The sequence below is a fragment of the Camellia sinensis genome, chromosome 7 (assembly GCF_055761805.1).
Source record: "Camellia sinensis isolate YWXY chromosome 7, ASM5576180v1, whole genome shotgun sequence".
In the NCBI taxonomy this organism is placed as follows: Eukaryota; Viridiplantae; Streptophyta; class Magnoliopsida; order Ericales; family Theaceae; genus Camellia; species Camellia sinensis.
Window position 1 is genome coordinate 51,741,514 of NC_138967.1, and position 72,089 is coordinate 51,813,602.

Sequence of the window (72,089 nt, forward strand, 5' to 3'; positions counted from 1 at the left end):
CCTCCCACCAAGTTGAGGCTAGTGGAAAGAACAAGATGAAGGAAGATGCAGATCCCTATGCACAACTCCAGCAAGCTGTTGAGGCTCTGAAAGCCGGGGGATTGAATAAGCAACATGTACTTGGCTAAGACTGTGGATGACATCTTCCCCACTCAGACCAAGAGCAGTTCAAGCCAAAGGGCAAATTGAGATAGGAACCGTCGTACTAGAAATGTTCCTCTCAACCCTAATCCTGCACCTGGAAAAGATTAGAGAGCCAAGGCAGCAACTGCCGATCTTTTTGCTAGTGCGTCCAGCAAAGGTCCGCCGACTTCAAAGTATCTGCCCCGAGAGCGTAGGGCTTTTCATGCCCTCTATATGCCTTTGTCCAAGGCTCTTCGAATCCTCACAGAAAAAGGTCATCTCAAACCTTTTGAGCCTTGGCCTCTCCCGAGTAATCTCCCTCTCTCACATGATGCTACCCAGTACTGTGCGTACCATCAACAGGCTGGTCACACCACCGACAATTGCTTTCATCTTCGCCACGAAGTGCAAGACTTGATCGATGATAAGGTCATCCTCCCACTAGCTCAACAAAGTCCGTCACTACTGAGTTTGTGGACTTCGAAGATAATACGAGTATGTGATCAGGGGTTGGCCCACTTGCGAGCGGTGCTCGATTTACTTCAGATGTGGCGTATGGCACGCACTGTTTTGAGCATTTGTGAATGCTAGCTTTTGTAGTTTCTGACTCGGGTGTTGAGTTAGTTCTGGGGTTTTATTTTGAGTCTGTCTCGTTGTTTTGAGTCAGTCTTTTGATTAGGGGTCTGTCTTGTTATATTGAGTCAATCTTATTGTGCAGAAGTCAGGTGATTCCAGGAGTGTTACCTCGGATATCACTTTTTTGTTTTGTGTTTGTCTTTTTACTTTCTTTTTGAGTCTGTTTCTGCCGTGGAGCCAGTTACATCAGAAAATCTAAATGAAATAGCTGTGGTTTTCATGTTTTGTGCCTATTTTTGCTTTGAGCCAATTGTGCCAGAAGATTTGAATGGAACGGCAGCACATTTTCAGCTACACCTCATGTGCCTTTAAGTCACTGCATTGACCTAAGTTTTTCAAAACTTTTGAACTTTGTGATGAAAACAAAGAGGAAGGAATTCCTCGAGATTTGTAAAAATTTGATCAATTGAGAGAAAGAGAGCCATGCTAAGCCCTTAATGAATGAGATCATGTTTGTTAATATGAGTACTGAGAAGGATCCTGACTTGATCCAGATTGGTTCTACACTGTCTTCAGCACGAGCGATTAGTCGCTTTCTTAAAATTTTTCAAAAAATGTTTTGCGCGGTTCTGCGAAGACCTGTGTGGAATCGCTCTTGAGATTATGCTGCTTAGGATCGCTCTTAGCCTCGAGACTCGACCCCCTTTTTCTTTCAAACAGTTGAACTTGCGTTCGGAATGTTCAAATGGTAAACCACAATGTGAGACTTGTATGGCCAGATCAGAAGCACCTCTCGAACAAGGGGCAAAAGACATCAGATAATGCACTCGAAGAGTCCAAGATGAAGATCGGCAAGAATGCCAAATCTCATAAAGGAGAAAAGAAGAAAGTACTACCGGAGAACACCTGGGTTCCCATCCACAACACTAAGGGCAAATTCAGCCCCCATTGGATGGACTTTGACATCATCAGTAAACAGCAGCCATTCTTCTGGATTCAGATGGCTTTGAGATCTCAAAACCATTTGGCATGGACAAAGCTACACTTTTACCCTTGAGAGGCTCGCTGGGCCGAAAACCCAGAAGGGTGACCCAGGCAAAAGTTAGAGCAAGAAAAAAGAAGAAGAAAAAGAACAGAAAAAAATGCAAAGAATGAAAAAGAAAAAAAAAAGATGAAAAGAAATGAAAAGAAAAGAAGAACAAAGCTCTCAAGGTTGAAAACCCAGAAGGGCGGCCTTGGCAAAAGTTAGAGCGTAAAAGGAGAGGTTAATACCCGAGTGTTCCTTAACCGGAACTACGTAAGGCTTGATTCCTATGTTTAGGATACGTAGGCAACTTCATCCTGAAGTCCAGCCACAAACACTTCCAAATCGATTATGTCTATGCAATGGTTTTGATCATCCTTGTTTTCTCTGTATCCGAGAGTTTGGTTGTGATCGTCACTTTGAGGACCGATTACAATGCGCTGCGGTGCTATCCAAACAAGGAGCAACTTTCCGTTGCCACACAGTGTGCTGCGATACTATTCAAATAAGGGGCAACTTGCCATTGTCGTGCAGTGTCCTTCAGACAAGGGGCAATTTTCCATTGCTTCCGATTCAAGGTTGCGCATCTTGAGAGTAGGTTCCGTGCTCGTAGAGCAATGGCCATTTGCAAAAATAGTTTTTGAGAATTTTTACTGAGGTTGACTAATTTTCTCAAAAATTATTACATTTTCTTCAAAGCTGGACCATTTTCTTGGACCTGAAAAGGAAAATTTTCAATGCTCACAACCTAACTTGCATGATTTTAAGTCAGAAAGTTGAACGAGCATGTTAATCAAACTTTTATATTGATCAAAATTGTTTTAGTAGAAAGCAAAAACAAAAAAAGGGTCAAAATGATGAACTAGGGGCACAGTTGAGTCAGGCTTCTTGTCTTTTCCCTGTTATCCATGCGTTTGCCAAAAAGGGCACTCTACCTGCTAGAAAAGCGCACAGCTGAAGTTAACAACAAAGGGCCGAAAGCTCTGAACACCCTCTGAGCAACAAGGTATCAAGCCAAGTGCGAAGCATGAACTCGAGTGGATTAACTTACTCCATTCCCTCTTCCGAGGCCTTAACTAAATGACACCAGCGGAGATAGCCGTGAGCTAATAGTGTTGGGCATGAACCCACAACCTTTTGTTTATCCATCAAACCACCCAGGGGAGGGATAAAAAAATGAGAGATTGAAGAATAGAGAGATGTGCGTTAAGATGAAAAGTGAGGAAAGGGCTTCTCAAAAAAAAAAAAAAAAAAAAAAAAAAACAGAGATTGAGTGCCAAAGTAATGTGAGAATCACAAATGAGAAACGGTGGGAACAATACCCGAAGAAACTGGCCCCTCGCTAATTGAGAGGCCTCTCGCTTTTGTAACACGTCCGAGTGTTGTGTCTTTTATTTTGTTTGTCTCGATTCTTGTCTTGAGTCGTTTCAGGTGTCTATGTTTGTCTTTAGGTTGTATCCCTTTTGTTTTCTATTGTTAAGTCCTTTTTTTCGCTGCGTTCAGTCGTAGGCTCAATACCCGATTGAGAGTTCATTTCTCGATTTTCGAAATGAATTATTTTGTGCTCAGAGTGTTGTGTCATTCTTCCACATTTGGAGCATCTGAGTATGATTCAACTTCTGTCAATCCCATCTTTGCATCCCGTCTATTCGGATTGAACTGTTTGTTCAGAATTAGCTGTATGCCGAATAAACCGAATGCTGTGTTATGGGCTGTGAGTTCAGAATGGGCTATGTATTCAGAATCAGTAGTGTCCTGCATGAGCCATATAACCAAAATGAACAAAGTACTGTGTTGCGAGCTGTGTGTTCAAAACGAACACTCTATATGTTGAACATATTGAGAACTTGTGATTAGTTCCATTTCCAGTGCCTTCCGGTGTTGATTTTGCAAAGTCACACCTGTATTACTTCAATTTTCTTATCGAGTTGTTGCTCATTTGCTTATCGAGTTGTTACTCATTTTGCTTATCGAGTTGTCGCACATTTGCTTATCGAGTTGTTACTCATTTTGCTTATCGAGTTGTCGCTCATTTGCTTATTGAGTTGTTACTCATTTGCTTATTGAGTTGTTACTCATTTGATTACCAAGTTGTCGTAATTTTGCTTATCGAGTTGTTGCTCTCTGCTTATCGAGTTGTAAACTTATTAAGGTCTCATTTTTGCTTATTGAGTCAATTTGTTTTATTTGTTACATTGGTCTACCTGACCTGGCAGTACATGCATGTTCAATTTCCATCCGATTACATTGTTATGTGATATGGTATGATACGATGCGATGCAATGTACAAATGCAACACTTTTTCAGCAAAAAAAGCTTGTTTCATTCCATCATCCTTTCAAATACATAGTTTTGGGAAAGTAGAACTTGCCTCAAGCAGTACAAAGTGCTCAAACTACTAAAAGGAAAATAAAGTAAAAAGAAAAAAAAGCAGCAAAAGTCTAGATTAATGTCAACTGGTCTCAAGCATGAGAGTCTGTCCTCGTCCTCTTCCTGGACGAAGGTCCAAGAGCATCGTCGCCGGCCCCACCATTTGAGCTCGAGCTCGAGCCCGAGTCATCTCCAGTCTCATCCTCAGATGACTCTGTCTCTGCCTCTGTCTCGGACTCATCATCATCTGAAATTGGTGCCCGCGAGCAGCTCCCAACATGAGTGCGCCCCGCTTTGGTGCGAGGGGGTACTGTGGTCCCTCGTCCTGCTCTCTCTTCTCCTCGGGCAGATGCAGATGGTCCTGTTGGAGCACCTCCTACAGTCGATATCTGGAATAGGGGCTGAAAAGGACAAATAGTAGATACATCAGTTATGCTATGAGCAGTATATCAGTGCAGAAGGCCGTATATGAATGCTATGAGCAGTATTTCAGTGCAGAATGTCGTGTAGGAATGCTATGAGCAGTATGTCAATGCAGAATGTCGTGTATGAATGCTATAAGTAGTATGTCAGTGCAGAATGCCGTGTATGAATTGCTATGAGTAGTGTGTCAGTACAGAGTACAGTGACTGAGTGCAGTATGTGAATGCCGTGAGCAATGCCATGAAAGAATTCGTAGGTTACAGTGTATCAAAGCTGTGAGGGCCGCATATCAAGTGCCATGTTGACAATGCAATGCATCAGATTATGTGTGAAATAGATTATGCACAGTTTGAGATTGTGGTTGAGGAAGTTTACCAGGATACTGTAAATAGCCAGCAGGTTGAGGCTCCGCTGTAGCATCCCCATCACAGAAGCAGTCAACTCCAAAGACTGGTAAGTGTACTCGGCAGAAGTCTGCAAGAGTATTAGAAACATCAGTATTCCACAGAAAATCAAGAGAAATGAAATGAAATGACTGTATAAGATGCAAAATGCAGTAGTACATACCGGAGGCAAGCTGTAGAATCTGGCTAGCTCATGATCAAGCGGAGGGAGAGCGATGGGGAACTGGTAAGTCTCCCTACCCTGCCCTCGGCAAGTCATCATAGTAGGCAGCTCGGGCCACCCAGCTCCCTGCCCTCTCCGGGGCCCACTCCTACCTCAGGCCCGAGGTGTCCGCGATGCTCCTGCTCTCGCAGCTGGCGCCGCTGGTCGCTCTCTCTCAACTTGGCCGGCACCAGCCAGAGGCCGCATGATATAGGTCTGGACGAACTCCACATAGTCGTCCTCGTCTACATAGTGCTCATGGCTCCAGCCGATGGTGTAACTCATCATCTCCGCTAAGGTATACCTCTCAGTGTCCCTCGCATGGGTAGGAGGAGGTGCTGGAACCGGCTGCTCTGGCTTGCCCAAGGTCTGCTGCAAGAAGCGCTCCCCAAAGTACCAGGCCGACAAACTGGGCCCTCTAACAAGACTCTGAATCTGGCAATCTCCTCAGCGCCGGCATACCGCTCCCGAACTGCGATGGGCAACGAGGCCCACGGTTGCCAAGTGATCTGCAAATAGTAATAAATACAGTTTGTTATCTAATATTTAAGGTACATTGCAAAGAAAAGCCAATAAACTGAAATATTTGACATACCTCGGCTGAGGTGATAGTGTCAAAGTAGCGGCAGAAGAATATGAAGGGCTCCCACGGCCTCCGCTCGCACCTCACGTCGAAGCGGTGAGAAAATGGGACCATGGGGGGCATCTCCTCGTCCGGTACTGGGGCAAGCCTCGGAAAGTAGGCATATACCCACAACTACAGAACAAACCAGAGCAAACACCAGTAGGCTTATTAGATAAAGTAGTGTGCAGACAAAAGCGAAAATCAGAAAATAGTGTGCAGTGTATTGTCCAATGTGTGCGTGTCGTGCAGTGTGTGCAATATATAGTCAATGTAGAACAGATTGCATATAGGCAATATGTATAGAGTGCAGATAATGTAAAACAAAACTGAAAAGATAGAAAAGGAAACATGTACCTCCCAGACTCGCCAGTAACCTCCGAGTAACTGCCTACTGAGGCAGGAAGATGAGCTAATGTACCCGTAGAGAGTGGCCAAGTCGGCGCCACCCCAGTCATAGTTGCGGATCTATGTCACATCCACAAGCGTGCTCAGTAAATAGAGGGCGACGGTGTTCGCCCGGTCAGCAAAAAGCGTGGTCCCTAGCAGAAACATGATAAAACCGCGAGCATACTGCTCCTCCTCCTCCTGGGTAATAGGTGCCTGGATCTGGAAATGATCCTCAAACCATGAGTATCGCACGAACCCTACCCGAGTGAGAGGTGGCTGAGCGCCGAGCAGGTACATCTAAGCGGCATCCCACTTGTCTATGTCTGTATCAAAGGGGATCGGGTCACCCCCCACTCCGATGCCTGTGAGCATAGAGAAGTCGAAGGGAGTCATCGTCATCTCCCCGGTGGCAGAAAGGTAGAGCGAGTTGGTGGTGTCCCACTACCTCTCCACCAGAGCAGCAAGAAGGGGCCTGCTCGCAGTGAGGCGCGAGAGTCCCATGCAGAAGGTTCCAAATCCGGCTCGGTCAACAATGCTACGAACTACGTCAAGTAGCTCCATGTACCAACCTCTGGCGGCAACATTCCCATACCCCCGAAAGGCATGGGAATCCCCCTGTGGTCAAAACAAACAGTTGTGAAGCAGTGTTACAAATATAGTGTTTGAGTGGTTCAGTGGAAAATGCAGCGTGTATGCGCGTGTTCAGATTCAAACAGATATCGGGTGTGGGTGTGCTCGCAGTAAACTACAGCACGTGATGTATCAGTGTGTTTGAGTGGTTCAGTGGAAAATACAGTGTGTGTACACGAGTTCAGATTCAAACAGATATCAGGTGCAGATGTGCTCGCAGTGAACTATAGCATGCAATGTATCGGTGTATCCGGGCTAAACAGTTAAAGAACAGAATTAACTATTGCAGTTATGTATTCTACTTTGCAGAAAATGAAACAGGGAAGAGTGTACCTCAGAAGCGCCATAGGACAGATGTGACTCTGGCTCGCGCAGCAAAAGCTCCAGTGGCACGCGTCGCTCATAGCTCCTGAAGTGACGGAGGCTGTCAAGAGGAAGCACGTGTATCGCCGACCTGTAAGCCGCCGGATCGAACGGCCGGATATGAAGAGGTAGGGGCTCAACCTCAAGGTCCACGTCCAACTCCGGGGGAGCCCCACCACCTAGAATGTCATCTGCCATCTCAAGAATAGTGTGAAAATGGCCGAAAGTGTGAAAATCGGGCAAGAATATGAAAAGTCAACCCAAAAGTCAACCCCGAGAGGATAAAAAATGGGCAGAAAGGTCAGAGCCCGAAAAAGGCACAAAGACCGAGGTAAACTCGGGAGAAACAAACCCCAAGTGGTGGAAATCAAGAAAAGTACACCGAAACTAAGATTTGTTCGGTTCAAAACGTGCGAAACGAGAAGGTTTTCGCGAATCGAACGCCGAAAAGGGCCCTAAAAAAGGGCAAAAACTCGGATCGAAGGGAGAAAAATTGCCTAAAGAGAGAGAGGAGGGATTTTTGACCAAGGAGGAAGTGGAAATATAGGGCTTGAAGCCCTATATTTAAAGACCCGTGGCCAATTGACAAAACTACCCCGATACAGCAATTTTTGGCTAGTCGGCCAACTATTTGGCCGGTGACCTTATTTCGTGGCCGATGGATGGCCAGTGGTCTTCCCCGGTGGCCGGTGAACCCCTTACACCCTTGTTTGGGTCATTGATGTGGTTTGAAACCTTCATTTATCAAGGCAGTACAAGGAAATGCACTTTTGAACCTTGATCGGCCTTCGTGTTGACCTCGAGCCGTGTTTCCCGTATGCGATGCCCAATACGCGCAAGGTGTATCCTTTTCGTATCCTTGGGTATCTTGTAAGGTTCAATAACCACTTTAAATGCGTTGCATTACATGTGTTGCCTCGTTTATGATAAACATGCATAGGTTGCATTGTAATGCACGTCTACGCGCGTTGTAACACACACAATTTGCATTGTTATGCACTGTTCATTTGCATTGTCATGCATTTCAACAAAACGTGTGTTGTCTCGCATTTAAGTTTACATGCATTGTCATGCATTTCAACAAATGTGCCCAGTCGCGCATTCAAATTTATTTGCATTGTCATGCATTTCAAAAAACGTACGTTGTCGCGCATTTGAGTTCACATGCAGTGTCATGCATCTCAAATTACACGCATTGTCATGCATCTTCCTTATCTTGCATTGTCATGCATTTCCTCACATGCATTGTCATGCATGTTCCTTATCATGCATCGTCATGCGCACCTCTCATGCATTGTCCTGCATGTTCCTTATCACGCATTGTCATGTGCACCTCATTTGCATTGTCATGCATCTCCATATCGCGCATTGTCATGCATTTCAGTACATGCATTATCATGCATTCCCTTATCATGCATTGTTATGCATTTCAATTACATGCATTGTTATGCATTTCAATTACATGCATTGTCATGCATTTCAATTACATGCATTGTTATGCATTTCAATTACACGCATTGTCATGCATTTCAATTCATGCATTGTCATGCGTATCATGCATCTCCATATCGCGCATTGTTATGCATTTCAATTACACGCATTGTCGTACATTTCAATTACATGCATTGTCGTGCATTTTAGTTCTTGCATTGTCATGCGTGTCTCATTTTGCATTGTCATGCATTTCCTTACTTTGCATTGCCATGCATTTCAGTACATGCATTGCCATGCATTTCTCTCATAGCGCATTATTATGCACACCGCATTTGCATTGTCATGCATTTCCTTATCATGCATTGTCATGCATCTCCTTACTTTGCATTGTTATGCATTTCAGTACATGCAATGTCATGCATTCCCTTATCACGCATTTCCTTATCATGCATTGTCATGCATTTCCCTATTTTGCATTGTCATGCATTTCAGTATATGCATTGTCATGCATTTTCCTACCTTGCATTGTCATACACGTTTCATTTGCATTGTTCCTACTATACACATTGCATGCGTTTCCGCGCGTGCTTTACTTACATGTGTATATTTCGCTTGCTTTACACATTACATGCGTTTCCGCATGTGCTTTACTTATATATGTTCAAGTTCCTTTTATTTTCACACATTGTACATGTTTTCGCGTGTACTTTACTTACATGTGTTCATACCTTGCTTGCTTTACACATTGCATGCGTTTCCGCGTGTGCTTTACTTGTATGTATTTATGCATCCCCCCAGGTGGTTACACATTGTACACGTTTTCGCGTGTACTTTACTAACATATGTTCATAAACTGTAGACATCCCCGAACGTCCCAGGAGGAAAATCCCGTTTTGTTCATTTGGGGCTCACTACAGTTCGGACTCAAAAGTCACGGTCCTGTATCTAATCTCGCAGAATGCAATGCAAGACCGATGAATCATCAAAAAGTCCAAATCTAGCAAATCGTTTTGGAAAACAAATTTTTAGAAAGAAGTGCCAAACATGGACTACTTTGCCAGTTACAGAGTCGCCACCTAAATATTTTATTTTGGGGGAATTTAGGAAACCATGACTCGTGCCAAAGGCCACGTGTCTGTCATCACCAAAGTTACCTCGGCTTGGGAACTTGGGTACAATTGGGGAAGGTCACTTCGTGAGCACCCCCGCTCGCCCGATCAAAGATCGACCTCTACTAACCATGATATCGAGTTTTTGAAAACATTATGCATTCTTATTCCAGTTATTAGCCTAGATTTACTACGTGATGCACACAGCATACAAGTATAGACTGGATCACCTGAATTGGAACAACACATCTCATGTTTGTTTATTTTGAAAATGGTTTGATGGTGCTACCCGCAAGTAGGGGTGTGTATAATATCGCCGAAACCGCCGGAACCGTCAAACCGCACCGAACCGCACCGCCAAGGCAAATTCGTTATTATTTGCCAATCAAACCGTCGGTTTTTTGTAAGAAAAATGGCAAATTCTAGTGACACTTTTATCAGTCCACCGGTTTCTATTTTTCTTCCAAACCGCACCGACCCGCACTGCTATTAAATCATGTTTTATAAGATTCTAAAAATTCTTTTTTACTTAAGATTGCTTGTTGTTCTATACCTTAGAATATAGTATTACATTACTACTCGAGGGGAATTCAAGATGTCAGTAATCTAAAATAAAGTTGGATTCCAATTCACTTTTCAATCTTTTTTTTTTTCTGGCCATGTTGCAAACTTACATCAGCTCACTTTTCAATCTAAATACTTGTTAACAGTAAACATTTTCAATATATTGTAAACCCTGAATGATATTAATTTTATGTATTGTATTTGATCATTGTAGCTTCCACAGAAGCTTGTACTGAACTGATGGCATAGTCGTTGATATTATCATGTTGTTGCTACACTTGCTGCATCAGAAGAAAATTTCGCAAGATGCTTAACATCACGGTATCTCTCGTCTTTTTTTTACTCTTTGATTTAAGTTTTGTAATTTAAATTATATTTTTTATAAATCGCCAATCCGCCCGAACCGCCAAGGCAAATCCGCATTATTTGCCAACCGAACCACCGGTTTTTGATAAGGAAAATGGCAAATTCTAGTGACACTTTTATCAATCCGCCACCCGCCATACGGTTTCTATTTTTCTTTCAAACCGCACCGATCTGCACTGTACACACCCCTACCCGCAAGTAGGCTAAGACATGGATTTGCCACCCTCGGGTGGGCTTAGAAAAGACATAGGTAATACTTTCTAACCATGAAATTCGAGTCCAGAACACCACAAGGACGGGTCAAAGACCTGGATCGCTATAGCAACAAAGGTTTGAAAAAGTAAGCAACCAACCTGTTCCAAACGCACAACTACAATCCAAATAACCAAAATTAAGGAGGAATAAAAGGGAAACCAACAATGAACAACATTCAGAAACCATAAACCCGAATCCGGACTACCACAAGTGTCAAGTCAAAACTGGGATTGCTATAAAATAAATCAACCAATAGGTTTTTTTAATCTATTTTATAAATTAAAAAATCAATAATTTTATAATGAGAGTTTGGAGCTCTTAGGAGGCTTCTCATTAGAAATCCCTTTTTTGTTATATAATATATAAATAGATAGATATAGGGATAGATATTTATATTTTTTTTAGATTTTTTTTAATATACAAATTATATTTTTTTAGATTTTTTATAAAAATAATTTAACAATCTCATCACTAACCATAGTGTATGGGAGAAGTTGAAAAGAGTGATGCAGTAATTATGAGAGAAGTCAAAAAGGCTTGTAGATTGGGAGAAATTAATAAATGCTAATATTTTTTTTAAATCAAAAAATTAGAAAATTAAGGTTGGGATATTGGAGCTTTCACAAGGCTTGTGGGTTAGAAACTCCATTTTCCTTATATAATACTAGCATATCACCCGTGCTATGCACGGGATTAAATTTAAATAAAAAAAAAAATCATTCATAGTTATGTTAAACATATTTTTAAATTGTTAGCATAAAATATATGTAATTTTAAAAGAAAATATTGACATTGCATAATTAAAGTAATAAAAATAAGAATTTATTACATTTGTTCGAAATTCACTGAATAAGTAAAACAAAAAATAACTAAAACCTAAATTGTTGTGGGCCTTCCATCAGCATTCCTGCATTGTCAACATGATAGTTAGTATCATAATTAATGAACAATACATATATTATGTATTTATAAAATGTTATAAAGTAAAAAAGTTATACTTACATTTTTTTTTTTTTACTTTCTAAAAGATATAGACATTCTTCAGACCAATCTATATTTAAAACAAAGGTGACGCACGGTGCACAATCTAGTTGACGTGGCATTGTTGGTACAGGTATGATAAATGCATAGGCACGGTCTTGGCATGACGCAATATAATCTTTAATCATTCTAAAGCCATTATCCTATAAAATTTTGGAATTATAAGTTTGTGTTTGAAAAAGTAAGAATAAGTTATTTATAATAAATTTTATAATTCCCTACCTTTGATCTCATATTCTTCAAATATGATGGTTGACATCGCAAAATAAACTCTGCCCGTTTATCTTGAACGGTGAGATTTATTGAACCAGTACTGTCTTTGACCACAAGGTTAACATTGTATCTTATCAACCAAAAAAAAAAAGGACGCTTGTTAAAAGGAAATATTGTACCTAATAAAAAATTAAAACACTTATTAAATTTGAATTATTATTGTACATAGTAATTATTTACCTAAAGAAAATTACCTTGTTATAATATCAATATCATCATGTAGGCAGTGACGACAAACAATGTGACCATAATGATATTCAACTTTTTGATAGCAACTTTTGCACAAATCAATGCAAAGGTTGTCAACATCAATTTGTTTGATGTACCCAAGTATTCGAAAATATGAGACCTACAAAATATTTGAAAAAACATAAATTAATCTCTCTATAAACAAATTATATACATATCGTTTAATTTTCATTAATTGGGATGATAACAATTATTACCTTTGGCATGGGTGCAAAATCACGTATTCGAATTCTTTTGGCATTTGATATTATCAATGACTGTGAAATTGAGAATCCATTTTTTCGATTTCAAGATACCAACTTTTGTGATATAGGATTCATAGCAAGCCTAGATAAACATGTCAATATATATAATTGTGAGAATTATATTGTCATATATAATTGATTAATATTATACAATCATAACATACCACACTCGAATATGATTTGTATAACAGAATGAATGATTGAGATATAACTTGCTGTACTTGCATGTAGCAAGACATGGACCTAGAAGTTGAGAAAAGATAATTTATTAATATCAATATTTGTATATGCATGTAGATTTTATAAAAGTGAATAAAAAGTAATCCTACCATGATAATCTTTAGCTGTTAACCCAGTGGCAAACAAAATATTATCATTCTCTAGAGTATGATATAGTTGCATGCCATCAGTTGTTGCAAACACATCCCATAGAGTTATTCTTACCAATGTGAAACTGTTTTTACAATTAAAAAAAAAAAGTTGAGATTAGAAAAAATAATATAATTCGTAAAGTATTTCAAATTTGGTAAAGATACAGAAATATGTTATAGTATCATACATTGTATCAAGTAGTAGAATCTCTCTCTTGTAATTATCACGATTTGCAATACCTTGACATTCAGTTATACTAACAACCAAGCCAATCACATCTGCATATTTTAGCATTTGCATGTTTATTGTTTTGATAGTCACAAATTTTTTGTATTGGTAATAAACTATGTAAGTATATAATCTAGATAAGTATCATTTAGTAAAATTAACGTACCTATTAATTGAACATCTTGATGAAGAAATTGGCCAATGTCTGGTAATTTTTTTAAGGAAATACCACTGAAATGGTATATTAGTATCATGATCAAGTATGTCCACAATTGTTGTATCATTAGTAAAAGACATCTTATAATAATATGGCACCAACTTGAATTTCTCATCAGCCAATGTAATATGAACTCCTCTAAAACAATATATTTTTCCCTCAATTAAATGTTCTTTGAAGTAATCATATTCTTCAGAGCATACAGTTCCTTCCATGGCATCACCCTTTCAAAAAAGTTAATAAGTACACACTTTTAACATAATATAAAACAAAATATTTAACAATTATCTCATGATAAGAGTTGTAAATACCTATCCATCAACGAAAATCATTCTGAATGTCATATTTCCCCCAGGACGATTAGTCACAAATAACAACCTAACTAACTTTGCTTTAACGCTCCAATTACTTGCATCTAGATGTAAATCAGCAAAATAGGGATATCTGATAATTCTATCACCTATTGACAATGTAGATACATATGAGCAGTATATGAATTTATAATTTTTATACAATGTATCTATAGATCTTAAGAAATTTGAAAATGAAAATATTAAGAATTTTTAATAAAAAAAATAAAAATTGTTAAGTTTACATTATGATAAAATAGAAAAAATAAGTAATGAATTATTGTACAAAAAATATTATACAAACATATTTTGTAAGGGTAAGTTTTTTAATTATTTTTATTAAATGAAAATGAAAAAAAAAAGAAAGATTAGATCATCCAATTTTTTGTGTACTAAATGTAATATTTTGGATAAGATTTAGAATTTAGAGTAGTAAGTATTGTATAATTAAAGAATAAAAAAAACATAGTCATTCAAATTTTGAAAAGACATTTTATTTCAATCTTCAAATGCCATCAAGAACATCATGATATACAACATTTTTTGTGTAATTTGACGGTTGGTCAACCTTATTAACAATCAATATCTTCAAACCTGATGGTGTGGTAACACGCGATAAGGCAACATATAACTGACCATGGAAGAATACTGGATTAGGAAGGTATACACCAACTTTTTTTAAAGTCTGACCTTGACTTTTGTTTATGGCCATTGCAAATGCTAATTTTATGGGAAATTGTCTTCTTTTAATCGGGACAGGTGAATGTGTGGTAGATGGTGATAAAATGATACGTGGAATGATGACTCCTTCCCCAATATTCGAACTCGTAATCACTCGTGCCTCAATCACTTTATCTACCATTCTCTCAACAATAAGACGGGTGCCATTACATAGACCTTGAGATTGATTGAGATTTCTCAGTAGCACTATAGGTGCTCCCTTTTTGAGTTCAAGGCAATGACTTGGAATTCCTGGAAAATTTAATGAGTGTAATAACTCTGGTGGATGCATGCCTTCGTCAATGTTCTCATCATCAGCTAGACATATCATATCTGCACTTAGGTATTTTCGAGATTCTCCAGGCAACATTGATAGCATTATGACATTTAATTCATCAATATCAGCATTTTTTGGTGCTAAGATGCCACGTTCTTTCAAGTAAGAACTGTCACTGTATCTAGTACTTAATTCTGGATAGATTGCATGGATCAAATCATGTAGAGCATGTGATCTATTTCTAATCAAGAACTGTTCTGGAATTTCAATCCAATTAGTCTCCCCGCCTTCAGTGAAAGAAATTCCAGGTATTTTTCCATCACCAATCATCAATATCCAGTTAGCAAAATCCCTAAGTTGTTGACGCATTTGAATAGAAGTATCATGGGCCATAATATGCATATTGGTCCCCAAATGCAACACATGACAATGATTCCAAATAGTCGATTCCTTCAACGATGCTGCAATTGTGGCTTCCCACCTACCTTTTGGTACTACAGGTAAAATTTGTCTGAAGTCACCACCAAGTATGAATAGTTTTCCACCAAATACACAATCAGTTGAACAAAATTCTGTACCCTTTAGTATATCTCTGAAAGTACGATCAACTGTCTCAAATCCATAACGATGGTGCATTGGAGCTTCATCCCATATGATCAATGATGCCTCTTAAATTAATTTTGCCAGTTCAGTCTGTTGATTAATACTACAACTTGAGAATTCATCCAAATTAATTGGAATTTTAAAACGTGAATGCACAGTTCTACCTCCTGGTAACAGTAAAGCCGCAATTGCAGATGATGCAACTGAAAGGACAATTTTTTTTCTGTCCTAAACTTTGCTATCAATGTTTTCCACAGATATGTTTTTCTTGTTCCCCCACTTCCATAAAGGAAAAACAAACCCCCTTTTTTACAATTGTATGCATTCATTATGGTGTCATAAACTTTCAATTGCTCACTATTTAAACCAGAATGTAATTCATTGAACAATTGTTTTTCTGAAACACTATCGTACTCCATCTCTTCTTTGATGAGCCTATTTGTCACAAATTGAGCACCTTGTGAAGATGGCAATGGCATAGGAGGGAAATCTTTGAGAGATCTTCTATTTCTATTTAATATATGCTCAATTTCGAGAAGTCCTAAATTTTTTAAGTCTTCATCGTCAAGATGTAGATCACTATCTCTCATATCTCTTCTGATTCTATATTGTATATCATCGGTGAAACTTTTCCAATGACGTTCCCATAATTCGACTGGATTGGTTATATCAGAAAACATGAGCATTGTGCAATACATATGTCGAAGTTTTGTTGCTGATGCCCAATTTGATGCTTCTGCCAATGCCTCGTGCCATTCATTATCATCATCGAGTAGACCAAGGGCAATACATGCAGATTTAAATGTTGTATGCACGACCCCATTTACAGTTCTGACATGCACAAAACTTTCTGCACCACGAACCTTATTCAATAACATTCTCAAATAATATCTCTCACCCGATGTTAGATGTGCATTTGGCAATCTACCAATACATTTATGTGATTTTCAGACATCCCATTCTTTTTTATCTTTTTTCCATACCCATTTTGTTGGAAATTCAACATATGTCAACTCCTTTGCAGATTGGTGGGTTCTATTTGCTTCAAACCATTTGGTCAACATTGTGTCATGAACACGTTGTTGGTCAATAACTTCGTATAGATGATCATTGTCATTAAATATAACAAATTGTTGACCTGGAAGATGATATTGTAAGCGCTCAACAGAAGGAGTTTGTTTCTGAATTTCAAACTCAAATATCCTCCAACACGCTTCAATCGCAGACACGTATAGAGCATCCAAATACTGTTTGATCTCATCAACTTGTTTGTAATGTTGTTGCCCATTATTGTTTGGATGAATAACATTATCCTCAATCACAGTTGTCGCACGATCAGGCCCTTTGTTGACATATTTGTACAAATATTTCATCAACTTCGGGTGCACACATCGTTCAATATTAATGTGGCAATCATAGCGCACCAAAAGATCACGATTATATGGAATGACCCATCTGTTATCAACTAAAAATCCATTTATGTTTATTGTGTTGCCCTCATTACATCTGCGTCTGTATGATACAAATCCATTATCATCAATTGTTGTTTCATTACAAAATTTCTTCGAATAATGTTTTGTACACTTTCCATCTACCATGCATGGAGCATTAGGATTAGCAGCACCACAAGGTCCATGTATCATGCATCTGACGACAGTCTCATATGCCAATGGGTCTGCATTTTTGTCAGGCAATTCAGCACATATAAACTCATCAATTTGTTCAAGTGTGATTGGCTTATTCTCCGATGCCAGTGTGATTCTAATGTGAGAATGCGGCAATCCCCGTTTTTGAAACTCGATGACGTAAATAACTGTTCATAAAAATAATTATTGATACATTAGACATTTAAGAGTATTTGTTATATCATAAATGCACAGGTGTTAGAACAATAATACCTGAAAGTACTTCTCCAAATATTTTATTTTCCTTCAAGTCGGTTAGTAATTGTTTAAATTTAATCCGAAAAACTCTAGCAACGATATCAGGTCTATCTTCTGCATGTTGATTTGGTAGTCTTGGAAGATCAACTTTTATTTCTGGCCATATAGGATTGCATGTGAACGTGATAAACAAATCAGAGCCATAGCATCTTGATAACGTTGGATCATACTACGTGGCCCACCAGAGAATGACGAAGGCAACACAAATCTTCTCCCTATTGTTGACGCATCTATATCTCCAGCAACTACAACATCTTCTATTCCTTGATATAGGTCTACGCGCAACTCAACTTGATGGATCTTGATGTAATTCAATCTAGTTTGCTCAATAGCAGCATAACAGTCAACGACAAATTGTTAAAACAAACGCCCTCCTCTTAAAAGTGTTTTACCTTCAAATTCTCTATGTTGGAGTCTAAATGCATAAAATTCTCTAATTGACACATTGTTTCGAGATCTGCTTGAGAATGTATTAGAAGAGATGCCGCACCTCCATCCATCTGTACCATATGGAAATAGTAATGGGTACTGTAATGGTACATATGATGGATGTATTTCACTGATTCTTTTTAATATACCATCATTTTTCTGAACAATGATATCACGATGTGTTTCAGTTCCAACATCATCACCAATGATTATCGCCGCAACTTCATTTACAGTTGGCCTGATATATTGTCGTTCACCTCTAGAGTTTAAAATACGCACATGTAGATTCAATACATTACGATCCCGCAACAAATCTCCAATACTTCGAAATATTTTCACATAAGGATTAACTGCATTTAACATTTCTTGTAAACCTTCCAATATTGACAAATTAATGACCAAAATATTTGTACTGGTTTGGCCTATCACATCAAGACGATTTTATAATTCATGCTCTGTATCATATATATACAGTTGGGCAAACTTAGGTTTCTGACCAGGAGTTGGCAGCAGTGACCCTATTCTATGATAATTTTCCCCGCTAATCCGAAATGCATATGGACCTCTTCCATCTGAAACTGAATGATCTACTTTTCCACCCATTGATGTGAAAGACAACATTGAATTATACATTCTAATTTTTTCCATAAAACTTGCATTCCTCAATTGTGCATCTAAGAAGTCAGGAGCATGTGGCAATAAAGGTAAAAGGACCTCCCCAGCTTGTATAGCGATCCCGGTTGCCCCTTTTCTGTTCTGTTGTATTCCGGACTCGGTTCCGTGAAGTTGGTAGTGGTATCTATCTTGTTGCCGTCCTTTAATTCCACTTGATTGAGTTTTAGGATGTTTTGGGCAGGTTTGTTACAGGTTGGTTAGGCCTTGGTTTCAATTCCTTGTTGTTCAATTTTTAGGCGATCCGCTCGAGCGGGTCTTCTTGCGCTCGAGCGGGGATTGCACTCCTCTAGTATTTCATGTTCCTGCAAAACTTCTGCAGATGTGATTTTTGCGCTCGAGCGGGTTTGTTTATGCTCGAGCGGTGGCGCTCGAGCGGGTTTGGTGGCGCTCGAGCAGGTAGTACCTTCTAGATATAAGTTCTGGGAGGAGGAAATCTACGCTCGAGCGGACTGGTTTTCGCGCTCGAGCGGAAGTGCTTTATTCTTGTGTCTTGGTGCTCGAGCGGGCATTATTGCGCTCGAGCGTGTCCAGATTTTTGTTCTTGGCGCTCGAGCGTTGTGTTCTTCGCTCGAGCGGGTCATACATATATGAGTTATCCGCTGGGTGATTTTAAATCACTTTTTGCTTTTCTTTCTCTCTCCTACTTTTTCTAAAAACCTTTTTTGAGAGCCTCTCTCTCTCTAGAAACTCCCTTCTCTCTAGGGTTTGATCTAGTTAGAGTGTCCTCTTTCTCTTCGGCCTTTGTAAAAGTTGTGTGGATCGTCAAGGGCGTCGTTTTGATCCGAGCATCGTGGTCTTTGGAGCACTTTGGTCTTGTGTCTCTTCTCCATCCAAGCTCTAACTTCGAGGTAGGGATAACCTACTCCTCACTATGGGCTTTGTCTTTAAATTTTAGTATTTTGAGATGTTGGGGTTGGTTTGGTAATTGTGTGAAAGTTTGGGGGCTTTTGTGTAAATTTACAAGAAGTTGGGGTTTTAGCTATATAAAACCTAGATGCATGTTTGGCATGGAAAAGTGAAATTAATGTTAAAACATTAATGAAAATGGAACCTAAGGGTTGTAATGTTAATTATGGAAAATGCCCTAATTACATTGATTGATTTAATTTGTATAATTAAATTGTTAGAAATGAGGGATTGATTTGAAAATGTGGAAATTGGAAAGGGAAGGGGTTAAAGGGTGTAGTTGGATCATTCTTCACTCACCTAGTTGAAATGTTGATTATATATCCATTGTTGCATTTATTTTCTGTATAGAGATAACTGCTTTGGGCTATCAGTGGAGGATAGTCGTGATTGTTGTAGACAATGCATGATGATTAGGCTAACTGAAACTAATCACTGGAATGCGTCATTGAGTTTGACAGTTGAAGGAATACATTAAATTTATGTATTGCGTGATGATGTGTATAATTATTGTTTATATGCATTGTGTCGTGTTGGAGGAGATAAGGGATGTACTTCACGGTTTAGGGGAAGATAGGAGATGGACCTCTAAACCGGATGTTGTTGGGAGGAGATAAGGGATGGACTCCATAGATAGAGCTCATATGCTTATCTATTAATGTGTTGACAGAGCTCATATGCTTGTCATTGGAAGTGTGATAGTGCTCATATGCATATCTGTGGAAGTGATGATATAGCTTGTATGCTTATCTGTTGGTGTGTGATATAGCTAGTATGCTTATCTATTATGAAATGAGAAAGTGCTTAATATGAGTTATTGTCTCATATGAGTTGTTTGGCCAGGTTCTGAGCCATGGTTATAAGTTGAGAATTGAAAAGAATTGGAAAATGAATTGTAATATGGACTTGTATGTCATGAAACTGTAAAGTGTGATAAGGGAAAGTATCAGTGTTGGCCATCTATCAACTGCTAATCTTTTAGTCATTGTTCATATTTGGTTTAGTATATTTCTACTGGGCTGTGACTCACCCTATATGGGAATATCATTTTCAGGTACAGGTAGCATGCCACCTCCAAGGACGTAGCTTGGGAGGCTAGAGGCAGGCGGACTTTTGTTGTTTTGTTTCTTTGATGTATTACATGTATATTCAAGCCAAGGGCTTAAAATGTAAATGAGTTAGTACTCTTTTGTTGTAACCAAGTGTTAACTTGGAAAGCTGTAAGCCGTTAGGGCATTTGCTTTTGTTATTAACATGTAATACTTTTATAATGAAGCACTCTGATGAATAGAAGAATGTGAATCATTTGTATATCAATGCATGTCTCTATTAATGGATTTAATGTTGTTATTTCGAGGGCGTTACAACTTGGTATCAGAGCGTACCGGGTTCGAATACTTTGGGTACGTGGGAAGTGATTAGGATCACAATGGGTTTGTTTCGCTTGATTAAGACTTAGGTGTAGTGTCATATGTTATGTGCTTAATTGATAACATGCTTATATGACTATGTGGGTATGGGATTTAATTTCTAGGATGTTGATTGGATCCTTGGGTTTCTGTGAGTCTTGTTGGAAAGGCACTTGATCAATGCTGTTTCTAACCGGAACTCTAGTAACGCCTCGGGACTGTCATTATCCGGAAATGAAATTCGTAAGTGCTTATGTGTTTATGTGCTTACGTGGAGTAAATTACAGTTGTCCATGCATTAGGACGTGAGTGTTTAGTTTCAGCACATTTATGAATGTGCTAACGTTCTGGGTTACCTTTATTAGGATGTCAGGACGAGGACGCGGTAGGCGTGGCAGGCATGGTAGGCAGGAGATGCCGTTACCGGAGGAGGTTCCGGCAATGCAGGAGGGAATTGGTCAGGCCAATGTGGCCGAGCCAGCGGGTCAGCAAGCTATGAGTGCCTTGGCATAAGAGATAGCAGGAGCTTTGGGTATTCTCAGAGCTGGGAATCAGGCAACTGAGGCAGGGCCTTCTTTCTTGAAGAAGGAGTTCTTCCGGTCTAATCCGGACGAGTTTGTTGGAGATCCGAAGGAACCACTGAAGGCGGACGAGTGGTTAGAACAAATGAGTAAGACGTTCGAGATGCTTGGCATCGAGGACGGAGCTTTGAAAGTGACCTTGGCATCCTTCCAGCTGAAGGGAGATGCGGGTCAATGGTGGAAATACGAGAAGGCTCGTGTTGGTGGTACATGGGAGGCGTTTGTGAATGCTTTCCAGGAGAGGTTCTTATCTGCAGTCACTAGGGAGAAGTTGAGGGATCAGTTTAGCCGGCTTAATCAGCAGGGTATGTCTGTGGCAGAGTTTGAGGCCACTTTCACTAGTTTGTCTAGGTTTGCACCTGAGTTGGTGGCGTCCGAAGAACGCCGTTGCGATGAGTTTGAGCGGAAGTTGAGGCGGGGCCTCAAGTTGAGGGTTGGTGGGTCTTACATCCGAGAGTATAGGCACTTAGTGGATGCTGCAGCTCATATGGAGCTTATGATGCAGGAGGAAGACGAGGAGAAGCATAGAGGCTCCAAGCGGGGCCAGGAAGGTCAGGGTGATGGCAGGAGACAGAGGGGTTATAACCCTCAGCAGTCTCAGGGTGGAGTTGCTAGATCGACCTTTCCAGTGCCGAGTGCAGGCTCGGGGAGAGGTAGTCAGGAAGGCCTGACTTGTTTTGCGTGTGGCCAGTTGGGTCACAAGTCTTCGGTTTGCCCGCAGAAGGGAGGAGGTCAGCGAGCTGCTTCTTCTTCAGCTAGACCTCAGGGCCAGAGTCAGGGCAGGGGCCAGCCTTTGTCTTACTATCAGTGTGGTCAGCCTGGGCACCTGAAGAGGTATTGCCCGCAGTTGAGTGCTACTTCAGGAGCGTCTGGTTCTAGATAGACGCAGAGTTATCAGCCAGCTCAGTCTGTGCAGGCCTCGAGGGCCAATCCAGGAGTTTCGTCATCCCAGTCAGTGCAGCAGTCTTTTGCTCCTAGAGGTGAGCAGGTGGATCAGGAGCCTACAGGGCGCGTGTATGCTGTTACAGCGCAGGACTTAGTACCGGCTCCATCAGTAGTGAGAGGTACTTTTCTATTTTGCAACTCGGTTGCTAATGTGTTGATTGACACGGGTGCATCTCATTCTTTTGTATCTGCTGCATTTGAATCTGTTTTGGAATTGGAGTTGGCACAGTTAGCATCTCCTATTTGTGTGGTATCGCCTATTGGTGGTGAGTTGATCTTGAGACAAGGTGTTAGAGGTTGTGATATAGAGGTCGCCAACCATAGGCTTCCTTTTCCGTTTGTAGTTATGCCCATGAAGGGTTTTGATGTTATTTTGGGTATGGACTGGCTATCGTCATACCGGGCTGTTATCGATTACTACCGCTAGAGGGTCACGTTATGTACCTTGAGCAGGGAGTGGTTCCATTTCTTGGGAGACCGGGTTGGTAGTGTTTTGCCACCGGGGTATGATTCGCGTCTACTTGCTAGCTTTGAGAGTGGTGAGTGTGATGAGACCCAGATTGTGTTGCCGAGGGTGGTTTGCGAGTATTCGGATGTCTTTCCCGAAGACCTTGTTAGTTTGCCACCTCACCGAGAGATAGAGTTCTCTATTGTTCTAGTGCCCGGCACGGCGCCGATTTCTATGGCACCTTACCGTTTTGTCCCAGCAGAGTTGGTTGAGTTGAAAGTTCAGCTCCAGGAATTGCTAGATAAGGGTTTTGTTCGCCCTAGTGTGTCACCGTGGGGAGCACCGGCCCTCTTTGCTAAAAAGAAAGATGGTGCCTTGAGATTGTGTATCGACTACCGAAAGTTGAATCGGGCTACGGTCAAGAATAAGTACCCTATGCCCCGTATAGATGATATGTTCGATCAGTTGAAGGGTTCCCGTTGTTTCTCTAAGATAGACTTGAGATCGGGTTACCACCAGTTGAGGGTCAGGGAGGAGGATATTCCTAAGACGGCATTCCGTACGCGGTATGGCCATTATGAGTTTTTGGTGATGCCATTCGGGCTTACCAATGCACCGGCAGTCTTTATGGACTTGATGAACCGGATCTTCCGAGAATTCTTGGATCGATTTGTAGTCGTTTTCGTGGACGACATTCTTATCTATTCGCCTTCTGAGGAAGAGCACGAGGAACACTTGAGAGTGGTGCTTGAGTTGCTTAGAGCCCATAGGCTGTATGCCAAGTTTGGGAAGTATGAGTTCTGGCTAGGAGAGATGAAATTCTTAGGCCACGTGGTATCCAGGGAAGGGGTGTCCGTTGATGCATCCAAGGTAGAGGCAGTGCAAGATTGGGCACAGCTTAAGAGTGTATTTGAGATCCGCAGTTTTCTGGGATTAGCTGGGTATTACCGTCAGTTTGTGAAAGATTTCTCCAGGCTAGCTTCCCCGTTGACTAGATTGACGCGGAAAGGGGTCAAATTTGTATAGAGTGAGACTTGTGAAAAGTCGTTCCAAGAGTTGAATGTTAGATTGACCACCGCTCTGATCTTGATTATTCCGGACAGAGGATCGGGTCACGCGGTTTATTGTGATGCCTCACGAGAGGGTTTGGGTTGTGTGTTGATGCAAGAGGGGAAAGTGGTAGCTTATAGCTCACGTCAGTTGAAAATTCATGAGAAGAATTACCCTACATACGACCTAGAGTTAGCAGCGGTGATCTTTGCCTTGAAGATGTGGAGGCACTACCTTTATGGTGAGAGGTTCGAGGTGTTCTCGGACCACAAGAGTTTGAAGTATCTGTTTACACAGAGAGACTTGAATTTGAGGCAGAGGAGATGGATGGAGTTCATTGAGGACTATGATTTTGAGTTGTACTATCACCCGGGAAAGGCCAATGTTGTGGCCGATGCCCTTAGTAGGAAATCCATTAGTGATGTAGCTTGTATAGCCATCCGGGAATGGGGAATGTTGGGTGTACTTGGCGAGTTTGATTTGCATCTGGGCGAATCAGTTGAGGCTGCGGCCTTGTTTTCTGTTGTTGCGCAGCCTGCACTTATGACTAGAGTGTTAGAGGCACAGAGAGGTAACCTTGAGGTAGAGTCCTTCCGAGAGAAGATCTCCAGTGGGAAGGCTGAGAAGGGTTTGACGGTGTATCCCGACCTGAGTGTGAGATACCGAGACCGTTTGTTTGTGCCGGAGTCTTGCCGAGAGGAAGTACTCCGAGAGTTCCATCATTCACGCCTTGCGGTGCATCCGGGAGGCACTAAGATGTATCGGGATTTGGGTTGCCAGTTTTGGCAGCGGGGTATGAAGAGAGATGTGGCGGTTTTCGTGTCTAAGTGCCTTACTTGCCAGCAAGTGAAGGCCGAGCATCAGAGGTCAGCGGGTTTGTTGCAACCCTTGCCTATTGCTAAGTGGAAGTGGGAGCATGTCACTATGGACTTCGTTGTAGGTCTTCCGAGGACTCAGCGAGGTAGTGATGCTATTTGGGTGGTTGTAGACCGGTTGACTAAGTCGGCGCACTTCATTCCTATGCGCGTGAGAGATTCGGTAGATCATCTCGCAGACTTGTATATTCGGGACATAGTGAGATTGCACGGGGTCCCAGTGACGATCGTCTCAGATAGAGATCCTCGTTTTACTGCTAGGTTGTGGCAGAGTTTGCAGAGTGCCTTGGGTACTAAGTTGACCTTTAGTACGGCTTATCATCCTCAGACTGACGGGCAGTCCGAGCGTACTATTCAGATCCATGAGGATATGCTTCGGGGTTGTGTCCTTGATTTTAGTGGGACGTGGGAGAGGCACTTGCCATTGGCGAAGTATGCCTACAACAACAGCTTTCAGTCTAGCATCGGTATTGCACCATTTGAGGCCTTGTATGGCCGACCGTGTAGGTCTCCAGTGTGTTGGGCCGAGGTGGGTGATGCACCTTTGTTGGGTCCGGAGTTGGTTAGAGAGACGACGGAGAAAGTTGAACTTATCCGTAGGAGGCTTGTTACAGCCCAGAGCCGTCAGAAATCTTATGCTGACCGTAGGAGGAGGCCTTTGGCGTTCGAGATTTGTGATCATGTCTTTCTGAAAATATCACCTAGACGGGGGTTGATGAGGTTTGGGAAGAGTGGGAAGTTATCCCCTCGATTTATCGGTCCCTTTGAGATCCTTGAGAGGATTGGCGAGGTTGCTTATCGTTTAGCCTTACCGCCGCAGTTGTCCGGAGTTCATGACGTGTTTCATGTGAGTATGCTTCGGAAGTACGAGCCGGATCCATCGCATGTATTAGATTGAACCGACTTAGAGGTAGATCAGGATGCCTCGTATGAGGAGAGACCGGTTCGAGTCTTGGATAGGCGGGATCAAGTCCTGCGTGGCAAGACCATCCCTTTGGTTAAGGTTTTGTGGAAACATCACGGAGTGGAAGAAGCCACTTGGGAACGTGAGTTGGAGGTCCGCAAGAAATATCCGGACTTGTTTATTGATGAGTAATCTTGTATTTAGATTTGGTAATGTTGTTGGACTTAAGAGCTTTATATATGTCTTAAGTTGTAAAACATTGGTAATGTTCTTGTATTAATGGAAGTATGTTGTAGAACTTACCTTGGTATGGGAAGTTGATTATGATATTGCATATGTTGGCTATATTGTAGAATTGGAATTGTATCATGTATATTGATTATGATATGAACCGTGAACCATGTGTGTTGGAAATGGTTGGAAATGGAGGAAAATTGCATGTTAATAATGCACTTATAATATATGTTGTGAAATGCCTCTTGAAAAGAGATGGAATTGACCGGTAATGGGCCGAAGTGTCACAGTATTGTTGAAAATGGAGAAAACCTGTTTTTGAAAAACCTGTGTTTAATTTCGGGGACGAAATTCTTTAAGGGGGGGAGGTTATAACGATCCTGGTTGCCCCTTTTCTGTTCTGTTGTATTCCGGACTCGGTTCCGTGAAGTTGGTAGTGGTATTTATCTTGTTGCCGTCCTTTAATTCCACTTGATTGAGTTTTAGGATGTTTTGGGCAGGTTTGTTACAGGTTGGTTAGGCCTTGGTTTCAATTCCTTGTTGTTCAGTTTTTAGGCGATCCGCTCGAGCGGGTCTTCTTGCGCTCGAGCGGGGATTGCACTCCTCCAGTATTTCGTGTTCCTGCAAAACTTCTGCAGATGTGATTTTTGCGCTCGAGCGGGTTTGTTTACACTCGAGCGGTGGCGCTCGAGCGGATAGTACCTTCTGGATATAAGTTCTGGGAGAGGGAAATCTACGCTCGAGAGGACTGGTTTTCGCGCTCGAGCGGAAGTGCTTTATTCTTGTGTCTTGGCGCTCGAGCAGGCATTATTGTGCTCGAGCGTGTCCAGATTTTTGTTCTTGGCGCTCGAGCGTTGTGTTCTCCGCTCGAGCGGGTCATACGTATATGAGTTATCCGCTAGGTGATTTTAAATCACTTTTTTCTTTTCTTTCTCTCTCCTACTTTTTCTAAAAACCTTTTTTGAGAGCCTCTCTCTCTAGAAACTCCCTTCTCTCTAGGGTTTGATCTAGTTAGAGTGTCCTCCTTCTCTTCGGCCTTTGTAAAAGCTGTGTGGATCGTCGAGGGCGTCGTTTTGATCCGAGCATCTTGGTCTTTGGAGCACTTTGGTCATGAGTCTCTTCTCCATCCAAGCTCTAACTTCGAGGTAGGGATAACCTACTCCTCACTATGGGCTTTGTCTTTAAATTTTAGTATTTTGAGATGTTGGGGTTGGTTTGGTAATTGTGTGAAAGTTTGGGGGCTTTTGTGTAAATTTACAAGAAGTTGGGGTTTTAGCTATATAAAACCTAGATGCATGTTTGGCATGGAAAAGTGAAATTAATGTTAAAACATTAATGAAAATGGAACCTAAAATTACATTGATTGATTTAATTTGTATAATTAAATTGTTGGAAATGAGGGATTGATTTGAAAATGTGGAAATTGGAAAGGGAAGGGGTTAAAGAGTGTAGTTGGATCATTATTCACTCACCTAGTTGAAATGTTGATTATATATCCATTGTTGCATTTATTTTCTGTATAGAGATAACTGCTTTGGGCTATCGGTGGAGGATAGTCGTGATTGTTGTAAACAATGCATGATGATTAGGCTAACTGAAACTAATCACTGGAATGCGTCATTGAGTTTGATGGTTGAAGGAATACATTAAATTTATGTATTGTGTGATGATGTGTATAATTATTGTTTATATGCATTGTGTCGTGTTGGAGGAGATAGGGGATGTACTTCACGGTTTAGGGGAAGATAGGGGATGGACCTCTAAATCAGATGTTGTTGGGAGGAGATAGGGGATGGACTCCATAGATGGAGCTCATATGCTTATCTATTAATGTGTTGACAGAGCTCATATGCTTGTCATTGGAAGTGTGATAGTGCTCATATGCATATCTGTGGAAGTGATGATATAGCTTGTATGCTTATCTGTTGGTGTGTGATATAGCTAGTATGCTTATCTATTATGAAATGGAAAAGTGCTTAATATGAGTTATTGTCTCATATGAGTTGTTTGGCCAGGTTCTGAGCCATGGTTATAAGTTGAGAATTGAAAAGAATTGGAAAATGAATTGTAATATGGACTTGTATGTCATGAAACTGTAAAGTGTGATAAGGGAAAGTATCAGTGTTGGCCATCTATCAACTGCTAATCTTTTAGTCATTGTTCATATTTGGTTTAGTATATTTCTACTGGGCTGTGACTCACCCTATATGGGAATATCATTTTCAGGTACAGGTAGCATGCCACCTCCAAGGACGTAGCTTGGGAGGCTAGAGGCAGGCGGACTTTTGTTGTTTTATTTCTTTGATGTATTACATGTATATTCAAGCCAAGGGCTTAAAATGTAAATGAGTTAGTACTCTTTTGTTGTAACCAAGTGTTAACTTGGAAAGCTGTAAGCCATTAGGGCATTTGCTTTTGTTATTAACATGTAATACTTTTGTAATGAAGCACTCTGATGAATAGAAGAATGTGAATCATTTGTATATCAATGCATGTCTCTATTAATGATTTAATGTTGTTATTTCGAGAGCGTTACAGCTTGACAACATAATCTGAATTTGGGATTGGTTTTAGAACTATCCTTTGTTCTCTCATCTAACCACATGATGGCGTCACATCGCGGACATGTGAATGTTCTGTCACTAAATTTCCATCTACTCAGTACGCGTCGTTTTCTGTGACGTGCAACGATTGCAACATCTGTGTAACGCCCTCAAAATAAACCCATTATATATTTATCATTGACATGCATTATTTAAAGAAAACAATTCATTATCTCATTCATCAGAGTATTACTAAATAAAAGCATTACATGTAACATCAAATTAAATGCCCTATGGGCTTACATCTTTCCAAGCCAACACTTGGACACAAAAGTATGAGTTCTAACTCAAATACAAGTAAAGCCCTAGGCTTGAATGTTTACATGTACTACCAAATAAAAACAACTAACTAAAGATAGTCTTCAAAATCCAAAAGTCAAATCCTTCCAAGCTAAGTCCTTGGAGGTAGCTTATCACCTGAACCTGAAAATGATGTTCCCATATAGGGTGAGCCACAGCCCAGTAGAAATATACTAAACCAAATATAAGCATTGAATAAAGCAATGGCATTCAATAGATGGTTAACCAAGATAATCAATTATATCATCATACAGTTTCATGACACTAATGTCTATGACACGTTTCACTTTCCATTATTACCAATATGGCTCAGAACCTAGCCAAACTTACAACAGTGAACTATATATCATATTCACGTTACTTTCAATATCAACAAAACAAATGAGACTCAGGCTCATATCAAAACACTTCATACTTCCCGTTTGATACACATTTTAGTGCTGTATCAATAACATGTAAAAACACTTCAATATCAATAAGCACACATAATAGTGATGCTAATGGAGTCCATCCCCTATCTCCTCCCAAACAAAATTCGGTTTAGAGGTCCATCCCCTATCTTCCCCTAAACCGTGGAGTACATCCCCTATCTCCTCCCAAACAATATGCATATGCAATGCTCAATCAATACAGGTATTTTCTGTATTAATTCAATAGTCTAAATTTATGACTTAAACAAATTGATTAGTTTCAATTTTCCCAAATCCACATGCAATGTCTACAACAAACACGACTATCCTCCACCGATAGCCCAAAACAGTTATTTCTAGACTGGAAATAAATATATCAACAATTCAATAGGCGAGTGATTTAAATTATCCAACTACACCATTAATTAGTGAATTCCTCAATTTCCTTAAATTAATTAAACAAATTAATTTATTAATACAACTAGGGTTTTTCCCAAAATTACCAAAGTACTCCCAATATATCAAAATACCAAAACTTAGAACAAAACTTATAAGATGGAGTAGGAAATCCCTACCTCGAAGAAAATAACCCCAAATGGAGAAGACGGAGATGAAGACCCAAATTCCAAAGTGCTCCAAACCACCAAACGTTCAGATTAAATGGAAGCCCTTGACTCACTCTATCTTTTTAGTAAAGGACTAAGGTTAGATACTCACCCTATGTAGATCAATTCTTAGAGAGAAGACAGGTTTAGAGAGAGAGAGAGAGAGAGAGAGAGAGAGAGACTCTCAAGGGGCAATTTTTTAAAAGTTAATAAATAAAAATAGGTCAAAAAGTGATCCAAAAAGTGAAATCTCGGACTGATGTAATCGACTCCCCGCTCGAGCGTCCAAACTCCCGCCCGAGCGTCGAATACGCCCTCCCAGTACTTTTGCAGAACCAGGTCCCCGCTCGAGCGTCCAACTCCCCGCTCGAGCAGCACTCACACATTTCAGCTCGAGCGTCCAATCCCACGCTCGAGCGTCCAACACTGCACAGGAAATACTGGATGGGTGATAATCCCGCTCGAGCACCAAAACCCCCGTTTGAGCGGACAAGCAACAAAAGAATCCCCGCTCGAGCGAACAGCTCAAAAATCTGGGCAACTAGTTTTGGCATCTAAACTCAACCGACCTGTAACAGACCCGCCCAACACATCCTATACTCAAATACAAAGAGATTAAAGGACAACAACAACCAATATATAATGACAAGATCCACGGAACCTAAGTCCGGATACAATAATCTAAAGGGAAAAGACCGGGGTCGCTATAACCTCCCCTCCTTAAAAGAATTTCGTCCCCGAAATTAAGCATAAGGTTTCGAAAACAAGTTTTTCTCAAATTCCAGCAATATGATAACTCAAAATAAACAACTTGACCCAACACCGGCCATTTCATCTCTTATCAAGAGGCATTTCACAATATGTAAAATAACATATATTTCCACTTGCATTAACACTATGCAATTTTCTTTCAATTTCAACAATTTTCAATATATTCAACATATGCAATGTTCTATTAAACTTCCATTTCGAGACAAGTTCCAAAATATTTCCATTAACCAAAACATTCTCAATGTTTTACAGCTTAAGACATATATAAAACTCTAAAGTTCAACAATATTACAAAATCTAAATACAAGATTACAACTTGATAAACATGTCCAGATTTTTCTCGTGGACTTCCAACTCACGTTCCCAAGTGGCTTCCTCCACCCCCTGATATTTCCACAAAACTTTTACCAAAGGAATGGTCTTGCCTTGCAAGACTTGATCCCGCCTATCCAAGACCCGGACCGGTCTCTTCTCATACGAGGCATCCTCATCTACCTCTAAATCTGTCCAATCCAATACATGTGATGGATCCGGCTCATACTTTCGAAGCATACTCACATGAAACACGTCATGAACTCCGAACAACTGCGGCGGTAAAGCTAACCGATAAGCAACCTCGCCAATCCTCTCAAGGATTTCAAAAGGACCAATAAACCGAGGGGATAACTTCCCACTCTTCCCAAACCTCATCAACCCCCGCCTAGGTGATATTTTCAGAAAGACATGATCACCCACTTCAAACACCAAAGGTCTCCTCCTACAGTCAGCATAAGATCTCTGACGACTCTGGGCTGTAACAAGCCTCCTACGGATAAATTCAACTTTCTCCGTCGTTTCCCTCACCAACTCTGGACCCAACAAAGGTGCATCACCCACCTCGGCCCAACAAACTGGAGACCTACACGCTCGGCCGTACATGGCCTCAAACGATGCCATACCGATACTAGACTGGAAACTATTGTTGAAGGCAAACTCCACCAAAGGCAAGTGCCTCTCCCACGACCCACTAAAGTCAAGAACACAACCCCGAAGCATATCCTCAAGGATCTGAATAGTACGCTCGGACTGCCCGTCAGTTTGCGGATGATAAGCCGTACTAAAGGTCAACTTGGTACCCAAGGCACTCTGCAAACTCTGCCACGACCTAGCAGTAAAATGAGGATCTCTATCCGAGACGATCATCACTAGGACCCCGTGCAATCTCACTATGTCCGAATATACAAGTCGGCAAGATGGTCTACCGAATCTCTCACGCGCATAGGAATGAAGTGCGCCGACTTAGTCAACCGGTCCACAACCACCCAAATGGCATCACTACCCCGCTGAGTTCTCGGAAGGCCTACAACGAAGTCCATAGTGACATGCTCCCACTTCCACTCGGCAATAGGCAAGGGTTGTAACAAACCCGCTGGCCTCTGATGCTCGGCCTTCACTTGCTGACAAGTAAGGCACTTAGACACGAAAGCTGCCACATCTCTCTTCATACCCCGCCACCAAAACTGGCGACCCAAATCCCGATACATCTTAGTGCCTCCCGGATGCACCGCAAGGCGTGAATGATGAAACTCTCGGAGTACCTCCTCTCGACAAGACTCCGGCACAAATAGACGGTCTCGGTATCTCATACTCAAGTCGGGATACACCGTCAAACCCTTCTCAACCTTCCCACCGGAAATCTTCTCACGGAGGGATTCTACCTCAAGGTCACCCCCCTGAGCCTCTAACACTCGAGTCACAAGTGTAGGTTGTGCAACAACAGAAAACAAGGCCGTAGCCTCAACGGATTCGCCCAGAAGTAAATCGAACTCCCCAAGTGCACCCAACATCTCCCATTCCCGGATGGCTATACTAGCTATGTCACCAACAGATTTCCTGCTAAGGGCATCGGCCACCACATTGGCCTTCCCCGGATGATAATGCAACTCGAAGTCATAATCCTCAATAAACTCCATCTACGTCCTCTGCCTCAAGTTCAAGTCTTTCTGTGTAAACAGATATTTCAGACTCTTATGATCCGAGAATACCTCGAACCTCTCACCATAAAGATAATGCCTCCAAATCTTCAAGGCAAATATCACAGCTGCTAACTCTAAATCATGCGTAGGGTAATTCTTCTCGTGAATTTTCAACTGACGTGAGCCATAGGCAACTACTTTCCCTTCTTGCATCAACACACAACCCAGACCCTCTCGTGAGGCGTCACAATAGATTGCATAACCCAACCCCCTCTCCGGAATAATCAAGACTGGAGCGGTGGTCAGTCTAACTTTTAACTCCTGGAATGACTTTTCACAAGTCTCACTCCATACAAACTTGACTCCCTTCCGAGTCAAACTAGTCAAAGGTGAAGCTAACCTGGAGAAATCCTTCACAAACCGGCGATAATACCCAGCTAACCCCAGAAAACTGCGGATCTCAAACACACTCTTAGGCTGTGCCCAATCTTGCACTGCCTCAATCTTGGATGTATCAACAGACACTCCTTCCCCAGAAACTACATGGCCTAAGAACTTGACCTCTTCTAGCCAGAACTCACACTTCCCAAACTTAGCATAAAGCTTATGGGCTCTAAGTAACTCAAGCGCCACTCTCAAGTGTTCCTTGTGCTTCTCCTCAGAAGGTGAATAGATAAGAATGTTGTCCACGAAGACGACTACAAAACGATCTAAAAATTCCCGGAATATCCGGTTCATCAAATCCATAAATACTGCCGGTGCATTGGTGAGCCCAAATGGCATCACCAAAAACTCATAGTGGCCATACCGCGTACAAAATGCCGTCTTCGGAATATCCTCCTCCCTGACTCTCAACTGATGATAACCCGATCTCAAGTCTATCTTCGAGAAACAACGGAAACCTTTCAACTGATCGAACAGATCATCTATACGAGGCATAGGGTACTTATTCTTAACCGTAGCCCGATTCAATTTCCGGTAATCTATACAAAGTCTCAAAGCACCACCTTTCTTTTTAACAAAGAGGGCCGGTGCTCCCCATGGCGAAACACTAGGACGTATAAAGCCCTCATCTAGAAACTCCTGGAGTTGGATCTTCAACTCAACTAACTCAGCTGGGGCAAAACGATAAGGTGCCATAGAAATCGGCGCCGTGCCGGGTACTAAGTCAATAGAGAACTCAATCTCTCTGTGAGGTGGCAAACCAACAAGGTCCTCGGGAAAGACGTCCGAGTACTCACAAACCACTCTTGGCAACACAGGCTGAGTCTCATTACACTCACCATTTTCAAAGCTAGCAAGTAGACCACAAAGCTCACTTCGCCCTCGCGAATCATACCCCGGTGGCAAAACACTACCAACTCGGTCCCCCAGAAAATGAAAACACTCCCTGCTCACAGTACAACAAGTGACCCTCTGGCGGTAGCAATCAATTACTGCCCGGTATGACGACAACCAATCCATACCCAAGATAACATCAAAGCCCTTCATGGGCATAACTACAAAAGGAAACGGAAGTCTATGATCGACGACCTCTATATCACAACCCCTGACACCTTGTTTCAAGATTAATTCACCCCCAAGAGGTGACACCACACAAATAGGAGATGCTAACTACGCTAACTCCAACTCCAAAATAGATGCAAGTGCAGCAGACACAAAGGAATGAGATGCACCCGTATCAATCAAAACACTAGCAACCGAGTTACAAAACAAGAAGGTACCTCTCACAACTGATGGTGCCGGCACAAGATCCTGCGCGGTAACAGCGTACACGCGCCCAGAAGACCTCTGATCAACTTGCTCACCCCTAGGAGCATAAGATTGTTGTACCGACTGGGACGATGAAGCCCCCTGATTGGCCCTCGAGGCCTGACCCGACTGAGCTGGCTGCTGACCCTGAATCTGCCTCAAACCAGATGCACCAGGTGTGCCACCCAACTGCGGGCAATACCTCTTCATATGCCCTGGCTGACCACACTGATAACACGAGAGTGGCTGGCCTCTACCCTGACTCTGGCTCTGAGATCGAGCCGAAGATGATGCTGCTCTCTGCACTCCTCCCCTCTGAGGACAAACTGGAGACTTGTGGCCCAGCTGGCCACACTTGAAACAGGTAATGTCTCCCTGACTGCCTTTCCCTGAAACTAGCACTCGGCACAGGAAAAGTCGATCTAGAAAAGCTACCCTGAGACTGCTGAGGATTAAAACCCTTCTGTCTCCTACCATCAATCTGACCATCCTGACTCCTCTTGGAGCCCTTCTGCCCTTCCTCCTCCTCCTACATCATGATTTCCATGTGGGCTGTAGCATCAACCATACGCCCATAATCCCGAATCATAGTTCCCCCAACTCGTAGCTTGAGGCCACGCCTCAACTTCTTCTCAAACTCGATACAACGTCGTTCCTCAGACGCCACCAACTCAGGTGCAAACCTGGACAAGCTAGTAAATGCAGCCTCAAACTCGGCCACTGAAGAACTCGACTGCATAAGCTGGCAGAACTGGTCTCTCAGCTTCTCCCTAACTGCTGGAGATAAGAACCTCTCCTGGAAAGCATTCACAAAAGCCTCCCATGTACCTCCTATACGACCCTTAGTGAACTTCCGTCACTGACCCGCATCCCCCTTCAGCTGGAAAGATGCCAAGGTCACTTTCAACCCCTCGTCTTCGATGCCAAGCATCTCAAACGTCTTCGTTATCTGTTCGAGCCATTCATCTGCCTTAAGTGGCTCTTTAGGATCACCCACAAATTCATCCGGGTTAGACCGGAAGAACTCCCTCTTCAGAAAGGAAGGTCCTGCATCCGCAACAACAACCCGCGCTTGATTCTCAGCTCTGAGAATGCCTACTGACTCCCTGAATGCCCCTGCTATCTCTCGGGCTAGAGCGCCCATAGCCTGCTGGCCTACTGGTTCGACCACATTGGCCTGGCCAATTCCCTCCTGAACTGCCAGAATCCCCTCTGGCACCGGCACCTCCTGCCTACCCGGCCTACCACGCCTACCGCGTCCTTGTCCTCATCCTGACATCCTAATAAAGGAAACAAAGGTGTTAGCACATTAATAAATGTGCCGAAGCTAAACACTTGCGTCCTAATGCATTGGACAACTATAATTCATTCCACGTAAGCACATAATCACATAAACACCTACGAATTTCATTCCTGGATGATAATAGTCCCGAAGCGTTACTATAGTTCAGGTTGGAAGCAGCATTGATCAAGTGCCTTTCCAACAAGACTACTAGAAACTCAAGGGTCCAATTAACATCCTAGAAACTACGTTCCATACCCACATAGTCACATAAACATGTTATCATATAAGCATATAACATTTTACTAAGTCTCTATCAAACGTGACGAACCCATTGTGATACTAATCACTTCCCACGTACCCAAAGTATTCAAACCCGGTACGCTCTGATACCAAGTTGTAATGCCCTCAAAATAAATCCATTATATATTTATCATTGACATGCATTATTTAAAGAAAACAATTCATTATCTCATTCATCAGAGTATTACTAAATAAAAGCATTACATGTAACATCAAATTAAATGCCCTATGGGCTTACATCTTTCCAAGCCAACACTTGGACACAAAAGTATGAGTTCTAACTCAAATACAAGTAAAGCCCTAGGCTTGAATGTTTACATGTACTACCAAATAAAAACAACTAACTAAAGATAGTCTTCAAAATCTAAAAGTCAAATCCTTCCAAGTTAAGTCCTTGGAGGTAGCTTATCACCTGAACCTGAAAATGATGTTCCCATATAGGGTGAGCCACAGCCCAGTAGAAATATACTAAACCAAACATAAGCATTGAATAAAGCAATGGCATTCAATAGATGGTTAACCAAGATAATCAATTATATCATTATACAGTTTCATGACACTAATGTCTATGACACGTTTCACTTTCCATTATTACCAATATGGCTCAGAACCTGGCCAAACTTACAACAGTGAACTATATATCATATTCACATTACTTTCAATATCAACAAAACAAATGAGACTCAGGCTCATATCAAAACACTTCATACTTCCCGTTTGATACACATTTTAGTGCTGTATCAATAACATGTAAAAACACTTCAACATCAATAAGCACACATAATAGTGATGCTAATGGAGTCCATCCCCTATCTCCTCCCAAACAAAATCCGGTTTAGAGGTCCATCCCCTATCTTCCCCTAAACTGTGGAGTACATCCCCTATCTCCTCCCAAACAATATGCATATGCAATGCTCAATCAATACAGGTATTTTCTGTATTAATTCAATAGTCTAAATTTATGACTTAAACAAATTAATTAGTTTCAATTTTCCCTAATCCACATGCAATGTCTACAACAAACACGACTATCCTCCACCGATAGCCCAAAACAGTTATTTCTAGACTGGAAATAAATATATCAACAATTCAATGGGCGAGTGATTTAAATTATCCAACTACACCATTTAATCAGTGAATTCCTCAATTTCATGAATTTAACCCAATTCCCCAATTTCCTTAAATTAATTAAACAAATTAATTTATTAATACAACTAGGGTTTTTCCCAAAATTATCAAAGTACTCCCAACATATCAAAATACCAAAACTTAGAACGAAACTTATAAGATGGAGTAGGAAATCCCTAAATCGAAGAAGATAACCCCAAATGGAGAAGACGGAGATGAAGACCCAAATTCCAAAGTGCTCCAAACCACCAAACGTTCAGATTAAATGGAAGCCCTTGACTCACTCTATCTTTTTAATAAAGGACTAAGGTTAGATACTCACCCTAGGTAGATCAATTCTTAGAGAGAAGACAGGTTTAGAGAGAGAGAGAGAGAGAGAGAGAGACTCTCAAGGGGCGGTTTTTTAAAAGTTAATAAAGAAAAGTAGGTCAAAAAGTGATCCAAAAAGTGAAATCTCAGACTGATGTAATCGACTCCCTGCTCGAGCGTCCAAACTCCCGCTCGAGCGTCGAATACGCCCTCCCAGTACTTTTGCAGAACCAGGTCCCCGCTCGAGCGTCCAACTCCCCGCTCGAGCGGCACTCACACATTTCAGCTCGAGCGTCCAATCCCACGCTCGAGCGTCCAACACTGCACAGGAAATACTGGATGGGTGATAATCCCGCTCGAGCACCAAAACCCCCGTTTGAGCGGACAAGCAACAAAAGAATCTCCGCTCGAGCGTCAAACTCCCGCTCGAGCGGACAGGTCAAAAATCTGGGCAACTAGTTTTGGCATCTAAACTCAACCGACCTGTAACAGACCCGCCCAACACATCCTATACTCAAATACAAAGAGATTAAAGGACAACAACAACCAATATATAATGACAGGATCCACGGAACCTAAGTCCGGATACAATAATCTAAAGGGAAAAGACCGGGGTCGCTATAATCTGTATGATGCACATCGTAAATAATTAGTATTATATGTAGGAAAAATTTACAATGTACACCCTTTTAAATGATGCACATTGTAAAAAAGTTATGATTTTTTACTAATGAACGTTATGATTGTTTGTAATATGTGTTATGACATTTTGTAATAAAGTTATAAATAGTGAATTTATGATGTGCACCCTAAAATTAGGAATAATATGACATTTTGTGATTTTTGTTATGACACTTCGAGATTTTGTTATGACATTTTTGAGATTTTGTTATGACATTTTTTAGTGCAATAAAGTTATGATTTTTGTAGTGAAAAAGTTATGACATTTTGGGTTTAAGTCATGAAATTTTATGATAAGGTATGAAAGGCATACCTAACATAAATATATATACATACTTTTGAGACAATGTATATTTAAATTGTAGGAGTTGTCATTAATTTTTTAAACAAAATTATTACAAAATAATTCTTACCTTGTCGTGAAACAATGTTATTATTTGTATGCAATTTAATGCTCTCGGTTATGGGATTTATGACTATTTCATCGTAAAAAATCATTGAAAAATAATTAAATATCCCAAAATAAACTTATGTGAAATAATACAATGAGAATAGTAATGAGATAAGTATAAATTATGAGTCATGAATAACATAATAGTTTATTCTTACCTTGTTGAGGAAGAATACTAACATTTGTTGTCAAAGTGACTTCTGAGACATCTCCATGCAACTGAATGTCCTCAGCTATGAGGGGCATGACTATTTCATCATCTAAAATTTAATTGAGAAATGATTGACTTAAAAATTAATATTTAATTTAAAGGTTCGTGAATATCAATTATTGGCAATTATAATTTTAAAAATTGTAATTAAAAATATTAATATCTATAAACATATATATATATATTAGGGTTTACCTTCTGGTAGGACAATATTATTATTCACCACCCTTGTAACTTTCGAAACATCTTCATGTATGCGAACTTCCTCATATATCGGGAACACAACAATTCCTTTATTTGAATTTGCATGAATAAAATATTTAGTGTCAAATCTTTTATTATTTGAAGTTATGATAATATTGTCAAATAAATCATAATTATAAAATTAATACAAATAATAATTATTACCCTCTTCTTCTGTGACAATATTGTTGTTCGCTATTATAGTTTCCTGTAATAAATCTCTATGCAACTGAATGCCCTCTAAATTTTGAGGCATGACTATCCCGTCATCTAATTGGATGAAAAAATAAACAATATAAGTATCATGAATTATAATTTTAAAAATAGTAATTACAAAATCTATATATATGTTAGTGTTTACCTTCTTGTAGGACAATATTATTATTCAGCACCCTTGTGACTTCTGAAACATCCTCATGTATCTGAACACCCTCAGATATTGGGAACCTAACAATTCCTTTATTTGGATTTACATGAATAAAACAATTAGTATAAAATCATTACTTTTTTGAAGTTATAAGAATATTGTAAAATAAATCATAATTGTAAAATTAATATAAATAATATTTCATACCTTCTTCCTCAGATATGTGAGGCATGACTATTGCATCATATAATTTTCATGAAAAATATAAACAATATAACTATTAGCATTTATTATGAAAATAGCAAATATTAGTATTTGCAAGTTATAATATAAACGAATCATAATTAGAAAATATTATTACTCGAGGTTCTTACCATTTAGAACATTGGTATTGTTTGTCAATGTGGTGACTCTTGAAACATTTTGGTGGAAGTGAACACCCTCTGATGTGGAAGGCATAAGAACTCCTGTATTTTAAATTGCAGCCAAAAAAAAATATATATATATATATATTGAGTATAAAAACTAATGTTGCAATTAATATATATGAAAATGATAATACTTTAGAGCTTACTTGTGGCATTTCGAACATTCGTTCTATAATGCAATTGTTTGTCACGTAGAACACATACTCTTAATCGACGTGCTTCTTTTTGAAGTTGTTTCAATTTATCCTTGAATATGGGATCATCATGATCAGTCTAGCGTGAAATGAGTAATTTTCTTTTTCGACATAGTCGATTGATTTTAGCAGTAACTGAATCATGTTCCATCCTGTAAAAACACAGACATTGTCACAACGCAAACAAATTCCTTTCCTCATCATGTGATCGAAATATAGTGTAAAAAAACACAATCAATTAAAATAAATTCACCGTGTGATCAAAACGGATTGTAAAAAGTACAATCACATCACATTTTTCACATAATAAAAAAATAAAAGAAAAAAAAGAACCATTAAACTAACTACAATACAATCACATTAAAAAAAGAACCATTGAATCACAATCAAATTAAAAAATTAAATTATCTAACCATTGAACCAAAGAACCATTATCTAACTTAAATCATATTAAAAAATCAAGTTATAAACAAAATGAGATAACTTCAATTATACAAATCACAATTTTTTTAATGCTATTAAACTAACTACAATCACAATAAAAAAAAAAAAAAAAAAAAAAAAAACATTGAACTAATTTTTTATTAACTACAATATTAAAACAGTAAACAAAAGAAAAAGTTAAGAAGGAGAAATTATAATCACATTTTTCTTTTTGTGAGGATTTCTATTTATCTAACTTTAATCATATTAAAAAATTAAAAATAAAATTAAAATAGTAAATAAAAAGATTAAATAACATTAAAAATTAGTTAATCACATTTTTTTAACTATTAAATTAACTACAATCACATTAAAAAAAAGAATCATTCAACTAATTATAATCACATTTTTTCTTTTTGTGAGGGTTTATATTTATCTAACTTTAATCATATTAAAAAATTAAAACAAAATTAAAATAGTAAATAAAAAGATTTTACATTAAAAAAAGACCATTGAACTAATTTTTGATTAACTACAATATTAAAACAGTAAACAAAAGAAAAAGTTAAGAAGGAGAAATTATAATCACATTTTTTTTATATAACTTTTATCATACTAAAAAATTAAAAATAAAATTAAAATAGTAAATAAAAAGATTAAATAACATTAAAAATTAGTTAATCCCATTTTTTTAACTATTAAACTAACTACAATCACATTAAAAAAAAGAATCATTCAACTAATTATAATCACATTTTTTCTTTTTGTGAGGGTTTATATTTATCTAACTTTAATCATATTAAAAAATCAAAAATAAAATTAAAATAGTAAATAAAAAGATTTTACATTAAAAAAAGACCATTGAACTAATTTTTGATTAACTACAATATTAAAACAGTAAACAAAACCAAAAGTTAAGAATGAGAAATTATAATCACTTTTTTCTTTTTGTGAAGGTTTATATTTATCTAACTTTAATCATATTAAAAAATTAAAAATAAAATTAAAATAGTAAATAAAAAGATTAAATAACTTTAAAAATTAGTTAATCACATTTTTTTAACTATTAAACTAACTACAATCACATTAAAAAAAAAAAAATCATTCAACTAATTATAATCACATTTTTTTTTTTTTGTGAGAGTTTATATTTATCTAACTTTAATCAAATTAAAAAATTGAAAATAAAATTAAAATAGTAAATAAAAAGATTAAATAACATTAAAAATTAGTTAATCATATTTTTCTAACTACTAAACTTACTACAATCATATTAAAAAAAAGAATCATTCAACTAATTATAATCACATTTTTTCTTTTTGTGAGGGTCTATATTTATCTAACTTTAATCATATTAAAAAATCAAATATAAAATTTAAATAGTAAATAAAAAGATTTTACATTAAAAAAAAAATCATTGAACTAATTTTTGATTAATTACAATATTAAAACAGTAAACAAAAAAAAAAGGTAAGAAGGAAAAATTATAATCACATTTTTCTTTTTGTGAGGGTTTATATTTATCTAACTTGAATCGTATTAAAAAATTAAAAATAAAACTAAAATAGTAAACAAAAAGATTAAATAGCATTAAAAATTAGTTAATCACATTTTTTTAACTATTAAACTAATTACAATCACATTAAAAAAAGAATCATTCAACTAATTACAATCACATTTTTCTTTTTGTGAGAGTTTATATTTATCTAACTTTAATCATATTGAAAAATTAAAAAATTAAAAATAAAATTAAAATAGTAAATAAAAAGATTAAATAACATTAAAAATTAGTTAATCACATTTTTTTAACTATTAAACTAACTACAATCACATTAAAAAAAGAATCATTCAACTAATTACAATCACATTTTTCTTTTTGTGAGAGTTTATATTTATCTAACTTTAATCATATTAAAAAATTAAAAAATTAAAAATAAAATTAAAATAGTAAACAAAAAGATTAAATAACATTAAAAATTAGTTAATCACATTTTTTTAACTATTAAACTAACTACAATCACATTAAAAAAAGAATCAATCAACTAATTATAATCACATTTTTTTTTTTGTGAGAGTTTATAATTATCTAACTTTAATCATATTAAAAAATTAAAAATAAAATTAAAATATTAAATAAAAAGATTAAATAACATTAAAAATTAGTTAATCACATTTTTTTTAACTATTAAACTAACTACAATCACATTAAAAAAAGAATCATTCAACTAATTATAATCACATTTTTATTTTTGTGAGAGTTTATATTTATCTAACTTTAATCATATTAAAAAATTAAAAAATTAAAAATAAAATTAAAATAGTAAACAAAAAGATTAAATAACATTAAAAATTAGTTAATCACATTTTTTTTAACTATTAAACTAACTACAATCACATTAAAAAAAGAATCAATCAACTAATTACAATCACATTTTTTTTTTTTTGTGAGAGTTTATAATTATCTAACTTTAATCATATTAAAAAATTAAAAATAAAATTAAAATATTAAATAAAAAGATTAAATAACATTAAAAATTAGTTCATCACATTTTTTCTAACTATTAAACTAACTACAATCACATTAAAAAAAGAATCATTCAACTAATTATAATCACATTTTTAATTTTGTGAGAGTTTATATTTATCTAACTTTAATCATATTAAAAAATTAAAAAATTAAAAATAAAATTAAAATAGTAAATAAAAAGATTAAATAATATTAAAAATTAGTTAATTACATTTTTTTAACTATTAAACTAACTACAATCACATTAAAAAAAAGAATCATTCAACTAATTATAATCACATTTTTTCTTTTTGTGAGGGTTTATATTTATCTAACTTTAATCATATTAAAAAATCAAAAATAAAATTAAAATAGTAAATAAATAGATTTTACATTAAAAAAAGACCATTGAACTAATTTTTGATTAACTACAATATTAAAATAGTAAACAAAAGAAAAAGTTAAGAAGGAGAAATTATAATCACTTTTTTCTTTTTGTGAAGGTTTATATTTATCTAACTTTAATCATATTAAAAAATTAAAAATAAAATTACAATAGTAAATAAAAACATTAAATAACATTAAAAATTAGTTAATCACATTTTTTTAACTATTAAACTAACTACAATCACATTAAAAAAAAAGAATCATTCAACTAATTATAATCACATTTTTCTTTTTGTGAGAGTTTATATTTATCTAACTTTAATCAAATTAAAAAATTGAAAATAAAATTAAAATAGTAAATAAAAAGATTAAATAACATTAAAAATTAGTTAATCATATTTTTTTTAACTATTAAACTGACTACAATCACATTAAAAAAAAGAATCATTCAACTAATTATAATCACATTTTTCTTTTTGTGAGGGTTTATATTTATCTAACTTTAATCATATTAAAAAATCAAAAATAAAATTTAAATAGTAAATAAAAAGATTTTACATTAAAAAAAATCATTGGACTAATTTTTGATTAATTACAATATTAAAATAGTAAATAAAAGAAAAAGTTAAGAAGGAGAAATTATAATCACATTTTTCTTTTTGTAAGGGTTTATATTTATCTAACTTGAATCATATTAAAAAATTAAAAATAAAACTAAAATAGTAAACAAAAAGATTAAATAACATTAAAAATTAGTTAATCACATTTTTTTTAACTATTAAACTAACTAAAATCACATTAAAAAAAGAATCATTCAACTAATTACAATCACATTTTTCTTTTTTGTGAGAGTTTATATTTATCTAACTTTAATCATATTAAAAAATTAAAAAATTAAAAATAAAATTAAAATAGTAAATAAAAAGATTAAATAACATTAAAAATTAGTTAATCACATTTTTTTTAACTATTAAACTAACTACAATCACATTAAAAAAAGAATCATTCAACTAATTATAATCACATTTTTCTTTTTGTGAGAGTTTATATTTATCTAACTTTAATCATATTAAAAAATTAAAAATAAAATTAAAATAGTAAACAAAAAGATTAAATAACATTAAAAATTAGTTAATCACAATTTTTTTAACTATTAAACTAACTACAATCACATTAAAAAAAGAATCATTCAACTAATTACAATCACATTTTTCTTTTTGTGAGAGTTTATATTTATCTAACTTTAATCATATTAAAAAATTAAAAAATTAAAAATAAAATTAAAATAGTAAATAAAAAGATTAAATAACATTAAAAATTAGTTAATCACATTTTTTTTAACTATTAAACTAACTACAATCACATTAAAAAAAGAATCATTCAACTAATTACAATCACATTTTTATTTTTGTGAGAGTTTATATTTATCTAACTTTAATCATATTAAAAAATTAAAAAATTAAAATAGTAAATAAAAAGATTAAATAACATTAAAAATTAGTTAATCACATTTTTTTAACTATTAAACTAACTACAATCACATTAAAAAAAAAATCATTCAACTAATTATAATCACATTTTTCTTTTTGTGAGAGTTTATATTTATCCAACTTTAATCATATTAAAAAATTAAAACTAAAATTAAAATAGTAAATAAAAAGATTAAATAGCATAATAAATTAGTTAATCACATTTTTTTAACTATTAAACTAACTACAATCATATAGCGACAAAAGTGTTAACTTGGAAAGCTGTAAGCCCGTAGGGCATTTTGCTTTTGTTGTTAACATGTGATACTTATGTAATAAGACTCTGAAGAAATGGAAGAATATGGTTATCTTATATGTTAATGAATCTCTTAATTGATGGGTTTAATGCTTTTATTTTGAGGGCGTTACACCTTTTCTGTTCTGTTGTTTTCCGGACGCAGTTCCGTGGAGTTGGTAGTTGTACCTATCGTGTTGTCAACCTTTAAACTCTTTTGTTTGAGTTTTAGAACGAGTTGGGCTCGGTTGTTTCAGGTTGGTAGAGCTTTAGCTCCCATTGTTGTTGCCCAGTTTTTGAGCGGTACGCTCGAGCGGGTCTTCTTGCGCTCGAGCGGGGTTTTCACAGTTTCAGTATTTCATGCCTCTGCAAAACTTCTGCAGATGTGTTTTCTACGCTCAAGCGGATTTCCTTACGCTCGAGCGGGCTTGTTAGCGCTCGAGCTAGTTGTACTTTATTCTTGTGTCTTGGCGCTCGAGGGGCCTTCTTGCGCTCGAGCGTACCTAGCTTTTTGCCCTTGACACTCGAGCGTTGTGTTCTCCACTCGAGTGGAAGAGTCGTATATCAGTTGACAGCTAGGCTATTTTAAATCACTTTTTACATTTCCTTTCTCTCTCTTACTTTCCCAAAACCGATTTTGATCCTCACTCTAAAACCTAACTTCTCTCTAGGGTTTGATCTAGTAGGAGTGTTTTCCTTACCTTGAGCCTTTGTAAGAAGTGTGTTGATCATTGAGGGCTACATTTTGATCCGAGAAATTTGGTGTTTGGAGCACTTCCGAGTTTAGCTCTTCTTTCCCTTGGGTTCTACATTTGAGGTAGGGATTTCCTTGTTCTTTTTCAATACTCCGTCTATAGATAGACATGTGATAATTTTGTATTGCATGAAAATCATATCCATGTTGGATTTGTTTGAAATCATGAGAAGGAACCTAGGGTTGGGTGTTTGAAAAATGGTTATGTTATCATTGATGGTTGTTTTGGGCTAATCAGAGTGTAATTTGGCATGTTCTAGTTGATAGAAGAAAAAGCCCTAAATCATATTTTGATTGATAAATTAAAATGGAGGATAGTTGTAACAACCCTCATACTGTTTCCTGTTAATGACTGATTGATTATCGATAATCACCGATTACTGTTAAACGGAACTGATAATGACTGATAACTGACTGAGAATTGAACTGATTAAAGTACTGAACTGACAGACCGAAATTGAAACTGAATTGAGCGAATACATCTGTTTGAATTGCATTTTATCTGTTGACTGTTTGTTTGATCTGTTCATGTTTTATGTTTAAACTGCTAATTGAAGGCCTTATCGGCGGCCGAATCCGGAATTGATTGGTGTTTTATGATCGTCATATTTAATATGATTTTATGGTATAATTATCTGAAAACTGATTAGGTATGATTAAATTAGATTAAAATAAGCCAATTAAAGAGTTTGACGAAATTACACTTTTGCCATCTAGTGGGGCCTTTGTTTACTCATATTTGAAGCCTTGTGTATGCTTTATCAAAACATTTCCTCAGCCTTGTTTGAGCACTCAGCCGAATTTAGAGAGAGATGAAGTGAGAGTCTTGAGTTCACTTGTAGAATTGCTTGGAAATTGAAGGATTTAGAGCATAAGATTGCATAGTTGAGCTTGTTCATCTTGCATTCAAGACCTAAGGTAGAGTAATTACCCTCTTGTTTATGAATTGAGCTTGTTCTTGCATGATTCATGTCAAATTGAGGAGCTAAGTCTTGTTTTAGTTCATACATGTTGAAATAGAACATAATTCATGCATGCATGTTTGAATTGTTGGATTTTGAGTTGAATTCATGGCAAATTGTCACATGCATGTCCATGTTTTAAGAGTAGTCCATGCTTTCATCATGTTTTGGAATCAATTGGCTCACTAGAGCATGTTTTGAAGCTTGAAAGTTATTTAAAGATCATGCATGTCATGTTTGAAGATTGTTCTTGAAAATGATTTGAAATTGAGTTTGAGTTAAACACCCTTGGGCTTTGATTTCTCAAATTGAGCTTGATACATGTTATTCTATGTATTTATAAATGTTTTCCAGAAAATGGGCCCAAGAGGATCGGTTTTAATGCTTTTGAACTTGGTTTTTGGCTTGGAGGTGCAATCTGGAATTTCCAGATTCTGCACTTCCGCTCGAGCGGAGGAAGTGCCGCTCGAGCGTAGAATTCGAGCATCCAGTATCTCTGCACTGTTTTACAGTCCGCTCGAGCGGAGGATTGGGCGCTCGAGCGGAGTCAGGTCTCACGCTCGAGCGAGCGTCGAGCGGAGATTTCACCCATCCAGTACTTTCACAGTACGCTCGAGCGGAAAAGTTTACGCTCGAGCGTGTACCTTTGTTGCATTACCGCTCGAGCGGGGAAACCTGAGCTCGAGCGGAACTCTGTTTTCCTGAAAATTCTGAAAATGCTTTTAAATGTGCATCTTAGCATCCTCATCCCATTCTAGGCATTCTTAGGCCTAGTTTAAGGCATCTTGTTGAGGATATAGATGTAGAACACACCGAGGCATTAGGGATTAAGTTATTACCGTTCCCAATTGTGTGGCTTAGTGTGTTCAATCTGTTAACTGTGTAGGGTTAGCGACTGGGGAGACACGCTCTAGCATACTGTAGCCCAAACTCTGTGAGTAACAATTGTGTAAAGATATGTTCAACTGATTATCTTTTGAATACTGAACTGAACTGTTTACTGAACTGGTATTACTGAATGAATGTATGTCCTTTATTTCTGAACTGTACTGTGGCATCCTTAGTACCTACTGTTTACTGTTACTGTTACTGTTACAGAGATCTCTGTCGGTTCCCTCGTGGAGCCACTACTGTTTACTGACTGATGGCCATCATTACTGTTCGGTCTTTTAAGACCTACTGTTACTGTTATGCTAATGGATGTACCACATATGACTGTTTACTGTACTGAACAACTGAAATACTGATTGAATTGAACTGTTTTCATTACTGTAAGGGCATTCATTCTAAACCCCTTTACGCTTTATGTTATTCACTGGGCTTTAGCTCACTGCTCATATATATATGTAGGTGTACAGGCACCAGACCGCGGCTAGGAGCGTCAGAGTAACTCCAGTTTTGTCAAGCCAGCCTATGTGCCTCACTGCGAGGTTCCGAGCCTATCGTGTTAAGGCTTAGGGGTGTTTTATGATTTCCCCTTCTGTACCGTCTTACTGTTCTGTATAGACTGACTGTTCACTGTACTGCTATCTAGGGTTGAGTCCCTAGTCTGAATGATTATAAATACTGTGCATACCGTTCTGTACTGTTTACGTATGAATGTATGAAAAGTCTTTTTGCATACAGACTGTCACAGCTCATTGGGCATTGTTTATTTACTGTTTTGGCTTCCGCCAGGCCCTGTACTCTGTTTTACTGTATTACTGTTCAGCAGGCCTTCGGTAATCTCGGATTACTGGCCGGTTACGGTGCTAAACCCATAGGGCCGGGTTTGGGTCGTGACAGAGTGGTATCAGAGCGATACTTAACCACGAGTTATACCGCACACACGTGTCCAAATGAGCTATAGGATGTCCTAGAAAAGTAATTAGGGCATCTCATGAGCATGATAAGTGTGTGGTTATGTTATGACTGAATACATGCTAATGTGGTAAACTGTTAAACAAATGACTGCTTATGTTTAAAACTGTTATAACTGCTTATAGTGAAAATGGATAATGCAACCAATGCAAATGAACCTGAATCCTCATCTACTGAGGCAAGAATGGAAAGAATGGAAAGAATGATGGAACTGATAACTGCTAGACTTGAACAACAACAGAACCAACAGCCCCCACCTCCTCCTCCTCCGGTACAGCCGGAGCCTAATGTGAATGTGAATGATGGGGATATTATTGCTCTTACCCAGAAGTTCAGCAAAATGAAACCGCCATCCTTTCAGGGAGGCCTTGAACTGTTAAAAGCTGAAGCTTGGGTTCTGGAAACAGAAAAACTATTTGAAGTGTTCCCGTGCTCAGAAGCGAATAAAGTACTGTTAGCTACCTTCACCTTACAAGAAGAAGCTAGAAGGTGGTGGATGTTGATCCGTGAGACAAATACTGTTATGACCTGGGCTCAGTTCAAGGAGTCCTTCTTTGAAAAGTATTTCCCACAGTGTGTCAGGGACAGGAAAGTAACTGAGTTTGAACAACTGAAACAGGGCACCACGTCGGTTGCCGAATATGAAACAAAATTCACTGAACTTGCCCGTTATGCGCCGCATATGGTGGATACTGAGTACAAGAAGGCCAGAAAATTTGAAGGTGGCCTTAATGTTGTAATACTTGACCGAATAAATGTTTTGAAACTACCGACTTTTGTGGGTGTTCTCGACCGGGCACTGATGGCCGAGTCGAACATTGCAGCAGTGAAACAATCTGAAATACCAACAACTGAATGGCATGGTAAAAGGCAGGGTTTTAAGTTCAAGAAAGGCAAGCACAACCCAGCCAACAAGAAACAGAATACGGGGTCGACAACTAGCCCCAGTCAAGGGAGTGGTTTCATACCGCCCTGTTCTGAGTGTGGCAAGAAACACAAAGGAGTCTGTTACAAGATATCAGGAGCCTGTTACAGGTGTGGCAAAGTGGGCCACATGGTTAAAGACTGTCCTTCTGCTCCACAAACTGGTAGTAAAGCTGCACCAAGCGCAGCAGCATCAACTGTAGCACTAAAGCCTAACCCCAAAGCTACCGGGAAAGAGCCCATGAGGCAGGGCAGAGTGTTCGCCCTAGTACCGGGAGACGTGCAAAATACTGAGACCGTTGTGTCAGGTATCCTCTCTATCTGTACGCAAAATGCATATGTATTGATTGATTCGGGGTCTACACATTCTTATGTATCGCATGCTTTTTCACGGAAATTGAATAGACCCTTAGAACCCATGAACTATCCGCTAGCCGTATCATCACCCGTAGGGGGATCCATGACATGTGCTTATATGTACCCCGCATGTGAAATTATTGTTGGGGATATGCATCTGTTTATTGATTTACTGCCATTGAACATTGATCATTTTGATGTAATATTGGGGATGGATTGATTACAAAAATATCATGCCACTATTGACTGTGTGACCAAGCAAGTTGTTTTCCGTCCACCTGGTTTGCCTGAATTTGTGTTTAATGGGAGTGGAGTAGTACCTCCTCCGTATTTGATTTCGTCAGTGAAAGCTGTTAAATTAATTAGAAAGGGGTGCAAGGGATATTTGTGTTCTGTACTGACTGTGTCTACTGATGATAGTGTTAAAACTGATGTGAATTGTATTCCTATAGTCAGGGAATTCCCAGATGTATTTCCAGATGATCTGCCAGGGGATTTGATTGACAGGGAGATTGAATTTACGATTGATGTGATTCCCGGAACACAGCCAGTTTCTAAAGCTCCTTACCGAATGGCTCCAACTGAACTGAAGGAACTGAAAGTGCAACTACAGGAACTGTTAGACAAGAAGTTCATCAGACCTAGTACCTCACCGTGGGGCGCGCCTGTTTTGTTTGTAAAGAAGAAAGACGGCTCACTGAGACTGTGCATTGACTACCGTGAACTGAATAAGGTAACTGTAAAGAACAAATACCCATTACCGCGTATTGATGACTTGTTTGATCAGTTACAGGGTGCTAAAGTGTTTTCCAAGATTGATCTCAGATCAGGGTATCATCAACTGAAGGTTAAACCGGATGACATTGATAAAACTGCTTTTAGAACGAGGTATGGACATTAGCTCACTGCTCATATATATATGTAGGTGTACAGGCACCAGACCGCGGCTAGGAGCGTCAGAGTAACTCCAGTTTTGTCAAGCCAGCCTATGTGCCTCACTGCGAGGTTCCGAGCCTATCGTGTTAAGGCTTAGGGGTGTTTTATGATTTCCCCTTCTGTACCGTCTTACTGTTCTGTATAGACTGACTGTTCACTGTACTGCTATCTAGGGTTGAGTCCCTAGTCTGAATGATTGTAAATACTGTGCATACCGTTCTATACTGTTTACGTATGAATGTATGAAAAGTCTTTTTGCATACAGACTGTCACAGCTCATTGGGCATTGTTTATTTACTGTTTTGGCTTCCGCCAGGCCCTGTACTCTGTTTTACTGTATTACTGTTCAGCAGGCCTTCGGTAATCTCGGATTACTGGCCGGTTGCGGTGCTAAACCCATAGGGCCGGGTTTGAGTCGTGACAATAGTGAACCCTTTTTGAAAATCTCTATTGTTGATGAGTGTTGGGTGAAGGTGTTAATACCTAAGGGGTTAACTTTGGCTTTAGGATGGTTTGAAATGAATGTAATGGACTAGTGTGAGTCATGGCTTTATTGTCAATGGAATTGGTTTTGTAAAATAAAAGGAATTGATTTGGTTTTGTGACAACAAAAGGGACGGTGTTGGTTTTGTGAAAACAAAAGGGAAGTGGAACTTGTTTTGTGAAATGGGAAAAGTATTTTTGAAATACGAGTGAAAATTGGATTATTGTTTCTTGAGTGTTGAACACACACTTGTGTGGGATTGTATCTTTAACTATCGTGTTAATGCTAATGTTGAGTTTGTGGTCTCATAGTAATTGAGTCTCTAATAGATGTACTACATATTTGCATCTAGAGGTTTTGTCCTTGGTCATCGGTGGAGGATGACATGGTTGTGTTGAATTGTCGTGTATGCATTATACCGTTATTGATTGAACATCGTATGTGATGAAGTGTTGAGATACATTATATATGTATGCTTGCTCGAGAGGAGGTAGCTATGTGTTCATATACTTTAACACATTGCCTGTATCTTGATGGTTTGTGTATACGTGTTATACATGTTGATTATGCCATGTTGTGTTGGGTTGGTGGTGTTATACCGTGCGCTAAGAATCAGAGGTACCGTGACCTTCCAGCTAGCGCCTGGAGAACTGACTGCGCTGAGAATATAAGGCACCATACCCTTCCAGTTAGCGCCTGGTAAACTGGCATGTTGTTGTGAGAGGTGTATCTTTGGCTTACTACGCACATAGCTAGTAGAGCAAAGTTCTGTTGTTGATGTTCCAGTGTGTCTGGGAATATCATGGATTGTGTTGATTACGGTTTTGGAGGGCCGAGTTGCCTCATTGGTTTGTCTTATGCATGTTGGTGAGTTGTTATCTCCCTTTTTATAATGGTACATGTATAGATTTGATTGTATCAGGAAGAAGCAAAAATGTCATTTTTTGTCTTTTGGAAAGTATGAAAGAGAATGGATATTTTAAAGAGATATATATTTTGAAAAGGTATGTCTGTGTATGTTTGGAAAATGGAAGAGAGTAGTGGGCTTAGTGAATTTATTTCCTAAGGTATTGTTAATGTTATGAAAGATTGGGAACGGGGATTAATGAGAAGAAAAGAAAATTGAATCGCCTATGGCATCGATTGAAATGGTTGTTTTCAAGAAAAGTTCATACTTATGTATATTTTGTATAAACTGTCACATTATTATTCTAGTATGAGATTGGGTATTCATGATCATAGCTATCTGTATGTTGTTATTGTTGAGGGTCATGTTGAGATCCCTACTGGACTACATGTTCATCACACGTTGTTGAATCTTTTTCAGGTGTTTAGCTGAATGTGCTGCAAGATTTGGATCTTCTGATTTGTTGGCCACAGGGCCTCTCTTATATGGGCGGAATGCCATATATGAAAAAGGGTCGTACCCTTCTTCTTGATATGTTGTTAATAATGTAAGCCCAAGGGCAATTTATTTAATATGCTCATGTTGTAATTAATAAACATTCGAAAGAGAGAGTTGTTGTTCACTCCTTTTAGTTGAATATTTGAGTTTATTTCCGCATGTTATCTCTAAAATTGAATTAAGTTAATGAACTTGGTAATGACTTTGAGTAATAAAAATTGGGGCGTGACAAATCACATTAAAAAAAAAAAATCATTCAACCAACTTTAATCATATTAAAAATTAAAAATAAAATTAAAATAGTAAATAAAAAGATTAAATAACATTAAAAATTTGTTAATCACATTTTTTTAACTATTAAACTAACTACAATCACATTAAAAAAAGAATCATTCAACTAATTATAATCACATTTTTTCTTTTTCTGAGGGTTTATATTAAAAAAATCAAAAATAAACTCAAAAAAACCATTGAACTAATTTTTGATTAACTACAATATTAAAACAGTAAACAAAAGAAAAAGTTAAGAAGGAGAAATTATAATCACATTTTTCTTTTTGTGAGGGTTTATAAAAAGATTAAATAACATTAAAAGTTAAGGAGAAAACAAAAATAACACTTACTGTTTGCGTACATAGTCACTGAAGTTGAAAGTGTAGAAGTAAGAACTAAAGAAGTGGAAAGCAAAAAGGAAAATCACTGTTAATATTAAAACAGTAAACAAAAGAAAAAGTTAAGAAGGAGAAAACAAAATAACACTTACTATTTATATACGTAGTCACTGAAGTTGAAAGTATGGAAGTGAGAACTCAAGAAGGAGAAAGCAAAAAGGAAAATCACTATTTACAATAGGTATGTGAAAAGTTAAGAAAAATATGTGTATTGGAGAAGTTATAAAGATTTGAAAGAATTTAATAAGTGTTTATTTTTATTTTTTTTTCAAAAAACAAAACAAAAAAATTAAGAGGGAAAAAAATTAAGAGCCATTTACACAATAATTACATGGGTCTCTTGGGGATGCAAAAAGTAATGGCATGTAAATACCTGGGGTTTGACCGAGGAGTTTGAAAGAATTTAATAAGTGGTTTTTTTTTTTTTTTCAAAAAACAAAACAAAAAAAAATTAGAGGGAAAAAAATTAAGAGCCATTTACACAATAATTACACTAGCATATCACCCGTACTATGCACGGATTGTATTTACAATTATCTATATATGTGAATTGTGATTTTTAAATGTCTTTTTTTTTTAAATGTCTTCTTTTTTTTTTCCTTTTTTTATATTATATTAAAGTTTAATATTTTGATAATAATCATATGTGTTAGACTTTTCAAGGAATTAACTGTCTTTTTTTTATTATATTGTATTAAAGTTTAATATTTTGATAATAATCATATGTGTTGAACTTTTCAATAAATTTTTTTTATGCTTGTTCTTAATGCATTAAAGTGTTATTATGAGGGATAATAATCAAATGTATTGGGACTTTTAAAGGAATTCATATGTGTTGGATTTCAAAGAATTTTTTTTTATGCTTGTTCTTAATGCATTAAAGTATTGTTATGAGGGTAAAACTTGGGGGTTGGGAGAAGTTAATAATTGCTAAGGTTTTTTTTTTTTAAATCAAAAAATTAAGAAATTTAGATTGGGAGATTGAAGCTCCCACAACGCTTGGGGTTTAAAACCCCCTTTTACTTAATATATAGTATAGATGGGTCTCTTGGGGATGCAAAAAGTAATGGTGTGTAAATACCTGGGGTTTGACCGAGGAGGTAGCCCCAAAGGCAAATGCCTTTTTTATTATCACACATATATGCAGCACATAGCCATATAGCCCCTCTCTCTCAGTTATTGCTTTATTCTAGTCAGTCGTGCTTCCCCAATAGTGTAATTGTAATTTTTGAACCAATCACCAAGTCAACTTTTTTTAAAAAAAAATAAAAAATCAGGAAATTAGGATTTCATTTATTGCGGTATTCTCTTCCCCACCCTCTATCTCCTCCATTTGTCAATAGTGTAATTATTATAATCTTTGAACCAATCACCAAGTCAATTTTTTTTTTAAAAAAAATAAAAAATCAGGAAATTAGGATTGGCATATTGGAGCTTCCATAGGCCTTGGGGGTTAAAACCCCCTTTTGCTTAATATATAGTATAGACTAGCTTATCACCCGTGCTATACACGGGATAATTATAAATATTTATATTTGTTTTAGATTTTTTTAATATATAAATTATGTTTTTTAAGATTTTTTATAAAAATAATTTAACAATCTTATCACTAATCATAGTATATGAGAGAAGTTGAAAAGGATACCACAGTAACTATGCACGGGTTGTATCTCTAATTATTTGTATGAGAGGATTTTAAATGTTAATCAGGAATTTTGACCAATCAATAAATACAGGCATGTGGAAAGACATGTGGATTGAAAAAAGTTAATAAATGCTAATCATGAGATTTTGACCAAATCAATAAATGTTGAGGTTTCTTTTTTTTTAAATAAAAAATTTAGAAAATTAAGATTGGTATATTGAAACTCCCACAAGGCTTGGGGGTTAGAAACCCTTTTTTCTTTATATTTTTCTTTTTGTGAGTGTTTATGTTTACCTAATTTCAATCATATTAAAAATAAAATTATAAACAAAAGGAGATAACTTCAATCATACAAATCACAATTTTTTTTAATGCTATCTAATCATCATCAATATTTAAAAAAATCAATCACAAATTAAGTCAATTGATAATTAAAAAACACAATAATTTATTTTTCAAAAAACATAGTGAGTTAAAAAGATCAATTACAATTTTTTTTTTGTCAAAATACAATATAATCATCATCAATAATTGGTACATTATGTCAATAATTGGTAGATTTTGACCAAATCAATAATGTTGAGTTTTTTTTTTAATAAAAAATTTAGAAAATTCAGATTGAGATATTGAAGCTCCCACAGGTCTTAGGGGTTAAAAACCTCTTTTTGCTTAATATATAGTATAGATATAGATAGATAGATATAGATATAGATAATATAATATAGATAGATAGATGTGTTGAAATTTTCAAAGAATTTTGTTTATGCTGGTCTTTAATGGATTAAAGTTTAATTATGAGGGGGTTTTGACCAAATCTCTCAAAAGACATGGGGATTGGGAGAAATTAATAAATGCTGAGATTTTTTTTTTTAAATCAAAAAATTAGAAAATTAGGATTGAGATATTGGAGTTCCCACAAGCCTTGGAGGTTAAAAATTTCCTTTTGCTTAATATATAGTATAGATATAGATATATGTAGATAGATAGATTTAATAAGAATTTATATTTGTTTTAGATATTTTTTTAATATACAAATTAATTCTTTTAGATTTTTTTATAAAAATAATTTAACAATCCCATCACTAACCATAGTGTATGAGAGAAGTTGAAAATGGTATAAGACAAGTCAAAAAGGCTTGTAGGTTAGGAGAAGTCAATAAATGTTGAGAGTTTTATTTTTTTTTCTAAATCAAAAATTAGAAAAGTAAGATTGGGATATTGGAGTTCCCACGGGTTGTGTTTCACCACTTTGTCTTTTTTTTTTTTTATACTATATTAAAATTTCATATTTTGATACTAATCATATGTGTTGGACTTTTCAAGGAATTTTTTTCATGCTTGTTCTTAATGTATTAAAATGTTATTATGAGAGATAATAATCATGTGTTGGATTTTTCAAGGAATTCATATGTACTTCACAATTATTTTTATATATGCGAATTGTGATTTTTAAATGTTTTTTTTTAAATGTCTTTTTTTTATATTATATTAAAGTGTAATATTTTGATAATAATCATATGTATTGAACTTTCAAGAAATTCATGTGTTGGACTTTTTAAGGAATTTTTTTTTATGATTGTTCTTAATGTATTAAAGTATTATTATGAGAGATAATAATCGTGTGTGTTGGGACTTTTCAAGGAATTTATATGTGTTGGACTTTTTAAAGAATTTTTTTTATACTTGGGGGTTGGGAGAAGTTAATAAATGCTAAGGTTTTTTTTTTAAATAAAAAATCAAAAAATTTAGATTGGGATATTGGAGCTCCCACAAGACTTGGGGGGTCAGAAACCCTATTTTTTTTAATATATATAGATAGATAGATAGATATATCTTTTTCTTTTTATTTTTATTTTTGTGTGATTTCTATTCGGGTATTTTTTTTTTTCAATTTATTTAAGATGGAGTTGTGGGTATCTTTTTTTTTTTAAATTTAATTTATCTGTGGTTTCCATTTGTTTTTAATTATTATTATTTAGGTAAATTATGATGTGAGTTAGATATGTAATAGACGTGTGAGTTTTATTGATTTAAAGTTTATTTAGTTAAACTTTAAAAAAAAAAATAGTTTTTTTGTTTTTTTTGTTATGTTATAATAGAATATATAAAATATAGGTAGATATCTACAATTTTAATAAAAAAATATTATCTGATTTTTTGGGGAATAGAAAAAGAATGCAAGTTTTAATATTTTTTTTTTGAGAATTTGTGAGAGAGATTAGGAGGGAGAGATTATGAAATATTTTTGTTATTAAATAAATAAATCAGTCAATAGTTTTTTTTAATCTATTTTGTAAATTAAAAATCAATAATTTTGGAAAATTGATTAATTTTTCCCATTAAGTGATTTAAAATTTTCATAGATATACATTAAAAAAATACATAATTATATTATTGAATCATAATTCAAATTTAGATGTTATATCTTTTTCAGATTTATAGCTAAATTCTTATCTTTTTTTTATTTTTGTGTGTAACCATAGTGTATGGGAGAAATTGAAAAAGGTGTTGCAATAATTATGAGAGAAGTCAAAAGGGATTGTGGGTTGGGAGATGTCAATAAATGCTGAGGTTGGGTTGGGAGAAGTCAATAAATGCTGAGGTTTTTTTTTTAAATCAAAAAATTAGAAAATTAGGATTAGGAGATTGGAGCTCCCACAGGCCTTGGGGTTAAAAACCCCCTTTTGCTTAATATATAGTATAGATATAGACTAGTATAATTACCCGTGCTATGCATGGGTATAAATAAATAATCAAAAACTAATTTTCAAAATTAAATAATAATCTAAAAAATTTATCTAGAATATTTAGTAAAATAATTTAGAATCAATTAAATTTTATTCATTTTTATCATAGTTACATATAAGAGAATTTTTTTTTTTTTTTTATTCTTATGTTACTAATTGTGTGTTCTAAGTTCTTAATAACAAATATATGTCATAATTTAATTGGTAAAAATTAAAAAATAAATCACAAAAATTATATTTATGATAAAATATAAATATATTTTATCTTATGAGTTTCGTAAATTTAATTTATCATATGATAGTGGTAAATTATATTTGTCAATATATTAATTTTTTCATGTTTTGTAAAGTCTAAAAATTTGTCTAACATCAAAATTATAATTTATCTTATGTTATAAGACTTACATAAAAATGGATTAGAATTCATTTGTAATATTAAATTTAGGCTTAACATTAGATTTACGCCAACTTGTTTTTCACCTAATCATTAAAAAATATTTTTGTCTATTCCCAACTTATATGAATCATTTGTCCTATCGATTTATTAAATTAATAAATAGATATTTGTAAGTATTTTTTATAATAATTAAAAATTTTGAACTTAGTTTAAAAAAACTATATATTTATGTTAAAACAATTAAATGAATAGTTATATATATTTATGGATGGAAAAATTATATAAGATAGAGCCACCCTAAATTGTAGGTCATATTATAGTCCTAATAAATTTAAATTTTATCATAACTTATCAATTCGTGACTGATATGAGCTAATTTAGTGGGTTTTAATATTTGATTAAAAACTAAAAAGTAGTCAAGAAAATTTAGTGCAAGTCAATTTAAGATGTAATGCCCCCCCCCCCTCCCTTGCCCTAAAAAATAAAAAAAATAAAAAACAATTAATCCAACTCATAAGAAAAGTGAGTATAATAGAATTGGTATGATTTCATTCACCAGAGTTTGTATTACAAAAGATAACACATGTAATATACATTCATAAATGTTCATCCTGAATCTATAGCATGTATTGCCAGTTAATAATCAACAAAATAAATGCCCTACGGGCTTACATCTTTCCACAACATTGCTTGGTTACAGCAAAAGGAAGAGTCTAACTCAACACAACTTAACCCTTGACTATACAAAATACATAAAATAAAAGGAAGCTCTTGCTCCAAGTCTCTCCAAACTACTGTCTTGGCGGAGGAATGTCTCCAACACCTGAAAATGGTTCCCAAGTAAGGTGAGCCAAAGTCTAATAGAAACATACTAACACAATATATGAGAATTAATAAGATAGAAGTATGATGCACATGTTCATTGTCTTATGACAAAATCTTTATAACTCTTTCCAAACCATGTTATACCAAACTCGCATCTCAATTTGTTCATTTTGGTTCAATAGATACATCCACTGCATTTAACCCATCAACAGAAGTTACATCCCACAAGTTTCCAACAAATAAAATCATCATACAAATACATTCACTTCTATTTGCCATTTTACGGAAATTTCGTTTGCGGGAATCGACACCCATGTATGCAAATGGTTTTCGAGACTTTCACCCTGGACACACTAGCCAACTTAGTTCAATGGAATCCATTTCCTTTCTTCTCCTCAAAACATAGAATACATCCTCTTTCTTCTCCCAAATATCATACATAGACAATGTATATCATTCATAATCATATTCAATGATAATAGTTAAGGGATTAGTTCTAATTTGCCTAATCCATATGCAACGTCTACAACAATCATGACTATCTTCCACCGATAGCCCAAACAGATATTTCTAAACAGATATACCATCTCTATAACAGACAAATCATCAAATTTCCATAGGTAAGCGATTAAACAAATCCAACAACACCACTCATGTACACATCCTCCCAATTTCACATTTTTCATACCAATTTCATTATTTACACAAAATACTTATTCAAGACATTTTAGGACAAAGCTCCTCATTTTCCAAATATTAACCCAAAGGCCAAAATTAACTATTTTAACACAAGATGACCTCATAACCAAACCCCATAATCATTTATATAACACCCACATAGAAACCTCTCTTTTTCAACTTGAATCCAAACCCTAGGTTTGCTCCAAAATACCCCTAAATCTCACCATCTTCACACAACAACCTATAACCAAGTTAAAACTCATATTAAAGTGTAGAAGCCCAAAGGAGAAGTGGAGAAACCTCAAAGATGTCCAATGTCGACTTTATTCGGATCAAATGGAAGCCCCAGAATGCTCTATCTTTTTATCAAAGTGAGTAGGGTAGAGAGATATTAGATTTAGGTGTATTTGTAGAGAGAAGTCGGATTTTATAGAGAGAGAGAGAGAGAGCTAGTCTAGGGTTTTTGAGTGAAAAGATATCAAAAAGTGATATAAAGAGGTGTTGTTGCGAACTGATATACGTGAAGCTCGCTCGAGCGCAAGTGTTGTTGCTCAGGCAACCAGACACAATAAGTTGCCTCGCTCAAGCGCAAGAAGAGTCGCTCGAATGTAGAATACAAACTTCTAGAAATTTTACAAGCAGAAGACTGTCACTCAAGTGCAAAAGTCCTTGCTCGAGCGAATAACAACACCTTTCCAATATCTCTGTAGGCTTGCAAAATTACTGGAAGATCACAAAGCTCGCTCGAGCGAAGAAGCCAAAATCTAGGCAACAATTTAGACCAACTAGCAACTAACTTGTTCCAAACACGTCCAAGACATCCCAATACTCAAACTCAATGGGTGAAAAGAGGAAAAAGACGTGAATGACAATATTAAACCACGAGACCCAAATCCGGAATACAACAAAGGTCGGGTCAAAATCAGAATCGCTATATAAGAAAATTTAGTTCAAGTCGATTTTTTTGCCACTAATTCTTGATTTAAGCCTAGTCCTTGGGGAACCGTCCAATTCATATCGAATCCATGAGTTAGTAGACCCACCTGTTTATTTAATTTTTAATTAGTAAATATATATTTTTTAAAAATATAACAAAAATAGGAAATATGTACATATTTGTTTGGTATATTTACTAACAATTTTAAAATTAATTAAGAAATTATGTGGTTATTCTTAAAAGAATAAATTAGATTGGTAATTTTTATATTTTAACTCGTGTTATTTTTGTCCTTACAATTTTAATTTGCTCAATTTTAATTATGAATTTATAATTTTGTCTTAATTTGATCCAATTGTTATAATTGCTAGTTTTTTTTATTTTTTATTATTGAAAATATACACCTGAGTAGCATCTATTATAATTTTATAGACAAAATTACAAATTTGTTCAACTCAATAAGTTAATATCAGCCAGCTCAATAACTATTTTCTTTTAAAAATCTTAACTAACATTATCAGTAGCACCAAATTGATACAAAATCTAAAATTGAAGGTCAAAATCAAACTAATTAAAATTACAGAGACCAAATTGACACAAGAGACAAAATACGGGACTATCAATATAATTTACCCTTCTTAAAATATGGCTAATACTGATTGTATCAATATTAAGATATATTTATATTTGAAATACTATTTAAGACCTGATCAGGTTAGAACTTGAATAAAAAATTGATGACTTATTATAAATATTTAATAATTATAAATTTAAATTTGATCAACTTTCATTTAATTTTTTTCATAATCAAATTACGTTGTTTGATAATTATAATTTATAGTTCCAATTTTTCTTTGTATTTTTTAAAAAATATTTTAAAATTAGATATAATTTTAATTTCTTTTGAACTTTTCTTTTCAATCTCAAATTAGTTATAACTTGAATTATATATAATTTGTTTTTGACTTCTCATTTACAAAAACTAACAATGAACATAAATTGTTTTTTAAACATTGTAAAATATAAATAAAGATATATATTATCTATAGCGATCCCGGATTTACCCTTGTTGTACAGTGATCCGGACATGTGTCTGTGGATGATAGTAGTGGATTATTACCTGGTGTACATCCTTTCTTACTTCGTATTTGAGTTATAGGATGTGTTGGGCAGGTTTGTTACAGGTTGGTTGAGTTTAGAAACCAAAACTAGTTGCCCAGATTTTGACCTGTCCGCTCGAGCGGGGTTTTTGGCGCTCGAGCGGGAATTGCACCCATCCAGTATTTCCTGTGCAGTGTTCGACGCTCGAGCGTGGGATTGGCCGCTCGAGCGTGGGATTGTGTGAGTGCCGCTCGAGCGGGGAGTTGGAAGCTCGAGCGGGAGACCTAGTTCTGTAAAAGTTCTGGGAGTGTGTATCCGCCGCTCGAGCGGGATTGTTGACGCTCGAGCGGGAGTCTGTGAGTGACGCTCGAGCGGGGAGTTGGACGCTCGAGCGGGGCAACTTTTATATAAAGCCGAGATCCGACTTTTGGATCACTTTTTCAAGATCTTTTCTCTCTCTTACTTTTCCAAAAAGCCATTTTCAAAGCTTCTCACTCTAAAGTCGGCCCTTCTCTCTTAGATTTGATCTAGTAGGAGTTGTTTGCTCACTTTTGGTCTTTACGAAAGTTGTGTTGATCGTCGAGGGCTACATTTTAATCTGAAAATTTCGGGATTTGGAGCACGTTGGGTTTTGTCATCTTCTCCCTTGGAGCTCCAACTTTGAGGTAGGAATATCCTACTCCTCTCTATGGATCTTGTCTTTAATTTTTAGTATTTTGAGATGTTGGGGTTGGTTTGGTAATTTTGTGAAAGTTTGGGGCTTTTGTGTAATTTTACAAAAGTTGGGGTTTTATTTATAATAAACCTAGATGCTTGTTTGGCATAGGGAAATGGAATAAATGTTGAATCATTGATGAAAATGGGACCTTAAGGGTTGTAATGGTAATTATGGAAAATGACCTAATTACATTGTTTGATTAATTGGGATAATTAATTGTGAGAAATGAGGAAATGAAATGGAATTGTTGAGATTGGGAATACATGGGGTAAAAGGGTGTAGTTGGATTATTTATCACTCCCCTAGTTGGAATGTTGATTATATATCCATTGTTGCATTTATTTTCTGTATAGAAATAACTGCTTTGGGCTATGGATGGAGGATAGTCGTGATTCTTGTAGACAATGCATGATGATTAGGCAAACGGAAACTAATCACTGGAACGAGTCATTGAGTATGATGATTGAAAGAACACGTTAAATTTATGTGTTGTGTGATGATATGTATAATTATTGTTTATATGTATTGTGTTGTGTTGGAGGAGATAGGGGATGTACTCCACGGTTTAGGGGAAGATAGGGGATGGACCTCTAAACCGGATGTTGTTGGGAGGAGATAGGGGATGGACTCCGTAGATAAAGCTCATATGCTTATCTAGTGATGTATTGACAGAGCTCATATGCTTGTCATTGGAAGTGTGATAGTGCTCATATGCATATCTGTGGAAGTGATGATATAGCTTGTATGCTTATCTGTTGTTGTGTGATATAGCTAGTATGCTTATCTGTTATGAAATGGGAAGTGTTTGATATGAGTTACTGTCTCATATGAGTTGTTGGCCAGGTTCTGAGCCATGGTTGTAAATTGAGAATTGAAAGGAATTGGAAAATGAATGGTAATATAGACTTATATGTCATGAAAATGTAAAGTGTGATAAAGGAAAGTATCAGTGTTGGCCATCTATCAACTGCTAATCTTTTAGTCATTGTTCATGGTTGGTTTAGTGTATTTCTACTGGGCTGTGGCTCACCCTATATGGGAATATCATTTTCAGGTACAAGTATCATGCCACCTCCAAGGACATAGCTTGGGAGGCTAGATGGAAGCAGATTTTTGCTGTTTAGTTTCTTTTGATGTATTACATGTATATTCAAGCCAAGGGCTTATGTGTAAATGAGTTAGCACTCTTTTGTTGTAACCAAGTGTTAACTTGGAAAGCTGTAAGCCCGTAAGGCATTTGCTTTTGATGATTAACATGTAATACTTTTGTAAAGAACTACTCTGATGGATAGAAGAATGTTTATCTTTATTAGCAATGCATGTCTATATTGATGGGTTTAATGTGTTATTTTGAGGGCGTTACATTATCAACAATAATAATAACAAAATATATTTTTATTTATCATGGGACATCTCACCACTACATTAATAATGGACATTAATAATAAAACTCATTACAATAATACAGTAATAATATATCAGATGATAAATAATATGTGATTACAATAATTTTTTATAGTTATACAAAAGTACCCAAAATGATATATATAAAAAATAATATATGATCCATATTCAATTTTTATATAGTAAAATTCATACTTAAAAAAAATAATATATGATCCATATTCAATTTTTATATAGTAAAATTCATACTTAATCTCAACCACACATTAGTTTTCTAAATCAATTCATCACCAAAACTATTTACTATTCTATTAAGTAATATTCACATTTTCAAAACTCACACCCAAACAATACTCTGACCGTGCTCATCATCATCCTTATTGTTGCCATGTTCATCACCTCCACTAACCACTATGCAACTCTGGTATAGTTTTTTTTTCTTTGCAAATTTAAAAAGACAATGTTGAGGAAATAAAAAGGTACCGTTAGAGTTTTAAAGAATTAAAATAAAAAATGAAAAAAAATTGTGTGGTTTTAGTTTTTCTTATTCCATATATGGGTGATAAATTTTTTTTTTAAAGGGAAAATTAGTCTGAGGTCCCTCTTCCATATTTGATAATGTAACAGATCCACAATCTTATTTTATTATGTTTAAGGTCCTCCACACCCCCTCCCACCACTATCTCTCTCTCCCCGATCTCATCACTTCACCTCCGTCGTAGTTATCACCTCCTCCACTGTTGCTGCCAGCACCTCTCCTTCAGATCAACTTCGCAGATTGCCTCTCCCTTCAGATCAGTGTCTTTCCTCCGCCATCATCACCATTTCTCTGCAATTCACAGACCACACGAGACATTCATTGATGACGAAAGAAGGAAGCTTTTGCCCAGACTTCAACTTTCAGAGCTTTCAGGGTTTTTAAAGTAAGAGCTTCTCAGATTCACACTCTCAATTTGTCTCTTTCTCAGGTATTGTTTATGTTTGGCTTGCTTGGATGAATCAGCTGTCATTTCCTACACCAAATAACACACCATGAAGACATATTTTCTCTGAGGAAAACAAATTTTTCACTCAATACTAAAAACAAAATATATATATATATATATATATCAGCTCAAGTTTTACTTGCTCCAATGGCAAAGGAGTGTCTAAGGACTCTTCACCAATCTGCTGTGATCCGAATTCTCTCTGCCGAGCTGTAGCACTATTTTGGGCTGAGTAGAAAAATTCACCAGCCTGAAGAAAACAATAGAATCTCATTTTATATGAAGGGACAATCAAAAGGATATTCCATAACCAAAACATGCATAGAATCAATATCAATAAATGTGGGAATAGAGTGAACATGGACAAAATCAACAATCAAAACTACCACAAGGTTAAGATCTTTAAAATCCGTCAAAACACATCACAAGGGATGCGCTTGGTTCCTTAATTCCCAAGAACTTATTACTACATTAGTAAGCCAAAAAATGGCTTCATTAATGCTTGCACTGTCAATGTCACAAGCAGGAAAATTAGATGATGGTACCGCCACCAAAGTACAAATGATATATATATATATATATATATGTAATGTAATGTATATATATGTAATGTATATATATGTAATGTAATGTAATGTATATGTAATGTAATGTATATATATGTAATGTATATATATGTAATGTAATGTAATGTATATGTAATGTAATGTATATATATGTAATGTATGTAATGTATATATATGTAATGTATATATATATATATGTAATGTAATGTTTATATATGTAATGTAATGTAGATATGTAATGTAGATATGTAATATAATAGGCTTCATTGCATTTTCCTTCCTCTGTATTTATTTTCTTGATGTATACAAAGTTGCCTATGATGTTAAAGCAGAGAAATTTGCCTCTATCTCTGGCATCCCATTCACAGAAATTGGAATTTCTCTGGATTGGAGAGGAAGAATTTCTCTGGTTTGGGTTGGAGAGGGAGAATTTCTCTGGGTTAAGTGAATTTCTCTGGATTGGAGATGAGAATTTCTCTGGTTTTCAGTAAATTTCTCTGAGTTAGAGAGGGAAATTTCTCTGGATCGAAGTGAATTTCTCTGGAAAGTCCAGAGAAATGTGAGATTTTCTCTGTGCAGTCCAGAATTTCTCTGAATAGAATTTCTCTGGGAAAAATTTCTCTGGGCTGAAATTTCTCTGGACTGGAATTTCTCTGGGCTGAAATTTCTCTGGACTGGAATTTCTCTGAACTGAAATTTCTCTGGATCAATGTTGAGGGACCTTAGACATTATGAAAATATTAAATGTCCTTTATACTATAAAATTTTAATATCAGGGACCCTAAAAAAAAAATCCCTTTTTTAAATCTATAAATTATAGAGCAGTGTTCATTATTTAAAATTTTATTTATTGCTGGGCAAGTCAATTAAATGTTTTTAATTTTTTACAAATAAAAAAAATTGAAAATTTTGTTTAAAAAATTTAAAAAAAATGGCCAAATCATAAAAAATAATATGAGACGCCATATCCTATTAAAAAAAAATCATAACTGTATTATCAATTTACATATATCAAAAATAATAATAAAAACAATATAAAAAATACACAAACATCCTCCAAAAAAATAAAAATGAAAGTTCAAATTAACTCCCAAAACAAAGATAGTTAAACAGATATATATATATATATATATATATTATCAATTTAGTTGGAAAAAAAAAAGTCATATAGACCAAAAAAAATACTCACAAGAAAATAGAAATTTACAAAAAAAAATAAATAAATAAAAAATATAAACAAACATACTTGAAATAAGTTTGGACTATTAACAAAAAGAAAGACTAATCTTTGCATCATTACATTTAGAGAGGAGTTGGCTGGGCTAAAAAAAAAAGATCAAATATTGGTTATTCTAAAGAGAAAATTATATTGAATTTTTAATTTGATTGAGTTTTAAAATCTTAGTATTTATATTATTTTCAGAAAGGATGAGGGTGGCTTACCATGATTTTGAATTTTCAAATTCAAAATCATAGATAATTAGTGCCTTTATTATTTTTTTATTTGAATTATTTCGATCGATATTATTTTTGAAAAGAGTAAGTGTGACTTATTATATTGTTTTGAATTTTAAAATTCAAAATCATAGATAATTATAGCCTTTTTTTGTTTTTGATTTTTTGACTTAAGGAAATAACAAATAGATTTTTTTTATTTCTTTAAAAATTAACAAAATTAATTTGAGAGTTTAGAGTTCCCACAATCAATATTCTTAAGAAGTCCATTTTCCTTATATAATACTAGCCTGTCACCTGAGCTATGCACGAGATAATTATAGTTATTATATTTATTTTAGATTTTTTTTAATATATAAATTATGCTTTTTAAGATTTTTTATAAAAATAATTTAACAATTTTTATCACTAACCATAGTGTATGAGAGAAGTTGAAAAAGGTAATGCAGTAACTATACACAGATTGTATCTATAATTATTTGTATGAGGAGATTTTAAATGCTGATAAGGGAATTTTGACCAAATCAATAAATGCAGGCATGTGGAAAGACATGTGAATTGAAAAAAGTTAATAAATGTTAATCAAAGAATTTTGACCAAATCAATAAATGCTGAGTTTTTTTTTTTTTAATAAAAAATTTAGAAAATTCAGATTGAGATATTGAAGCTCCCACAGGTGTTGGGGGTTAAAAACCCCTTTTTACTTAATATATAGTAAGTATAGATAGATAGATAGATATAGATATTTATATTTTTTTAGATATTTATATTTGTTAAAAATCAAAAAAAAAAAAGTTAAAAAGGATGTGTATATAGGAGAAGTCAAAAAGACTTTGGAGAATTTAATAAATGCTGAGCTAAAACAAAAATTTTAATTAATGGAAATCACAATTTAATGAGCCAAGACACACGCACATATATATATATATATATATATATATTCTACATGTGGAATACACGCAGACATCATAATACCGAGCTATGCACGGGATAATTATAGATATTTATATTTGTTTTAGATTTTTTTTAATATATAAATTATGCTTTTAAAGATTTTTTATAAAAATAATTTAGCAATCTTATCACTAATCATAGTGCATGGGAGAAATTGAAAAGGGTACTGCAGTAACTATATACGGATTGCATCTATAATTATTTGTATGAGGGGATTTTAAATGCTAATTAGGAGATTTTGACCAAATCATGTGGAAAAACATATGGATTGAAAAAAGTTAATAAATGTTGATAAGGGAATTTTGACCAAATCAATAAATGCTGAGTTTTTTTTTTAATAAGAAATTTAGAAAATTCAAATTGAGATATTGAAACTCTCACAGGCCTTGGGGTTAAAAATCTCCTTTTGCTTAATATATAGTATAGATACTAACCTATCACCCGTGCTATGTACGGAATAATTATAGATATTTATATTTGTTTTAATTTTTTTTTAATATATAAATTATGTTTTTAAAGATTTTTTATAAAAATAATTTAACAATCTTATCACCAACCATAGTGTACAAGAGAAATTAAAAAGGCTACTATAATAACTATGCACGGGCTGTATCTATAATTATTTGTATGAGAAAATTTTAAATGCTAATCAGGGATTTTGACCAAATCAATAAATGCAGGCATGTGGATTGAAAAAAGTTAAAAGTTAATAAATGCTGATCAAGGGATTTTGACCAAATCAATAAATGCTGAGTTTTTTTTTTTTTTTTAAATCCAAAATTTAGAAAATTAAGAGTGAGAGATTGGAGCTCCCACAAGACTTGGGGTTTAGAAACCTTATTTTTCTTAATATATTTACAATTATCTATATATGTGAATTGCGATCTTTAAATATCTTTTTATTTGTTTATTTAAATGTTTTCTTTTTTTCCTTTTTTATATTATATTAAAGTTAATATTTTGATAATAATCATATGTATTGGACTTTTCAATGAATTAAATGTCTTCTTTTTTTATTATATTATATTAAAGTTTAATATTTTGATAATAATCATATATGTTGGACTTTTCAAAAAAAAAATTATACTTATTCTTAATGCATTAAAGTGTTATTATGAGGGATAGTAATCATATGTGTTAGAACTTTTCAATGAATTTATATGTGTTGGATTTTAAAGAATTTTTTTTATGCTTGTTTTTAATGTATTAAAGTGTTATTATGAGGGTAAGAGTTGGAAGTTGGGAAAAGTTAATAAATGCTAAGGTAGCGGTTGGTAGAGTTTTGTAAATGTGATTTGAGAGTATGAGTTGTATTTTGAGTTTGTGTGTTGTGGAGTTATGATTTGAGTGTAGAAAATTTGTTTGGTAAAGAGTTTTGAAAATAGTTTTGGAAAAGAGGTTTGATTTGAGTGGGGAATTATTGATGTGACATTTGATATGTGATACAAAAATTTACAACTCATAACTAAACATACAATTCAAAATTATTTTAAAGCACATAAAAAATTTAAAAAATTTCAGAAAATATTTTTTCCGATTATATAAATCAATTGCAAAAAAAAAAAAAAAAAAAAAAAAAAAAAAAAAAAAATTACTGTTCCGGACAGCCGGCCGGACGTCCCCTTAGCAAAAATTTTGAAAAAAAAAACAGAGCAAAAGAGCGGCTGAGACAGATTTGGTACAGAGCTCTCAGCAGAGCTTTTGAAACGTGATTACAAAATCCTAAACAAACATCATACTGAAACACAGGTGTAGAATCACGTTTCAAAAGCACAACCAAACACAGCCTAAGTTTTTTTTTTTTTTAAATCAAAAAATCAGGAAATTTAGATTGGGAGATTGAAACTCCTACAAGACTTGAGGTTAAAAATCATCTTTTACTTAATATAGAGTATAGATATAGATTTCAGTTTATTTCTTACCAAACTTTACCACTTTTAATGAAAAATAGAACATAAATTTGGTTAGAATTTTTTTTTAACATCTCTTACCATTTCCCGCCAACTTATCCAAAAAAAAAAACAAATAGCAAATTTCATATTCTCACCAAATGCTTCCATCCAAACAGGGTCTAAGTCCCACTTTTTTAGTCCTGTTTGGTAGAGCTGTGGAAAAGTGTTTACCTTATGCTTAAACAGCTTATAACTTATAACTATGAACATAAGCTGATTTCTAACTTATAAATTAAAACATCTCCTGTCCCACTCAAAGAATAAGTTGATTTCTGACTTTCAAAAAATTATAAACTATAAGCTAAATTAAACACATCAAAATAATTTAAATTAAATTAAAAGTTAAAATAAGCAGCTTTTAACCTGCACCAAGGCCTTTTAACTCTACCTCCATTTCCACCTCCCCTCTGTTTCACTCTCCTCCCCCCATTGAGAGAGAGGGCTAGTAGAGAACATGAGGGTGCGCCAAACACTTTAAAATGCGCACTCCACTGACTCTAACACAGCTCAATACCCTTCGCTTTAGATCCTAATCTTCGAACACCAGTTTCTTTGCGAGAATCCATCAGAGTTTGTTCAAGCAATATCAGATTTTGAGGTGAATATTTTGTTCTTTTTAATCATCTGGGTATCTTCCAAACACAAATCTTTGATGGGTTTTACTTTTTTTTCAAATATTTGTTTGTATTGGTGGAATAATTGGATTGGGTTATTGAGTATATCTCTTGTTTTAACCGTTTGATGTAATTTTTATTTTTATTTTTTTTGTATTTTTTCCCCCTTCTGTTAATATGTGGGTTTGTAATTAATTGACTATTGGGATTTTAGGAATGGTTTGGTTTACTAATAATTGTTAGTGTGTTTTTTTTAATTATTAATTATTTGGTGTTTATTTTTTATTGTTTTATTCGATGGCTTCGGAACGGTTTTATTTTTTATTTTTTGTTTTCCTGATCATTTGGATGTTTGCTTAACAGTCCTCTTGGTAAGTTAGGTAAGGAACGAAAGGAAAAGATTATGGTAGTGAGGAAAATAAATAATTGCGGTTTCTCACATTATGTTTGGATGAACATGATAGAAAGAGGACTCTATTTGGTGTTCTTTTTTCTTTTTTTCTTTTTTCCTTTTTAATTTTTAATTTAGATGGACAATTTAGGTATTATAAAATTTTTACCTTTCTCACTAAATGGCACCAAGTTTGGTGAAAAATAGAACATGAGTTTTAAAAGACTTCACTTTCTCTCAATTTCTTCCTTTCACATCATTTTGCCTCTCCTCATTCATCCAAATAAGTGACAAGATTTTTGTTTCTCACCATTTCTTTTCTTTTATAGTCAAACCCCTCAATCCAAACGGGATATGGATTTGGTTTGATTTCTTTTGGGGTATTTGGTGTTTATAGTTTTCCTGGATTGGTTGTAGGAATTAATGACGAAAAAAGTTAAGAAGAAAGCCCGAAGTGGTCATACAGAGAAGCGAGTTTCTATCCTTTCTCAGAAAACTGAAACTTTCGCCCAGCAAAGCATTCCAAGCACTGATGATGGACTTTCAGTCATAAAAGAGAGGAAAGTGTGTTCCCATCTTGATAAGGGTATTGATTTAGCTAAATTTTCTTCAAGAATAAGGTCTATAGAACATATTAGGTGTGAAGATTGCAGAGAAGGTGTGGTTGATAGGCGGGCAAGTAAGGGAAGGGGCAAGCAGGTGAAGAAGAAAGGGGGAGGTTCTGTGGACAAGAAACCCGAGTCTAAAGCAATTTGGGTTTGTTTGGAATGTGGTCATCTGTCATGTGGGGAGATTGGATTCCCAACAACCCCTCAAACCCATGCAGTTCAGCATGCCAGGCAAACTCGTCATCTGTTGGCTATCCAATTTGAAAACCTTCAACTACACTAGTGCTTCCCTTGCAATACACTTATTCCAGTTGAAAAATTGGAGGAAAGTGGTGAACAGAAAGGTCCGCTGTCAGATATTGTGAAGCTGGTAAAGGGGCGATCATTTCAAGGGGCCTCAGTGGATGTTGAGGATGTTTATTTTGGGAGTGGCAGTGTTATAAGTGAGATAAAATCAGAAAACACCATTGTAAGTAGTTTGGATGGAAAAAGTGGTTATGTGGTCAAAGGCTTGGTTAATATTGGTAATACTTGCTTCTTTAATTCAATCGTGCAGAATCTCTTAGCAATGGAGAGATTACGGAATCACTTCTTGGAATTGGATGAGTCTAAATCCCCTTACCGTTTCTTTAAAGAAGCTCTTTATTGAAACTAGTCGAGAGGCTGGCTTGAGAAATGTGATAAATCCAAAATCCTTTTTCGGGTGTGTTTGTGCCGAGGCTTCCCAATTTAGGGGGTATCAACAGCATGACAGTCATGAGTTGCTTCGTTGTTTACTTGATGGGTTGTGTGCTGAAGAGTTGAATGCAAGAAAACAGACTACTTCTCTGGAAAATGGGATTTCCTCAAATCT

General features: G+C 35.9%; 1 protein-coding gene and 1 pseudogene across 2 annotated transcripts in view; one reads left to right on the forward strand and one right to left on the reverse strand.

Moving 5' to 3' along the window:
* Positions 1–14,335: 14,335 nt before the first annotated feature.
* Positions 14,336–39,432, reverse strand: LOC145795806 (uncharacterized). Its single transcript, XM_082880711.1, has 12 exons — positions 39,408–39,432; positions 39,195–39,290; positions 38,999–39,103; positions 38,786–38,881; positions 38,538–38,639; positions 38,342–38,404; positions 18,300–18,476; positions 17,766–18,176; positions 17,329–17,469; positions 16,414–17,243; positions 15,595–16,293; positions 14,336–15,493 (listed from the first exon to the last, which is right to left on the reverse strand). Exons 1-12 carry the CDS (start codon positions 39,430–39,432, stop codon positions 14,336–14,338), a joined length of 3,903 nt encoding a protein of 1,300 aa, XP_082736837.1.
* Positions 39,433–70,089: 30,657 nt separating this feature from the next.
* LOC145795098 (ubiquitin carboxyl-terminal hydrolase 2 pseudogene) overlaps positions 70,090–72,089 on the forward strand; it is a 7,563-nt pseudogene continuing 5,563 nt past the window's right edge. The window contains exons 1-2 of the transcript XR_014335321.1: positions 70,090–70,221; positions 71,046–72,089. The exon at positions 71,046–72,089 is cut by the window's right edge and continues 1,013 nt beyond it. The product of XR_014335321.1 is annotated as a ubiquitin carboxyl-terminal hydrolase 2 pseudogene (transcript). The remainder of the gene's footprint in view (positions 70,222–71,045) is intronic.

Coding starts and splice junctions, on each gene's coding strand:
- LOC145795806 (XM_082880711.1), bottom strand. CDS start 39,432: ATGCCTCACATATCTGAGGAAGAAG. Junction 18,177..18,299: donor GTCACTGCTGCCAACTCCTG/GTCAGAAACCTA, acceptor CAATATTGGAAG/GTTTACAAGAAATGTTAAAT. Junction 16,294..16,413: donor TTGAATTTCCAACAAAATGG/GTATGGAAAAAA, acceptor TTATTGAATAAG/GTTCGTGGTGCAGAAAGTTT.